This window comes from Cupressus sempervirens, chromosome 10, assembly GCF_028749045.1.
Source record: "Cupressus sempervirens isolate cs-2001-9-10 chromosome 10, ASM2874904v1, whole genome shotgun sequence".
NCBI classification, from domain to species: Eukaryota; Viridiplantae; Streptophyta; class Pinopsida; order Cupressales; family Cupressaceae; genus Cupressus; species Cupressus sempervirens.
This window is the reverse complement of record NC_143127.1, coordinates 853,921,127-853,993,215: the sequence shown is the minus strand read 5'-3', so window position 1 is coordinate 853,993,215 and position 72,089 is coordinate 853,921,127.

Genomic DNA, 72,089 nt, shown 5'->3' with positions numbered 1-72,089 from the left:
GGTAAAATTTTGAGATTTTGACCCTGTCAAGGTTCATAGCTCCACAGGTGCATAGGTTTGTTGGTACACAAGTTCGTAGCTTCACAACTCAAAGGTGCACTGATAGTTAAATGCTTGTTCCAAAAATAGAGCTTTCCATGCATCGAAAACGCATTATGACAATAGTTTAACTCCCACAAATGCCCTGTGAAGGATCAACTTCTATTTTTGGCACTTCCTGACACTTCCACTTTGACTCAGAGCTTTCTCTCTCATAATTTATTTGTTATTGACATGTAAAGGCTCATGCATCTAATCAATGAATAAGATATGGATGTAGTCTTGTCTAAGCACCAGTTTAATTGTTAGTTCGTATATATTTAGTTTGTTTTATTATTTAAAATCATTTTATTGCATGAAGAATATCTCTCACTCTCAAAACCAATTGAGGAGATGATTTCTTATAAATATCCCATTGTAATATGTAACAAGGGCCACCATTATTATGCAATAAAAATTATACTTTTGGTGCTCGTATTTGGAATGTAGTGATTCTTGTCTGAACCTGTCATTGTTTTATGAATTTTGTTCATGGATTTTTTATTGAGCCAAAGGTTTATTGCATTGTTTCTAGTTGTGTGATCTTTTAGTTTCAGTGTTTGCTATAGATTTATGAATTCTGCTAACATATCTAGCTCAAGAAGAAATCACCAAATTGTGCCTGCATAATTCTTTATCTCGCATGAGCGCACTTTTTGTGGCCTTGCAATTTGATGAAGAGTGAAACATCATTTGGTTACTAAAATTTTCCATCGATGATTGTATTAGTGGAGTCTAGGAAGTGTTGCTCCTATTTTCATTGGTTACCTACCGATCTCTTCGAAAGTTTAACTCACAATGTGTTTTTTTCTATAGCTTATGTCCATTAGGATTTCAATTTCACATTATTTGCTTTGAATTTCATGCTATTTGCTTTCAAGTTCTATTATTTTATTTGCTAACCCCTTGTTAGAATAGGAACTCATATTAGTTGCATTGTTAGATTGCATTCATAAAAAACATAAAATACAAAAATATAGTTTTCTTTTAGTGTTATTTTTGAAATAGTGTGCAGATTCTGCATTCCATCCGAAATCAAAATGAACCAGCAAAGTCCTCCTCATGAAAACTCACATTTATCTTCAACTAGGTGGGTTATAGTAGTTCACAAGATCACCTGGAACCTTGGAGTCAATTTACAAAATCAGCTTTTCAAGAGAGGAGTTCACAAGAATTTCTACCGATTAGCATCATGTAAAATGACAGCTCAACACCTTCACAATGTTATCAAATTTTATATAATAGAACATTCTATTTCATAACCAATTGTTATCCACTTGTGCAACCAAACAAGTCATCTCAATAGGATTTAATTGAAATACATTGCCTCTAGACTTTGTACATGTTCCTATCATCTTACCATCCTTATCTTTGATAATACAATTCTTCTCTATAAACTACAATTAGTAACCTTTATTCACCAGTTGTTTAACACTCAAAAAATTATTATGTAAACCATCAACAAAGTAAAAATTATCAATGTTATTATTTCTATCAAGAGTAATAGATCCTATCCTTCTGATGTGACAAACCATATTATTTCAAACTCTAACAATACCTCCATCATGATTTCTAAATTTAACAAACCTGTTCATATTGCTACTCATATGATGTGAACAACCACTATCTATGATCCAATTAGATTTCTTTTCAACATAAGAAACTAGAGCTTTTTCTTCTCTAACTTCAATTTCATAACTTTCTTCTTTTATAGCCACAAATCCTAATTCATCATCACTTTCACTCTTAACTCTTTCCTTGGATTAAAAATCCTCATTTTCATATAAATAATCTCTAGGTTTTCTAGGCTTGAAATTATTCTTATATTTTTTCTCTCTTTTAGGAAACTTAGAAGCATAATGACCAAATTCATTATAAGTCCAACATTTAAAGATTTTCTTATCGTCTAGTTCTCTTCTCATGAGCAAGGCTATAACTTCTTCAATCTTTTTGTTCTCTTCTGTGTTGGAAATATTTATAATAATTAGAGGTGGTGAATCAATTATTCAAGGTCCAGATGTACAAATTAAACTTTTCACAACTTATTAGACCCATATCCATAAAACCTTATTATGCATGCATCAATTAGATCATTCAATGCTTAGACTTTGTAGGTAACTGTCCTATATCAAAAAAACTTTGCAAAAATGTAAACATGAAACATAACATATTCAATAGCACCTTTAACACAAGGATTTTATGTGGAAACCATTTGGGAAAACCCACCAGTAACATGCTACTAATTCTCACTCATCTGAAGTGATGCCCTATGAAAGGCCAACCTTGTTAAAGGTTATAATACACACTATTAAATGTGACCTGGTTAGAGGATTTCAATCACCCTGTTAGGAGTGAACCTTGTTAGAGGACTTTATATAATTCACTTCGAACATCACCTGGTTAAAGGATTTACAAATGACTATTAGGTCAACCTTAATCCAAAGGATTTACCCTAGACTAAAATAATGATTAGAAAGTAACAATAATGCTTGATGTGATAAAAAATTACAAATCAGTTGTAGATTACAGATCTTTGTTTTAGTTCTCCATTCTATTTGACATTTGTTGGAAATATTCAAGATATGACAAGTTACTGAGAGGGGAGGGGTGAATCAATAACTTCTAAAATTTCAAACAATAAAACTGTATACTGATATATTCATCATTCATCCAAGTAACCTATTGTAAGCATGAAACAAAATCATTTGCAACACTTGAACACACAGATTTGGTGACCCAGAAACTTTCCAAATAGAAAGTAAAACTGGGGTGGGGATGAAACCCACAAGCTTCGTTACTGCAGTATGAAGTTGGCCGGTTAAGGCTTACAATGACCACTTCTGGTGATCTGCCCTATTAGGAGCACAAAGGATTGCTAGATCCACCTTGTTAGAGGATTTCCAAACATACAATAAAGTATGCACTCTGTTAGGATATTTACAAAAGACTGTTAAGTCTACCTTGTTAAAGGATTTGCAAAAACTGATTCACCTGTTAGAATGAAACAGTGGATCTAATTACAACTGATTGCTGATAAGATCCGCTATGCTCTGATTCACCTTGATGTGATAGATAAAACTTTTTTGCTTCAAAACTAGACCTGCTGAATATCTTCACAATTCAGCCCACATACTTTCGCACGCATGTATTTCTTTCGCACTTTCACACTTTCACACTTTCATATTTCCACTCATTACCATTGCCATAACTATTGTTTGAATGGTACAATACATTGCATATATATACCATCCATATAAACAATACATGCAAGGTCGGCTAAAACAACAAGTGCAAATCTCTATACAAAGTCGGCCCAAGGTAAAAACTCGGGTTCACTGAACTGACTCGGTGTCCTTCTGATACTCGGCGTCCACTGCGTTACTTGGCATCGTCATGCACTCGGTAGAAGTGAAGGCACGGTTCATACTAAACACTTCGAATAGTTCTGAACTCGGTAACCACTGGAGACTCGGTAGAAGAGATGTCACTCGGTGAATACTTCTATCTGAACTGTTGCTCGGTGATCAAAGGAAATACTTGATAGAACCTTGTGACTCAGTGATAGTTAGTTTCCTTGATATCCATCTGAGCTTGGTAAAAATTAATTTCCTTGATAACCTCAGGAGCTCAGTTATCATGAAGTTCTCGATTACATCTTAGTACATCTTTACTCAGTCAAAACTGATTCCTTTCTTTACCTTGAACACTCGGTAAACACTGATTGCTTTGTTCACCTTGATCACTCAGTAAACACTGACTTCTTTGTTCACCTTGATTACTTGGTAAACACTGACTTCTTTGTTCTCCTTGATTACTCGGTAAACACTGAGAACTAGGTAAAGCTTGGCTTCCGGTGAGAGCTCGATAAGCATTCAGAATCCAATAAGTGTTGTAACTAATGACAAAAATGTATCATAATGCCAACAATCTCCCCCTTTGGCATTAGTGACAAAAAACACTTATGAGACAAAATTTATCTAACATGTTGATGACTGATTCTGAATATACATAGCTTCATTATATACGACTCCCCCATAGAATAGCTTTGTTATATACAACTCCCCCATAGAATGTACATACATTATTTACATGAGCTGTATATCTCTTCCTTTGTAAAAAATTTTTTTTTTTTTTTGAAAACACTTATTCACCCATAGTATACATATCCAAAAATAATCTCCCCCTTTTTGACAATAATGCCAAAGAATAATGAATATATATACTTATATAGAAACACCAAAATGAGAGATGAACTCTGAATGTACCTGGAGAATAAGCTGGAGAGTCTTATCCCAATTCTCTTGCAAAATTTTGCAGGTAGAAAGAGCTATTTGAACTTCAGCCGAAAGTTCAATCACATGATCTGCAATGGAGAAGTTATTATCATGGATTAATGTCTTTGAATGTGCAATATGCTTCTGCATTGAATCCATGATGGGAAGGATCATGTTTTGGATATCTATCAATGTAGATCGGATCCTTGCCTCTTCCCTCAACAGCTCTACCTGCTTCTCTGACAAAAATTTGATTCTGAGGTGATGAGATGAGCTTGAACTGGGGTCAAGCTTCAAGTTCTGTGCACTTACCTTTAGATCTTCATCAATTTTATTTAGTTTTTCTCTTATTCCTTTAGTGTATTCGATAACATCACAAAGTTTAGCAAAAAGAGATGTTACATTATTAAAAGAATTTTCTATATTTGCCAAAACTGAGGTTAATGCAACCTGATTTATTGCAATGTTCTGGGCAATGTGCCCTAATACCTTATTATCAAATTTCTTTTCTGCACGCTCAATTAGCTTCTCTTGTCTGGAGGCATCTTCATTGAATTTATTAACTGCCTCTTCAAGTTGAATCAAAATGTGTTGAGAAGTATCAACATCAACACCTATAGCCTCAGTAATTATGTTCCGGGCTTCCTCAATTATCCTATATTCCTTATCCCTTTCTGATCTTAACTGCATCTGAGTAGCCTTTTTCTCAATAAGTTGACTAGCATACCTCATTTCTTCAATGGTAGCATTATCAAAGTCAATCTTTGGAATTACTATCTCTGTGTCCAAGTCAATGTCTTCAGGAATTTCCTTTCCAGTGATCATAAGTCTTAATGGTTTCTTTTGTTTGACTTCTGGGATGATTGGTTTGACCTTTGGAATAGACACAACAGTAGAGATAGAAGGACTAGCAGTAAAAACTGGGATGTTTGAGGTTTGAGTGCCAATAAAAGTATGTACAGGGTCAAAAATTTGAGTGCTGGCCAAAAATGGTGATACACTTGGTAATATAGTATCTGAGCTCACTGTGCCTGAAGTAGATGGCGAAAAAATTGTAGAACACATTTGATTTGTCAAAATTTGAGAACTTACAGCAATACCAACTAAAGATGATGGAGTCAAGGAGGCTAACTCGGTAGATGAAAAGGGGTGCAGCTCGATAGTCGAAGAGGGATGCAGCTCGGTAGATGAAGTGGTAGTCACTTCTACTGATGATACCTGGAGCTGAGATATGGCAGGTGTAGATGGTAAAACTGGTGTAGATGAACCTGCTGAAGCTGACTCCAACCTTGATGATGTCACAGGTTTGTCTGGGGAGTGAGGAATGGATGCAATAACTGCTGCTGCAATTTTTACCGTATCATCCTCCTTATCTTCCTCTTCAGCTTCTTCCTCTTTGTCTTCTTCCTCCTTTTCTTCCATCATTGCATGCAACTCTCCTGGTGTAACTGTGATGGATGGAGTGCTATCTAATTCATCACTGCTGCTGCTGCTGTCATCATCCTTTATTTCTACTGGGTCTACACTGGGCTTATGTAGATGATAGATGTTTTTCCACATGTTTGTAGCATCATTTACAACATGCTCTATATCTTTGATCAAAACCAAACAAGTGTGGAATCTGATCATCATCTTACCTTCATAGGTTTTCAATTTAGATTTTACCTCTGCTCCAGTGAGACTAGGCCGAAGATTCTTCAGGGATTGCTCATATATATCTTTTACCGTCTTGGTAGCTAACTCCCATCTTGGCTGTACTCTCTCCAGTAGTTCTTTAGAGATATGAGGAGCAATCTGGTTTGGGGAGTATTTCCATTTTCCCATTTTGTTAAGTACCAGTTCCTCAATTTGCATTTTCTCTACATCAGTCCTTGTCTCAAATCTCAATGCCTTGAAATTTGCAATGCCAGCTCCTTCTTCCAATGTTTTGAGCCTTTGCTCGAATGTAGGTGCAGGTTTGACCAATACAGGTTCCTGAATACCTTTTCTCGTTCTTCGAGTGAATACTGCAGTAGGCTGCTTCTTGGGCTTGGTAATGATTACCTTGCCTTTCTTCTTTGTCGGTTGCTCTTTTTCTGATTCTTTTCCTCCTTCTTTTTCTTCTTCACTTTCTTTATCTTCACCTTTTCCCTCGATGACCATAAGAGAACTCATTTCAGTTTTTAGTTTGGCCATTTTCCTTTTACCTTTGCTGATGGCCTGTGGAATTTTGATTTCTAGTTCAATTCTGGCCTTTGCTTCATCATAAGTACCAAAAATTCGTTGCCTTGGGTCTACTGGCTCATTTACCAGTGCTTCAATGATATCCCTGGTCTCATCAATATTTACCTCATATGGAAGAGGTTTCACCCATGCAACTCGGGGTCTAACTACCTGTATGTATACCTTGTCACAGTCAACCATGAAACAGACATCATCCTTATACTCTTCAACAAGTTTTGGAGGTATTCTGAATCTGTTGTTCATCCTTTCCTTGAAATCTTCAAAATAATTGTCCATTACTTTGTCAAAATTCATACCCATATCTACTATGAATTCATTTATTTGATACAAAATTGGAGTATCTTTCCTCCATACAACTGTACCTTTGGATGGAAAGAATTTCTGTACATAGAAAAATAAACAGACTAGCAAAGAACCAAATTTACAAGGGTTTGTCTTTGCAATCCTTATGCTTTCCATGTTTTTATTGAATTGTTTTAATAGTACATCAGCTAGGTCAAACTCCATATTTTTCTTTACAATTTTATATGCCAAATCTACAGCTTCGCAAGGTACACTATTCAGCCTGCTGGAACTATACAGTTTGTATGCAATAACATAAATACCAAATTTCAGTTCTATATCTGAAACATTGTTGAGTTTTAAACCTCTGCCATCCCATTTGGCTTGGGTTTTCTTCTGTAACTCATCCCGTCCTAGGGTTTTGGTGGTTTTGGCTTTGCTGAGCATTGGGAGACCCGTGATTTTGTGAATCATCTTCTTGGTTATCAAAACTGGTTGTTCCAACCACAACTGACCATTATGTACTTGGCTAAAGATATACCTCACCCATTTCACTTGGAAACTTCTTGGCAGATGCGGGATATGGGTTAAGCATTTGGTTTCCAAATGTTTGAACTCAGGTTTTAGGGTTCCATCCACGCATAACTCGGCTAGGGTGCTATCCATATCTAGCATCCCTATTTCTTGCACAGTACACTTGAAATGAGTATGAATATCATTGATTAGAAGTACCTTTGGAGGAATCTGTGATTGAGCTCCATGCAGGTCGAGTGATTCAGCGATGGTAGGAACAAGCTTGAACGTCGATGCCTTCCATTCCGTTCCCTTCACAAGCATTTTGGATCCTTTCTTCGCCTTGCTGCTGCTGGTGCTTGCGGAAGCCATTGCTGCTCGATGAGTAAGAAGATTTCGTAAGAATACTTAGCTGGAAAATTTCTTCAACTCACTTGAATTCGCTTGAAAGCCCTCCTTTTGTAAATCTCAAATTTGTGGTGAAAAAATGAGGTTGAAATCTTCCTTTTTGATGAAAAATTTGTCATTAATGTTCAGCACGGAGGTAGCTGCGATCGACAGGCTGTCATCCACTAGTTCGGCTTAGACTTCGCAACTCGATGACCAAAAGAAAATAGGTTAATCCGCCCTTAACTCGGTAAGAGAAGAACCAACCATGCTCGGTAAGTGCAACTTGGTGAAAGAAGCTTTATTGCACCCGACTGAGCTCGGTAAGGTCATGTACCGACCATGATCCTTATGTATCTGAAATACTGATTTGATCATATTTTCATTCTAGGACTGCTTAGGATATTGCTTGTAGATACAGTCCTGGTCTTATCCTAATGAGTCTTAATTGGAAATGGGAGAGTCACTCACTTCTTGAGTGACCATTCCATTACTTGAATTATCTGGCTCGGTAGACTTTGGAATCCATTGCTGCTTCATTTGTTTTCGAATATTATCTACTTTAATTTTCTTCTCATCCTCGACTTTCTTTATGTTCATGCAGTTTTTAGATATATGACCAAGTTCTGTACATGTATAACATCTTACAGTGGTATCCCTTTTTCTTAGGTGATGCCTTGCACAGTTTATGCCAGTATGACCATATTCTCCACAATAATGACATCTGCACCAAGTGTTGTAGTCCCAACCAAATATTGCTTTGACAAGTTGTTCAGCTAGATTAAAAGATTTGAATTTGCATTGTGATGCCTTATGACCTTGCTTTTGGCATTTGTGACATTTACCTTCAAATTTCGGTTTCCTTTTGCATTCATTGGCTTTGTGTCCATGTTGATTGCAATTGTAGCACTTTCCATTAAATTTGCCTTTTCCATTGCTCCAACATCTGTTAGATGTATGACCTAACTTACCACAGTGGCTGCAAGTAGGTTTTTGATTCTTTTGAGTACCCTGTTTGGAGGATTCACCTTCTTCCTTGTATCCAAGGCCTGCTTTACCATTTTGTTTATGAAAGTTTTCTTCATTTTGCAGATTCAATTGATCCATGTCTTTTTGAGATTTTACCATTCTCTCATTGACTTGTTTTTCAGAGATTAGATCACTTTGTAAGCTTGCATTGATTTGTCTTTCAGTAATTAAGTCATTTCTCAAAATCTCATTCTCAGATCTTAGATTCATAATTTCTTCATTTGCATTAGATAACTGTGTTACAAGATTTTCAAGCTGAGAGGATTGATTATTCCTTACCTCTAAGTCTTCAGCTGCCTTGTTCCTTTGCTCCAAGATTTCGCATAGCCTGATGGACTAGATTCCTTGTTCCCTTTTGAGCTTTCTTACTTCTTCCTGCAGAGATCCATTCTTTTCTAAGAGTTCTTTGATTGCTTTGTCAGCTTCATCTGAACTATTTGATGGTGAGAGATCTTCAATCTTTTCTTCAACATACTGATGGTCATTCATTTTCTTTGCAAGTTCTTTTCTTCTTTTCAAGGATTGTAAAAGATGCTCTTTTGCTTCATTGAGTTGAGCCATGGCCATTTTTAGATCTAGCTTTTCATTCTCAATAGTTTTGTCAAGTCTGAATATCTCCATTGTCCTTGATCTTTGCTCAAGCTGTGAAGCTTTTATCTTGAGAACCTTATAGCTCTGATACCAATTGTTGGAAATATTCAAGATATGACAAGTTACTGAGAGGGGAGGGGTGAATCAGTAACTTCTAAAATTTCAAACAATAAAACTGTATACTGATATATTCATCATTCATCCAAGTCACCTATTGTAAGCATGAAACAAAATCATTTGCAACACTTGAACACACAGATTTGGTGACCCAGAAACCTTCCAAATAGAAAGTAAAACTGGGGTGGGGATGAAACCCACAAGCTTCGTTACTGCAGTATGAAGTTGGCCGGTTAAGGCTTACAATGACCACTTCTGGTGATCTGCCCTGTTAGGAGCACAAAGGATTGCTAGATCCACCTTGTTAGAGGATTTCCAAACATACAATAAAGTATGCACTCTATTAGGAGATTTACAAAAGACTGTTAAGTCTACCTTGTTAAAGGATTTGCAAAAATTGATTCACCTGTTAGAATGAAACAGTGGATCTGATTACAACTAATTTCTGATAAGATCCGCTATGCTCTGATTCACCTTGATGTGATAGATAAAACTTTTTTGCTTCAAAACTAGACCTGTTGAATATCTTCACAATTCAGCCCACATACTTTCGCATGCATGTATTTCTTTCGCACTTTCACACTTTCATATTTCCACTCATTACCATTGCCATAACTATTGTTTGAATGGTACAATACATTGCATATATATACCATCCATATAAACAATACATGCAAGGTCGGCTAAAACAACAAGTGAAAATCTCTATACAAAGTCGGCTCAAGGTAAAAACTCGGGTTCACTGAACTGACTCGGTGTCCTTCTGATACTCGGCATCCACTACGTTACTCGGCATCGTCATGCACTCAGTAGAAGTGAAGGCACGGTTCATACTAAACACTTCGAATAGTTTTGAACTCGGTAACCACTGGAGACTCGGTAGAAGAGATGTCACTCGGTGAATACTTCTATCTGAACTGTTGCTCGGTGATCAAAGGAAATACTTGATAGAACCTTGTGACTCGGTGATAGTTAGTTTCCTTGATATCCGTCTGAGCTCAGTAAAAATTAATTTCCTTGATAACCTCAGGAGCTCGGTTATCATGAAGTTCTCGATTACATCTTAGTACATCTTTACTCGGTCAAAACTGATTCCTTTCTTTACCTTGAACACTCGGTAAACACTGATTGCTTTGTTCACCTTGATCACTCGGTAAACACTGACTTCTTTGTTCACCTTGATTACTCGGTAAACACTGACTTCTTTGTTCTCCTTGATTACTCGGTAAACACTGAGAACTAGGTAAAGCTTGGCTTCCGGTGAGAGCTCGGTAAGCATTCAGAATCCAATAAGTGTTGTAACTAATGACAAAAATGTATCATAATGCCAACATACATTCACATACTTCAGCTCTGATAGCTTGTTCACCCTTAAGGCATTCATACTCTTAAGCCTTCATGTTCTGCTTGCCAATAGCAGTCTCTTATGTTTGGCCACTAAATGAAAAAATACCCTCGACTCCTTGTCTTCATTAGGTTCTCACACATCACAACCTTTGCTTTTGAATAGCTCTCATTTTAGGGTTAGGTAGGATACAATAAATCTAACCACTTTTCCATTTGGTTCCTCTAGAAACTTATACCTTCAATTCTCTTTGAATTTGCCACAAAATGGTTTACCCTTAATTCTATTCCACTAGCTCATCATAGTTATCTTCCACATGCTTCACACAATTTAAGAAAACAAAATAATGGGATCAGATTCATCAAATCTAAGATTTAACATGAATACTAGCACTCAGCATCAATATGTTGTTACTCAACTTCCATACTATTCTTCCACTCAGCTTCCTCTAGTTTACTCGGTGAACACTAAAGTTTATTGATGCTAAGCATCAACTAAACTTTGCTCAACTTATACTTGATTCTATTGTTTCCAATCTTCCAAGAAAAATCTACCTGCAAAACTTCTCAGTACAGGGTATCAAAATCTCAATCATCTATGCTACTTGCTTGAATGATGGTGTGAAGGTTTTCAAAATTTTCCACACAATCTCATCCTCCTCTTTGGATCTACTATAGGATTTGATTCTTGCAATAATCTTGAATATCCTACCAATATAACTTCTCACATATTCATCTTCTAACATTTTAGCATATTGTATCAAACATATCTAATTTCGTAATCTTATACTATTTGCATGTTTGTCTCCTTTTAAAGTAGACTATAAAGATTTCCAAATTTTATGAGATGCTTCTAGTGATTTTAACTGACTGTATTCACTTTTAGGAAGAATTTTTAGTAAGGCTTCTCTGGCTCTCATATTGCAAACAAATAGATCTCTTTATCCTTTGCAGCATTCCTCAAACTTCCATTCTTCCACAATCTTTTTGTTATCCTTTGTCAAAATCCAATATCCTAGACCCATACATAGTAGTGTTGGAAATATAACAGGAGTAACTAAGAGGGGAAGGTTGAATCAATTACTACAAAAATAAATCACAGATCCCTTACATGTCAGCAAAATAATTATGTGGATGCCTAGAAAACAAAGAGATGTTGTAACTCGAGAAACATGTAGAATGCTCAATAAATACTTAAGATATCATCTATGATTATCATTACTTTAATTTAGTTTGAGACATAGAAAAGAAATAGCATGAACACATTTGACACCAAGATTTAATGTGAAAACCCAATTGCAACTAGTTATTACTTTCACTCTTCTGAAGTGAGCCCTATTAGGAGCCAACCCTATTTAAGGTTACAAAACACATTGTTAGGTGTGACCCTATTAGAGCATTTAACCACCCTGTTAGGAGTGGCCTTGTTAGAGTTCTATAGACAATTAAATAGAACTACTACCTTGTTAGAGGATTTATAAATAGTTGCTAAGCCAACTCTATTAAGAGATTTAGATCACTACTACAATGGTTAGAGAGAAACAATGAGATGACCTAATTTTGATGTAACTAAATTGCTGATTATAGATCTCTATTATGGCTTGTACTTGATCCTTCTTGATCAATTGTATCTTTCCTACTCCACAAGGATATTCTACTTATCCTTTTGATTCACTTCCTCTTACCATCATCAAATCTTCAATGTATTCACACACCACTTCATACATTCTAACCCACAACTTGACTTTATACTTATATCTTTCATATTGTTTAGTCAGCTAGAATACAACTTACAATAACTAATATTCATCTTTTCAGTCGGCTAGAACCAATAGATAAATCAATTAAACTTAAAATGCCAGAACACGAAAATCATTTGATAGTGGACCCTGCTTGATAGACACTAACTCAAAAATTATTTTCATGTGTTAACCAAGTGAAGCTTGGTCAACACTACATAGAAGAAAAATTCCTTTGGTAACTGAGTCAGCTCAATTAGCACTAGTTCCATCCAACATTTCTTTCAATTAACTAAGTGAGCTCAGTTAACACTCATTATCCATAGACTTTCCTTTGGTACCCAAGTGAACTTGCTAGACACTACCTTCTAAACTAGGCAAACTCTAGATTGCTTGGTAGCCACAAAAAACTATCTTCAATACTCGAGTGAGCTTGGCATACACTGATTGATAATGATATGGAATTTTTGTAACATCAAAGACAATACACAATTAATAAATTGTATCCAACAATCTCCCTCTTTAGCATTAATGGCAACACAACATGTCATAACACAATGAAATTTTTGGAACAAGAATAAATTAGGGAACATATCCTTAGTTTCATTCTAATTCATATCCATGAGAACTCTCTTTGTTGATGTGAAGTCTTTTTTTCTTCAATTTCTCCCTCTGTCAAAAAACTTATGTCTATAGCAACTTTTTCTAATAGTAAACTTTTCCTTTAATATCAAACCAAGTTCAATCTTCTTCTTTGACATCCCTTTATAAAATTTCTATGATAGCAAACTTATCCCTCTTATAGAAAAATTTTCCTATTTTCAAAAAAAATCTATGAGATATGACAGCAAACTTCTCCCTCTTTGACAACACATGCCAAAGACAATGTTTAGTGAATGTCAATGTACCTTAAGTGCTAATTCATTTGCAATATGCTCTTGTCAATACTACACCAACTGATTGATCTTTAACATGCTCTAGTTGATGCATCGCTAATCTTCATTTAGTGAGCTTTAGATAGGGGAATGACCCTTAGCTTACCTCTTAGATATAGAAATGTATCTTTAGGTAATGGCTTGATGAATATGTCTGTAATTTGTTCTTTTGTATTTACATATTCTAATCTAACTTCTTTACCTTGCACCAATTCTCCTAAGAAGTAATATCTTATAGCAATGTACTTTCTTTTGGTATGCATCACTAGGTTCTTTAATATATTGATTACATTGGTGTAATCATAGTATATGACTATTGGATCCTTGATCTCTATTTTCATTCCTAACATCAATTGTTTGAACCAAACAATATTTGAACAATTGACTGATGCTACCACATATTCTACCTCTACTGTGGATTGAGAGATGCAATTTTGTTTCTTTCTTGTCCAAGACACTAGTCTTTTACGAAGGAAGAATGCTCCACCACTAGTGCTCTTCCTATCATCAATACTTCATGCCTAATCAACATCTGTAAGTAATTTTAAGTCCAAATTCCATCCTATTTTGTACCATAAGTTATATTCTTCAATACATTTCAAATATCTCATGATTCTTTTGATTGCAATCAAATTATTTTCTTTTTGATTTGCTAAAAATATTACCACCATACAAACTGCTAATGCAATATCAAGCCTTGTATGCACTACATATTGCACTTTTCCAATCATTGATCTATATGTGGTCTGATCTACTACTTTAGAATCATCATTCTTAGAAAGCTTATGTCCAGTAGACATAGGGGTTCCAATTGGTCTTGATTCTTTCATTCCAAATTTCTTTAGTATCTCCTTGATATATTTATATTGAGTAACGTAGATACCATCTTTCTTCTGCTAAATCTATAATCCAACAAAGAATTTTATCTCTCCAAACATAGACATCTGAAATTCCTTACTCATTTATTATGAAAATGTCTTACACAATTCATCATTTTTTGTGAATAATGTGTCATCAACAAATATTTCTACCAACATAATCTTCTTGTTTAGTCCTTCTTTGATATAAAGATTATTGTTATCATTTGTTCTTTAAAATCCAATATGTACCAAGTAATTATGAAGTTTTTCATATGAAGCTCTAGGAACTTTCTTGAAACCATATAATACCTTGTGTAATTTATAGACCATGTCTCATTTGGTACAATCTACAAAACCTTCTAGCTATTTGATGTAGACTTTCTCATCAAGAATTTCATTTAAGAATGTGGATTTCACATCCATTTGATAAACTTTAAATCCTTTGAGATGGATATGCAAGTAAAGTTCTAACACCTTCTAATCTTGCAACAAGAGCAAAAGTTTCACCATAATCAATACCTTCTTCTTGAGAATAGCCTTTACACACCAATCTTGCTTTGTTTTCAGAAACTTTTCTGTCTTCATTTAGTTCGTTTCTAAACACCAATTTTGTGCCAATTATATTTTTATTCTTGGGTCTAAGAACAAAAGTCCAGGTTTTGTTCTTCTCTATTTGTTCTATTTATTTATTCATTGCTTCAACCCAATTTTCATTATCCAATGCATCTTTTATATTTCTAGGTTCAAATTCAGCAAGTAAACATGTACCTTTTAATTTGCTTCTTTTCATTGTTCCATCATATTTCTCTCCAATGATCAAATTAGGTGCATGATTCCTTCTGACGTATCTTGCTAACACAAGTTCTTTGGATTTGTAATGAGTTTCACTAATTTCATTATGAACATTAGTATCAAGAATGGGTCCCATTGTATGTGACTCATGTCCTTCAGACTCGGTTTCCTCTTGAAGTATCTTCATAGCCTTTGACTACAACTCAGGTCCTTAAGATTGTAACTTGGGTTGCACTATCTACAATTCGATAATTGTTGGAGATTTTGGAGACTCAGGAGGTGAAGTCTCCTTTCTTTTAGATAGATTTGGCAAGGTATCAAGTTCATTGTAAAAAAATCTTCTGTAAACCTATGGCTCTTTCTTGTTTTCTTCTTCACTCTTTCATGCAAACTCCTCTATTCTCACATGTGCACTTTCTATGATTTTATGAGTAGAAAAATTCAAAAAAAATTATGCTTTACTTCTATAGGAGCATCTTATAAATATTCCTTCATCGCCTTTGACATCAAATTTTCCTTTTCTAGATTCTTTCAAGATATAACATTTTCTACCAAATACTTTCAAGTAACTTACATTAGGTTTGTAGCCCTACCATAGTTCATAAGGAGTTTGATTTGAGTCTTTCTTTAGTTGTACTTTGTTCAAGGTATGAACTATAGTACTGATAGCTTCCTTCCAGTATTTGATTACAACATTATTTTCTATCATCAATATTCTTGCACAATCCATGATGGATCTATTTCTTCTTTCAGCTATAACATTTTGCTCTAATGTACCAAGGGTTGATACTTGTCTTTTGATTCCTTTTTCAATTTAGAATTCATTGAATTCATTTGAGATGAATTCACTACCTCTATATGATCTTAAGCATTTTAACTTCTTTCTTGTTTCTTTCTCTACTCTTGCCAAGTACCACTTGAATTTTTGAAAAACTTCAAATTTTTCTTTTAGATACATTATAGTCATCATTCTAGAATAATCATCAACAAAAAGAATGAAAAAAATTTCTCCACTATAACTCTGTATTCCAATAGGTCCACATAAGTCTATATGCACAAGCTCTAAGACTTCTTCAAAATGATAGATTTTTCCCTTGAAACTTGTCTTTCGCATCTTACCAATTTGGCAATTTTTGCATGGACCCGTATCAGCTTTCTTCAAACTAGGAATACCTCTTACTCTTTTGTGTTTGCTTATCTTAACCAAATTATCAAAGCTTACATGACATAACCTTTTGTGCCATAGCCATCTTTCTTCTATATGAGCAATAAAACATGAACTTTCACTAAGATCAAGATAAAATAGGTTACCTTTTATTTGCTTTCTAGATCCAACCAAATTTCCTTTTCCATTCAATAGTTTGGATTTTCCATCCATGAATTCTACCTTGAATCCAATGTTATTCAACTATACCATACTCGGTAGATTATTCTTTAGTCCTTTAACCCAATAAGCATTATCACATATAATTTCAATTGTTAATGAAATATGACCTTTTCCTTTTATGCAACAAGGTTCATTATTTCCAAATCTTACACTACCTCCATCATAATGTTCCGTGTATTCAAATTTTGTTTTATCTCCATTCATATGATATGAATAGCCACTATCAATAATTCATGTATCATTTTTGTTAATATGAGAGATAAGTGTCATCTTATCTCGTTCATCATCAGATTCATCTTTTACAGCGATATACACCATCTCATCTTCATTGTTATCAGAATCTTTAGCCATAAAACAATATTTCTTACCTTTGTCCTTGTAGTTTTTTTAATTTTTGAATTCCTTATAGCCTTTGTACTTATTACTTTCCTTCTCATCCTTGTTTTCTCTATTTGGATACCTAGTAGTAAAATGACCAACTTCTTCATAAGAAAAGTAGATTAGAAGAATTTTTCCTTTGTACTTTCCTCTACCTTTGGAGTATTTCTTTGAAAGTAGGGCTTCAACAATTTCAAGATCACTATCAGAACTTTCTTTTGTTTCTTCTTCACTTCTTGATTGATTGGCCTTTAATTTCTTGCTCTTTTCCTTGAGTGAGAGTTTGGCTTCAAATGCAAACTCAATACCTTTGGAACTAGGAACATAGTTATCATAGCTATCCAACTCAAAAGCTGTCAATATTCCAACTAGAGAATCTAAGGTTATTTTATTATTTGGAACACATCTCATCTCTTGAATAATAGACACTCTAATTGCATAAATAGGAAGAAGAGTTCTAAGTACCTTGCTTACAATAGTTTTGTCATCATTGTCTTCTTCCGATGCTTTGATTACACTTACACTTGTTTTGATTTTTTCCACATATTTTGCAATGTTTTCATCTTCTCTCAGTTTCATCTCATCAAAATGACCTCTAGGACTTTCTACTTTGGCTCTTCTTACATTATCATCTCCTCCATAAATTTCTCTCAATTTGGTCCACATTTCATGAGCAATTTTATAATCCTTTATCTCATCAAATTTAGCATAACTGAGAGCAGATGCAATATCAATCATCATGATGTTATGATTCTTCTTTTCAGCAATATCTTCAACTGATAATGTTCTAGTGGGAGTCTTGTATTTAGTATCAAGATATTTACAACCTGACTCAATGATAGTAGCTAAATGTAACCTCATAAGTCTTTTCCATGCTGCAAAATTATCTCTATTCAACTTGGGAATCTCTCTTCTTTAAGACATCCTAATCTTTAGCTTAGGTCCTTGAAACCTTCTCTATAAGCACCAAAACCTCTAATACCAATTATTGGAAATATAAGAGTAACTAAGAGGGGAGGGGTGAATCAACTACTACAAAAATAAATCTCAAATCTCTTAGATGTCAGTAAAATAATTCTATCAAAACTTAATGTTGTTGATGCCTGGCAAAAAAAGAGATGTTGTAACTTAGTAAACATAGAGAATTCTCAGTAATTCCTTAAGATGTTATATGTGATTATCATTACTTTAACTTAGTTTGAGACATAGAAAATAAATAGCATGAACACATTTGACACCAAGATTTAACATAGAAACCCAATTTGGGAAAAACCACCAATTGCAACTAGTTATTGTTTTCACTCTACTGAAGTGAGCCCTATTAGGAGCCAACCTTTTTAAAGATTGCAAAACACATTGTTAGGTGTGACCCTATTAGAGGATTTAATCACCCTATTAGGAGTGGCCTTGTTAGAGGTCTTTAGACAATTCAATAGAATTTCCATCTTTTTAGAGGATTTATAAATAGTTGCTAAGCCAAATTTGTTAAGAGATTTAGATCAATGCTATAATGGTTAGAGAGTAACAATGAAATGACATGATTTTTGATGCAACTAAATTGCTAATTACATATCTTTATTCTATCTTGTACTTGATCATTCCTAATCAATTATATCTTTCCTTCTCCATAAGGATATTTTTCTTATCCTTCTGATTTGCTTCGTCTTACCATCATCAAATCTTCAATGTATTCACACACCACTTTACACATTCTAACCCACGGCTTGACTTTATACTTATATCTTTCATATTGTTCACTCAAATAGAATACAAATTAGAATAACTAATATTCATCTTCTTAGTCAGCTAGAACCAATAGATAAATCAATTAAACTTAATATGCCAAAACAAGAAAATCCTTCGATAGCCAACCCTGCTTGGTAGACACTAACTCAAAAATGATTTTTTTATGTTAACCAAGTGAAGCTCAATCAACACTGCTTACTAGAAAAGTTCCTTTGGTAATTGAGTGAGCTCGATTAACACTCATCATCTGCAAACTTTCCTTTGGTGCTCGAGTGAACTCGGTAGACACTACCCTCTAAACTAGAAAAATTTTGGATTGCTCAATAGCCATAGAAAACTATCTTCAATGCTTGAGTGAGCTCAGCATACACTAGCTGATAATGATATGACATTTGTGTAACATCAAAGACAATATACAATTAATTAAGTGTATCCAACAAGAAAATGAGTCTTCATCTTTTCTTTCCAACTTTCATAGTTAACTCCATCAAACTTAGGACTTTATTTTCTAAAGCGACTCGCTATTGATCTTCAAAAGATGTTAAGCTTTCTCTTCAAGGATATGATGCTCTAATACAATTTCTTAGAATGTAAAGTCCACCAACATAGCTAAGAGAAGGGGGTAAATTAGTTATGAAAATATTATAACAATTAACAACCTTATTAATCCTTAACCATATGTTTAATATAATTAGTAACCATAACAAGATACTATTAAAAATAGATTGATACAAGTGTAATAATGTGTTTCAATCATTGTTTTGTCACTGATGCCAAACTTGCCACTTGTTGGTAAGAAAATTTTAGATGATTTGAGTACTATCATTTGTTTGATTGATGAAAAGGATTTAATCAAATAAGATAACAAAAGCACCTAGAGGAAAGGTTGAGTTCGGATATGGAAAAGGTGTACAAGGATCAATTAAGATAGTGATATTATAGTGCATTGATAGTGTACTTAAGATTACAGAGGATGGATATACTGATTAAGTTTAAAAGAACAATTTAAATGAATTATTTCTACTAAGCTTAACAATCTATATTGTAGATACTAAGAAAAGTTAGTATAAGCCGAGCAAAAAATTAGTTGGAGCTGAGAAAAGTCAATTTTTAGTGTATGTTGAGTGATATAGTGTAAGATGAGTAAATTTTAGTTGATTTTGAACACCAATAAACTTTAGTTCATGTCGAGTGTTTTGATAGTGGATGTCAAGCAATGCAATATGTGTCAAACATCAGAATCAAACTGATGTCAAGTGTCACCATTCTGAGAAAGATTGTGAATTTGATCAATCTAAGCCAATAAGTTTTATTTTTTGGATTATGTGAACCATATGGAAAATAAGCTTGATGAGCTAATGGCACAGAATTCAAGATGAACCATTTTGATATGAATTCAAAGAGGATTGAAGGAGAAGTTTCTAGAAGGGAATAAAATGAAATGATGGGTATATTAACTGAATCCTACCTAATCCAACCTAACCCTAAAATGGATGATGGAAGTTGAACAAAAAAAAAAATCTTAATTTTCTATTTATAAAGATGGCTGGTCAAAAGAAAAGGTTGTCATGTGTGAGAACCTAAGGAAGATAAGGAGTCTAGGGTATTGCTTCATTCATTGACCTAACAAAAGAGATTGTTATTGGAAGGCAAAGAAAGAAGGCTTAACAGTACGGATGTTTGAAGGGTGAACAAGCTATCAGAGATGAAGTGTGTGAAAGCCAAGTAGAATGGAGGACTAAAAATAGAGATATGTAATTTATAAAGTATGTTGTAAGTTGTTGTCAAATCAAGCCTTATTGTTACTTTCTAATCATTATACCAGTATAGGATAAATACTTTGGATTAAAATTGACCTAATAGTTATCTATAAATCCTTTAATTAGGTGACATTCCAAGTGAATGATCTAAAGTCCTCTAACAAGGCTCACTCCTAACAGAGTGATTAAAATCCTTTAACCAAGTCACATTTAATAGTGTGCATTATAACTTTTAACAAGGTTGGCCTTTCATAAGACATCACTTCAGAAGAGTGAGAATGACTAGCATGTTACTGGTGGTTTTTACCAAATTGGATTTTTATGTTAAATGATTGTGTCAAATGTGTTATTAAATTTTTTATGTTTCATACTTACATTTCTAAAAAGTTGATTTGATAGTAACCTACAAGTTTAAGTGATTGAATGATCTAGTGGATACATGCATGATGAAAATGTTTTATGGATATGGGTTCACTAAGTTGTGAAAAGTTTTATTGTACATAGGGAGCTTGGATAACTAATTCATCCTCACCTCTCAGTTATTCTAGATAATTCCAATAATTGGTATTAGAGTCATCTACTTAAGAGGACTAGTTTGAAGGTACTAGAAGCAAAAAGATCAAGATGTCAAAAAGAGAGGTACCCAAGCTTAATAGAGATAACTTTCCTGCATGGAAAATTTTGATGAAGCTACATTAGGAGATCTTGGAGATCATGCATAATATACCATTTCTAATGAGCATGTTGATCTTGTTGGAGCCCTAATTGTTGAAGATATGAAAAAGAAGAAAGAACACAACCAGGCAATGTCAGAGATTATCTCTATTCTAATTTATGTTGATTTTGATGATATCAAGGGCTATAATAGTGCAAAGAAAATATGAGATGTTCTACACACCATCTATGGAGGTGATGCAAATGTTCTAACAGGCAAATATGAAAGTCTTAGAGGTAACTTTGATGATATGAGAATGCAAGAAGGTGATAATATTGCTTTAGGATAAAGGATGTTATTAATGTAATAAAGGGATCTACTAGTACGATAGATGTTGGGACTATACTAAGCAAGGTTTTAATAAAATTGCTGCCCATTTATGCTATTAGAGTTTCTTCAATACAAGAACTGAGATGTGTACCAGGTTCTAATCTGACTCTTGAATTTCTAGTAGGTAGACTTGCTTCTTTTGAGCTATCTAATTTTGATAATTTCAAACCTAAAAATGTCAAATTTTATTTCAAAGCCAAGCTGTCATTGAAGGAACCTAATGAGAAGAAGAAGAAAAACATGTGTCCAGTGATAGTGATATAGATGAGGAGGATGTAGAACAACTTGAAGCACTACTAGCAAGGAGATTTCATAGAGGTAAAGGAAAATTCAAAGGTGAATTACCTATAATGTGTTTCAATTGCAATGAGGTTGATCATATTGCTGCTAGATGTCTAGAGAAGAAGAATTACAAAGGTGGAGATAGGTACAAAAGTAGAAGAGATGAAGACAATAGAGATTACAAAGATAAATGAAAAAAAATTTGCTACATTTCTGAAGAGGAAACAAAAGATAGATCTGACAATCATGATGATGAAGTGGTGTATGTTGCAATGAAGGATAAATCTAATGAGGATGAGGCAACTACATTGGTGTCTTACGTGAACAAAAATGATAGATGGATCATTGATAATGGGTGTTCACATCACATGACTAGAGATAAAATTAATTTTATCACCTTGAATTATTATGATGGAAATAGTGTAAGGTTTGATAATGATGCACTCTGTCTGATAAAAGGAAAAGGTTCTATCAAATTCGTAGAAAAGATTTTATCTAGCAATGCTTATTTTGTTGACAAACTTAACTATAATTTGTTGAGTTTGTCACAATCAAATAATTCAATTTTGAAGGTTGAGTTTGAGAACAAGATTGCTAAGAAATATGATACTAATGAAAAACTAATTGGAAAAGGTGATCAAACTAGAGGTAATCTATTCTACCTTGATATAGAGGATGCTACTTGTTTAGTTGTAGAATTTAATGATGTGTGGCTATGATACAAGAGGTTATGTCATGTTAATTTTGATATCTTGGTTAGTATCAATAACATCAAAAGAGTCATAGGTTTTCCTAAATTGAAGAAACCTAACAATATAATTTGCAAACAATGTAAGTTAGGCAAAATGACAAAGTCAAGTTTTAAGAAGACTCATACCTCTAAAGGAATATTAGAGATTGTTTATACTAACTTGTGTGTGTTAGAGTAAATAATTAATTATTTATTATTTATTCTATTACTTAAGCTTACTTAGGTAAATGCATTTATTTAATACTTAGTATTTAATGCATGTAGTGGTTAGTTGATGACAACACGGGAGTTTGTTCCCTTCTAGCATGTTCCACCTTTTGTGGATATGTGTTGAATTGTCATCCTTATCTTCTACCACCTTCCAGCTTGTTCTACAAGCTTCCATGAGCTCTTTATAAGTGGGCTCTCTCATTGTATTTTTATAACATCACATCACATCACTTTTCATTGTAAATACATATTCTTCTTGTGTTTGCATATGTGGTCTCTCATGTCTGTTTAGAGTTTTTTCCTTGCTCCATGCTCTTCCTCTTCTTGGCTTCTCTTTGACAGGTTCTCACATGCAAGTGATCTTGGGTGTCTTTGGAGTTGACTTTTCTCAACTCCAACATGGTATCAAAGCCTTCCTGCTACTGCTTCGTTGAAGAATTTTGAAGTCGTGATTTGGAGTCAAAAACCCTAGTTTGTTTGTGCATTTTTTCTTCAAATCAAGGGATCAGCAATTTTTTGGAGCACTTTGGGCCCAAACGAACATCACCATTGGATCTGAAAGGCTGTTTGCAGTTAGGATTCATATAAAATTTGTTGATTTTGGATACAAGGCATTTTTGAAGATTTTTTGAAGCCTCCAGGTCGCTGTCGTATAGACTGTACGGACGCAGGGTCAAAAAATTCAAAAAAATTTATTAAATCGGGCCACCGCTAGTGCGCCACCGGGTGGCCACCCGCGCACCACTCACCGACCACCGCAACCGGCTGAGCCGCTGCTGGGCAGCCCCAGCCCAGTCGCCACCGACCGGCCACCCCCGCTCCACCCACCGCAACGGTGTTGCTTCAATTTTGCCACCACCGCCGAAAGTTGCCGCATGTCACCTCTATGCTGCCTAGTCAACATCTGCAGTCTGCATCAGCGACAGTTCAGCCCACCTAGTCGACAGGTGTCCGCCCCGTCAGCAGCCTGCATTAGCTTTGGAGTACAGTCAGCTGTCGTCTGCGTGAGACACGTGGCAGAGGTGCCACATGGCACATTGCCACGTCTACCCTGCCACGTCATCATCTGTACATGCCATGTGGAGATGCCACATGGCACCCTTTTTTTCCTGCGACGATGGTTTGGTCGTCAATTTTAAACCAGCAGTTTGCTGATGTCAGCATGACATCATCGGCATCCTAGACCTTGCATGCACCTCTCCTAATTTGCTTTTGGACCTACTTGTGGTTTTTTGGCCATAACTTTTGCATACAGAGGTATTTTTCCGATCCGAAAGAAGCACCAAAAAGCTAGTTCCGAGATGGAGACATTGGTGCAGATATTTTTAGGTTTTGATGCATTTTTATTGCCTTTTTTTTTAGTTGAAGTCTGAAGTCCTATTTTTGACTCCGGCAAGCATATCTTTTGCGTCCCATGCCCATTTTTTGAAAACTTTATATTTCTGGAAAGCTGGTTCTGTGTACTTTTCAGAAATGTAGTCCTTTTTCTTAGTTTTTGGCCTCTGCTCTTTTTATCATAGTTTTGACATTTTTTCTATATGGTAGATATTTTGACTGTTTTAGGCCCGAGGATCGTTTTCCTGGCATGGATTCTCTTGTTTTTTACTGTACTTTCTTTTGTATTAGCTTGTTTTTAGTTTTGATCATTGTAGCTATCATTTTGAAGCACTTTTTTGTATCGCACTGAGATAAAGTTCCACTTTTGCATTCTAGGGATCATCAACGTTGTTTTGAGTCAGTTGTACATGCACTATTTTCATAAAGCACCATGGGGGGGATTATTGTTTGTTGTTTTAGGCATTCTCCCTTTGTCAAGTGAGTGTCCCTTCCACGATATTAGCCCCATGCAGAGTTAGTTTGACCATGTCTTTATAGGTGTTTGTACCTCTTTTTTTCTCTCCTCGTTCTTGGTTCATTTGCAGGAGATTTTGGCCCACCTTCTCAGTTGCCTGTCATCACACCTCGTCTGCATTAAGGGGGGGTTATGCTATTGTTCTAATGCATATGTGGTTCGATGGTTCGATAGTGTGAACTATGTATTTAGTGGTTGATCCTATATACAAGGTGATTGCAGTGGCTGGCTACCTATGCATTTCAGTGAGATGGATCATCTACCATATAGACATGCTCAATTCGTGCCTTCTTCTTCCATAGAGGTTCTTCAGATCAGCAGTTTGGTAGATTTGTGGCTTCTTCATGCTTCAGTGATGCTGCTTTACATGATCACTCCTTGTTCCTATTTTAGGGGACAATTTCCCTAGTTGGAGACTTCTTCAGTTCTTCACTAGGTTCTTACCTCTTTTTGGGGGAGGGTTTTTCCCATGTGGTTTTCTCTCTTCCCCCATTTTCAGAGGTTGCATCTCTTATTACATTGTACTTGGGTACCTAACATGGCCTCATTGCCAGGACCCATTTTGCATTCATCTTAGTTTCGTGAGCTTAAAGCATTTCCCTAAGTTGTTTACAGTAAATAATTAATTATTAATTATTTATTCTATTACTTAAGCTTACTTTGGTAAATGCATTTATTTAAAACTTAGTATTTAATGCATGTAGTGGTTAGTTGATGACAACACGGGAGTTTTTTCCATTCTAGCATGTTCCACCTTTTGTGGATATGTGTTGAATTGTCATCCTTATCTTCTACCACCTTCCAGCTTGTTCTACAAGCTTCCATGAGCTCTTTATAAGCGGGCTCTCTCATTGTATTTTTATAACATCACTTCTCATTGTAAATACATATTCTTCTTGTGTTTTCATATGTGGTCTCTCATGTCCATTTAGGGTTTTTCCCTTGCTCCATGCTCTTCCTCTTCTTGGCTTCTCTTTGATAGGTTCTCGCATGCAGGTGATCTTGGGCGTCTTCAGAGTTGGATTTTCTCAACTCCAACAGTGTGGACCAATTGATGTACAAATCTACAAAGGAGATAAGCACATTATGCTATTTGTTGATGATTATTCTAGAATGATGATAGTTATGTTTATGCAACAGAAATCTAATTTTTTCCAAATTTTTAAGTGGTACTTAGCAAGATTTGAGAAGGAAACAAGTAAAAGTTTGCAATGTTTGAGATCTAGAGGAGGAGAATTTACATCAAATGAGTTTGAGATGTTTTGTAATGACAAAGGAATCAAAAGACAGACATCTACTCCTAAGATCCCTCCAAAAAATGAAATTTTTGAAAGGAAGAACAGATCTATAATAGACTATGCTAGGACACTCATGATGGAGAAAAAATTTTCTTTAAAATACTAGAGAGAGGGTGTAAGTATAGCTATATATACCTTGAACTGTATGCAAATCAAGGAAGGAACTCATTCAACACATTTTGAACCATGGTATGGATACTTACCCAATGTAAAATATTTTAAGGTATTTGGAAGTAAGTGTTATACTCTCAAGGATTTTAAGAATGGTAAATTAGATGCAAAAAGTGAAGAAGGTATATTCCTTGGTTATTCCACAAGGAGTAAATTTAATAAGTGTTTAAATACTAACATTAACAAAGTTTTGGCAAGTGCAAATGTAAAATTTGATGAATATACAAAAGTACATGAGGTTGACCCTATGAAGGAACCAAAAGAATACAAATCATTTGTATACTTTTATGAAGGTATGCCTACTGATGAAGATGTTGTAAAACAAGTTGTAACTGAAACTTGCTATTGATTTACAAGTTTCAAGTTTCAGAATGAAGTTGAGACACATTCTTATTCTGAAACTAGTGAACATGAAAGAGATGTTGAACTACCTGATAGAGATGTACATAGTGATTTAGAAGTTGAGAGATCAAATGAGGAAAACAAAGTAGAACCAAGATTGTCAAAGTATGTCAAGGGACATTACCATGTTGCACAAGTTATTGGAGACAAAGATGCAAGACCAATTACAAGGAACAAGACGAGAAATGATACATGTTTTCTAAGCATGCATGAACCTAAAATAGTAAAAGATGCCTTAGAAGAATTGGACTGGAGTAAAGCCATGAAAGAAGAGATTGAACAAATTGAGAAAAATAAGAGATGGACTCTAGTTCCTAGACTAGAAGATAGAAATGTGATTGGAACCAAGTGGGTGTATAGAGAAAAAAAAATTAGATGAAAATGGTGGTCACAAGGAACAAGGTAAGCTTAGTTTGTAAAGAATGTGCACAAGAAGAAGGTATAGACTATGGAGAAACATTCACTCCTATTGCAAGATTGGAAGGAGTGAGAACTTGTTTGCTTACTTTGCATGCAAAGGTTTCAAAGTTTATCAAATGGATGTTAAGTCTACATTTCTGAATGGTATATTAGAGGAAGAGGTTTATATAGAACAGCTAGAAGGATTATTTGATGCTAACAACAAAAACATGGTATGTACACTACACAAAGCTTTATATGGTTTGAAGCAAGCAACAAGAGCATGGTATGAAAGGCTTCATAATAATCTTGTGAAGATTGGATTTGAGAGGACTAATGATAATAGCAATCTATACTTAAAGGCAGAGAAAGGGAAAGGTATTTTACTATCTAAATTTTTTATTGATCATAGCATATTTGTAGGTCAAAATACTTTATGTAAATCTTTTGAAAATGCAATGAAGAAAGAATTTGAAATGTCTGTGTTTGGAGAGATCAAGTTCTTTGTGGATTTGCAAGTACACCAGATGAAACATGGTATATACATCACTCAGTCAAAATATGTAAAGGAGATACTCAAAACTTTTGGATTGGAAGATTCCAAGCTAGTAAGCACACCTATGGTGACAAGACATAAATTTTCAAAGAACGATGATTCAGCTAAGGTGAATCAAACATTGTACAAGTCTATGTTTGCAAATTACAATATGTAGTACACAACAGACCTCATATCATATTATTTATTGGGATAATTGCAAGATTCTCTACTAATCCTAGGGAGAATAATTTGATGTCTATTAAGAGAATAATGAGCTATCTGAAAGGAATAGAAGACTATGGTCTATATTATAATAAAAATAAGAAAATTTAATTGAGAGCCTACATTGATGTTGATTGGGCTAGTAATATTGATGATAGAAAAAGTAGTAGTGGAGGAGAATTTTTCTTAGGAAAAAGGCTAGTTACATGGACTAGCAAGAAAAAAAATTGCATCTCTCAATCTAGTATTGAAGCTAAATATATTGTTGCTACAGTAAATTGTACAAACATTGTATGGATCAAACAACTACTCAAAGGTATAAAGGAGAAAATCACTAAACCTATGATACTTTATTGTGATAATACAAGTGTTATAAATATATCGAAGTATCATGTGATACATACAATTACTAAGCACATTGCAATCAAGAATCATTATTTGAGATAGTCAGTTCAAGATAAAGAGGTGAAGATGCAATATATTAATATAAAAGAGAAAATAATTGATATCTCCACAAAAGATTGACCTAAGGATGCTCATGAGTATCTAATAGGTAAACTAGGGGTGATACCCCTATCAAAGGATATTTAAGAATCATGAGAAGTGTCCTTCATCAAACAAGATGATTGACATATGTTACACATTGATCTAGTGGATCTTACTTTAGGAGCTGCCTAAAGTAATCAAAGAGCTAAAGCTACAAATAAGTCACAAGCTAGGTGACTGAGGGAGAAACTAGAAAATTTCATATATGCATATTAAGATGAAATTTTTTTGGAATTTTTTCAAAGAGGGATAAATCCTACTGAGGGGGAAACTGAGGGAGAAATCCTCACTTCTGAGGGAGAAATCTGGAGGAAGAAAAGTAGAAATAAAGGGAGAAAGAAGATACAAAATGATGCAAAGAGATCATGCAAAGAAATCATTAAATGAGATAAATTTTGATCCCATCAAAATACACAAAATAAGTTTCATTCTTAGAGACATCTAATGAGGCAAAACATAACACTTTCCAATAAAAGTTTACCAATACTTCACCATTCACATTGTTTGATTTCTATTCAAGAATATATTATTCATAACTTTTGTTTCCAAACATTTATTTCAAAAAAATTTTAATTAATTTGACAAAACTAAGCATGTTAAAACATATCAAAATCTCATTCAAATCCAAAATATATGTTATAAGTTATGGTCTTTGTACCGAGACCTATTTTTACTGTCATAAACCAGTAGCAAAACTTGTAACCTTGCATAGGGAATCCAATATCTTTCACAATACAAAACCAATTGATCCCAAACCAATTTCATAATAAGTAATGTTGAGCGTAGTTTCCAAATATATAATACATTGAATCTTCAAACCCATAAATCATTACATAAATGCAAATCTATGCTTACAACTTGATTGAAGATTTTAGAAAACTAGTTTTCACTGCGAAATATATAACTTACACAAATCTCAATCAAAATGACTCAAACAAAAAGGAAATAAAACTAAATTCACATATCTTTCAAATAATTCTATTTATATTTAGTAAACCTTTCATATATTTCTACCAAGTTTTGCAACATGACTCTTGTCAAGGAATCTGAAATCTGCAAACAACCACTTTTATGGAAATGCTCATAACTTATTCATTTCTCCATATAATTATTCCAAACCAAAACCAAAAGGAAGTTTATTCATCCTACTATCTTAATATACATATTTTACATGGTTTTCAAGCCGTAAATTTCTGTACAATACCTAGAGACAACACAAAAATTGAAAAACAATCAAAACAACAACTTAGAATCACTCCAAATTTGTTTCAAATGTGAATGGTTTCTTGCATTCTAATTTGGTTCAACCATACATAAGGTTTTATAGGCACATTTTTGGTTTAAAAATTCCCAACCAACTTTTAAACCAACCCATTACATTCTTTTAACTCTTTTGCATTTTTTGCAGTAGTTTTGCACTTTCTTAACAACTATACATGTATTGCCTTTAGGCATTACAATTGATTCCATTACATGGAATATCACATAAAAACATATGGAATTACATTAAATTATTAAAATATTTATTGAGATCATCTCCAATATCTTTATGACTAGGTGCTCTTGCACCACAAAAGAAACATGGAATACCTAATCAGAGCTAGATAATCTCAAGGGAGATATAAGAAGTGATCTAGAGGGAATCATAAGGATGAATTGATTGATCGTCTGTTGATCATAAAAGAATTTTGTAATCTATTCAGAAGATGAAAGTTTTTGATAGAGGGAGAGATTTACATAGAATTATTTTCTTTTTGGTATTTTGTTGGTTGTACTGATTAAGTTTGGTTTGTCATCAATGCCAAAGAGGGAGATTGTTGAAAATAGATTGATATAAGTATGATAATGTGTTACAATCATTCTTTTGTCACTAATGTCAAACCTACCACTTTTTGGTAAGATAATTGCTTTGATGATTTGAGTACTACTATTTATTTGAATGATGAAGAGGATTTGATCAAATGAGGTAACAATAGCACCTAGAGGAAAGGTTGAGTTAAGATATAGAAAAGGAGTACAAGGATCAGTTAAGACAGTGATATTATAGTGCATAAATATACTTAAGGTTACAAAGGATGGATACACTAATCAAGTTCAGAAGAACAAGTTAAACAAATTATGTCTACCAAGCTTAAAAATTTGCACAGTAGGTGCAAAGAAAATTTAGTATAAGTCGAGCAAAAAATTAGTCAAAGTCGAGAAAAGTAAAATTTTAATGTATGTCAAGTGATACGATGTAAGCCAAGTAAATTTTTTAGGTGATGTTGAGCACTAGTAAACTTTAGTTCATACTGAGTGTTTTGATAGTGGATGTCAAGCAACGTAGTATGTGTTAAGCATCAGAAGCAAGTCAATGTCAGGTGTCAGTATTATGAGAAAGATCATGAACTTGATCAATATGAGATGACAAGTTTGATTTCTTGGATTGTGTGAACTATGTAGAAGATAAGCTTGATGAGCTAGTGGCACAAAATTTAAGATGAACTATTTTTAGGTGAATTCAAAGAGGATTAAAGGAGAAGTTTCTAAAAGGGAATAAAATAAAATGATGGGTAGATTCATTGAATCTTACCTAATCCAACCTAACCCTAAAATGGATGATGGAAGTTGAACAACGAAAGATCTTAATTTTCTATTTATAGATATGGTTGATTAGAAGCAAAAAATTTCATGTGCAAGAAACTAAGGAAGACAATGAGTCTAGGGTATTGCTTCATTTAGTGACCTAAGAGAAGAGACTATTATTGGCAAGAAAAGAAAGAAGGCTTGAGGGTATGGATGCTTGAAAGGTGAATAAGCTATCAAAGCTGAAGTTTGTGAAAGCCAAGTAGAATGGAGGAATAAAAATAGAGATCTGTACTCTACAAATTATGTTGTAAGTTGTTATCAAATCAAGCCTTACTATTATTTTCTAATTATTATACTAGTCTAGGGTAAATAATTTGGATTAAGGTTGGCATAATAGTCATTTGTAAATCCTTTAACTAGATGACATTCCAACTGAATGATCTAAAGTCCTCTAACAAGGCTCACTCCTAATAGAGTGATTGAAATCCTTTAACCAGGTCACATTTAGTAGTGTGCATTGTAACCTTTAATAGGGTTTTCTTTTTACAAGGAATCACTTTAGAAGACTAAAAATGAGTAGCATGTTACTAGTGGTTTTTCACAAATTGGGTTTCCACCTTAAATCATTGTGTCAAATTTGTTATTGAATCTGTTAGGTTTCATGATTACATTTCTACAAAGTTGATTTGATAGAAGTTTAAGTGATTATATGATCTAATGGATGCATGCGTGATGATAATGTTTTATGGATGTGGGTTCACTAAGTTGTGAAAGGTTTTATTTGTACATCTGGACCTTGGATGAATAATTCACCACCCCCCTAGTTATCCTAAAGAATTCCAACAAATACTCATGCACAATAACACCATATATGTTAACTAGGGAAACCCATGATCAAAAGGAAAACCCAAGTGCGGATGGTACCCACAAAATGTTGCACTAATATAATATTCTTTGTTAGAGGATGGACCCTCTTAGGAGTCTAAGAAATACATTCAGTACATATCAATCCTTGTTAGGAGACTTTAAATCCCTGTTAAGAGATTCTAACCCTATTAGGAGTTGCAGAAGATAGATGGACCCACTATCCAAACATCTTTAGGTGAAAGACCAATGAACCCACTTTCTAAATGATCTTTGTATTATTCCTTGTAGAATAATAGAAATAAACCATACTCGTACTTTCTCTTCCTCTATCTTGTCAACCAAACTGCTCTTCTTCTTCTAATGTCAATACTAGATCACTAACTTCACATCCAATAATCCCTTGGATCACCTACACACATTTACCAAATAATCTTCTCTTATTTTCAAACAAGAGAAGATTCCTTGATTCATCATAGTGCTTTTCACACACACTTCTCAAACAAGAAAAACATCTATCCTTTATACCATTTCCTCAAAAAAATTCCTTGATTCATCCTTGAGGTTTTCACAATTAATTATTAATAGGACCACATTAATATAATTAATTATTTTGCAACTACACAATAATGTCAACTCATAGTCTTCAAAAATTCTCACACGTTCGACTCCAAACTTTGTACACTTTTTGATGTCATCAATAGACTATCCTCTATCATTTTGTAACTTTGCATATCATGATTTTGTCTCCATTAGGAGATACAATCTAATCATCAATGACTACTTCTTAGATACTATTTTTGTATACGGTTCTTTATAAATTATACATATCTTCTACATATCTTTGACTTACTTGACATGTACTTAACCTCACCATGAGGACACAATGTAGAACTCATCCTTAACCATGCTTGACTTGATCATCAAACCTATGTCTGTACGACCACGATCTCTAGCTGCTACTCTGCCAATTTTCATAGAAACCACACAATGTTGTCATCAATGACAAACATAGTCATGAATGCAACATATCAATCATGCTACCAATCTACACATGCTCTGGCAATGCTTAGGATACTTCTCCAAAGGAATATCAGCATCATTCATGCTAACAATATTATATTTTGATTTCATTGCTCGATCATATTTCCTTTGATTCATTTCTTCAAGTATCTTAAAAGGTATCTTCATTTAATTTATGATTCTAATAATTGTTTTTTCTTAAAAGGTGGAAATTACAAGATAAAGAGTTAATGACTCATTGATTCTATGAGAAAACTTTTTGGACCCAACATCTTTCAAAGACCTGGGCTCCTTGAGAAAGTGGGCCCAACTTTGAAATATATTAGGGACAACTACATATCCCAAATACAATGCAACCCTTATTATGAGTGGCCCCCTATGTTCTATTAATGAGTGGGAAAATCTTAAAAGGGATTTCATTGAGAGAAGCACAAGAGATATGTGGTAATCTTAAGAATAAAATTATGTACTAATTACTCTTTGTACTTATGTGATCTATCATATTTCAAACTTCATATAGGTTTTTAAGACACATCAAAGGCAACATAATAAAGAAGAAGGAAAAAAAAAAGTACATGCAACACAAGCTCGGCTTGAGCGGATATTCAAAACTTTCTACACAAATTGTAAGTATTAGTAAATGAAAAATTTTATGTGGATATTTATAAATTGTAATCAATTTCATTTTGATGAAATTCACTACAATAAAAATTCATAGTACCAAGAAAAATAGTAGGGATTAGAGTATTAAGAAAAAATCTAAAGAGGACAAGAAAATAGCCTATAAACAAGGTTATACAGTCATGGTTGGATGATTCTAAGCAATGAGTCTGCATGGTTCTTCTGTTGGACATGTAGATCGGATAAATAAACCAATTAATTTTTATTTCAAATTGAATACTTTTCCAATTATTGTATTTGATGTTAAGTTCTCACATAAAGTGAATATATTTGTTTTAAGTAAGGAAACAATGATAATTAAAAATTAATAAACTATCTATTCTTTTAATTGAAGAATTCTTATAATTGTCTATTATTCAACGTGACTTAGATTAAGAACATGTTTGTTTAAACATGTCTCAACAACAAAAATGAAATAGAGGGTTGTAATATGGATCAACAACCACACGATACACATGACGATGATGGTCCTCATGGGACTTCTGCTTCTTGATAGGTAAAACTCATTGGTATTGTACAAATTAGATACAAGAAAAATGTTAATGCATTTTTTTTATTATGTTTTATTCTTCACTACTATTTTTTATTGATTTTAAATATAGTGCTAATAATAGTGTTCTCACAAATGAGTGTTGATCAAAAAAGGATAAAGGAACAAGTATTCCATGATGAGCTGCAACATGAGAAGGATCCATTCATTGTTGATTTTGCATTAGTCATTGATCATGTGGTTGTACTGCAAAAGTTCCTTCATTTACTATCAAGAGAGTTAACTTGATTAGCATCAATTCAACCTCAGACTCCTCAAATATAGATGAGAGAGGATGAGTTGATGCATCTAGTTCAGGCTTATACAATAATTTTTAATGTAATTTTTAATTATAATAAAATTTTAATAATGGTTTTTATAGTATTCTATTTTATTTATGTCATTAACTAAAATACATAGGTGTTATTTTTATAGAGGATGCCGAATACTTGAAAGAGACATGCCCTGGATGCAAATACTTCAAGTGGTTCAAGTACATTGCATGTTCTTTCCTCCACTTGTGTTTTTCTCAAACTATAGTTTTTTGAATACCTCTAACAATCTTGTCCATGGTTTTATTTTTCTTTTTTTTATGCTCTAACAATATTATTTTTCAGCACCTAGCATTGATCCATTGTTGAGTATGCCACCTACTATGAGGAACAAAATTGTAGAGGTAATATCAACTGCAATTTCAACAACACGTAGCATGGTCATAGATGTGATGGCAATTCCTATTGGTCAATAGATTCCTCTTTTTCTCTCTAATCTTTCATGAATTTATTTCACTTAAACTATTCTTTCATAGGGGGCATTTTGTAATAGTGGATTCATTTTATGCAGGAGGCAATGTGGAAATTCCTAGATGTACCCATGTTAGGTGTATGGGAACAATAAAGAGTTGTGAGCAATGAAGAGACTTCCTCTGAGAGTAGCCTGCCTTCTAGGTACTTTAAAGATTGATCCTTTCTTTTAATAGAAAATCTTGTACTCATAATAAAATGCACTAACCCCTCCTGTAGTCCCTTGCAATAACTAATAATCTCATTATTACTTTGTGGTGATTAATCTATTTAATGAAAAACTTAATGATGAATGTTTGCACATATTTGAGCCGACCATACATATAGGGTATCATATTTTGATTTCAATGTTGGATCATATTTCCTTTGATCCATTTTTTCAAATATATTAAAAGTTAGCTTCAATTCATTTATGAATCTAAAAAAAAATTTCCTTAAAAGGTGGAATGTACAAGATAAAGAGTTAAAGGATAAGCTCATTGAGGCTATGACAACACTTTCAAAAACTTGGGCTCCTTGAGAAAGCGAGCCAAGCTTTGAAGTATATTAGGGCCAACTACAAGTCCCAAATAGAATGCAACCCTTATTATGAGTGTTCCCCCTATGTTCCTATTAATGAGTGGGAGAATATTAAAAGGGATGTCATTGAGAGAAGTGCAAGACATGGTGGAGAAATATGACCACCAGAGGAAAAAAGGTATGTGATAATCCTAAGAATGACATTATGTAATATTTCCTCTTTTAACTATGTGATCTAACATATTTCAAACATCACATAGGTTTTGTAACACATCAAAGGCAACATAAGCAAGAAAACAAAAGCAAGACAAGCATAAGCTTGGCTCAAGTTGATATTCATATCTTGTAGCAGAAATTGTAAGTATTAGTAAATGAAAAATCATATGCAAATATTTATAAATTTCAATCAATTTGGTTTTGATGAAATTCACAGTATATGTAGGAGAAAAAATGTAGCAAAAATGTAGGCCTTAGAGTTCAAAAAAACATATTTCAGAAGAGGACAAGAAAATAGCCTACAAACAAATCTATACAGTTGTGGCCGAGCAACTCTAAGCAATGATGTGCAAGGTTCTTTTGGTGGATATGTTAGTCAAGTAAATAAGACAATTAACATATATTTTAAATTAAATACTTTACTAATTATTGTATTTGATGTTAAGTTCCAACATAAAGTGAATATAATTTTTTTAAGGAAACAATGATTATATATATTTTTTAAATTTTAATGTGAATATATTTATATGTATTAAATTGAATGCTTAACATTTCTTAATAGTTGTCTTGTATTTATTTGTATATATTGTCAATAAATGCACTAGTTATTTACATTGGAATGTAGTCTACCAATCCTGATACACCATCTGAGCATGATGGAGGGATCGATTTGAATGTGCATTGTAGTACTCAATGTATACATTTTCTATTCAAATATTGATTGCTCAATTATTAATACAAGTAAAAAAAATTAATTGAATTTGGTGTAGAAATACAAATTTAATTATAATGTGTTGGGATTAATAAAACATATTGTATTGCAATTGCAAGGGATGTAGAGGTAGTTCCTGATGAGCATGTTGGGGTTCACGTCATTGGGCAAGATGATGTGATTGGACAAGGTAAAGAGCACCACATTTATGTTCTTTAAAGTACTAAAATACTTATAACAATCATGATAATATGTTTTTAATTTAACTCTAATTATGATAATATATTTTTAATTTGATCATTTCATTTGTTATTGTAAAGGAATCACATTTGCAAAGGACAATGAGATCACGTGCATAGGTGAGAAGAAATGACGATGACAACATGGATATGCCTTTGCAATAATTTAGGGAAGTAGAAAAAAAGCCAAAAAAGCCAAAAATGAAATGATTCTCATTTATGCAACTTGTTTGATAATGACTAATGTTTATGTCAGGATGTTTTAGTTGTGTGCTATTGATTGTTCGTGAAATATATAATTTGTTAATAGATATTAATGAATGCTAAGTGCTAATGAATGCTAATGAATCTTATGTGTTAATGAATGTTATCATGTGTTAGTGAATGCTATTGAATCTTATGTGTTAATGAATGCCATGATAATTCATGAATGTTACATTTTATTAACATATGAATGAATGAATGAATTATATATGTTAAAAAGGAATTTAAAGTGATGTTAGGGGTGTTGAAATCTGATTGAAAATGAATACTATCAAAGAGGGAGATTGTTGCAAAGAAGGAAGATGGTTGATAAAGAATGTTTTCAATCATTGTTTTGTCATTGATGTCAAACCTATTGGAATGACAATTGCTTATAATATCTGAGTACTATCACTTTGTTGATTGATGAAGAGAATTTAATCAACAAGATGTAACAAGAGTACCTAAGGGAAAGGTTAAGTTATGGTTTTATAATGAAGTGCAAGGATTAGTTAAGACAATGGAAAAATGATGTATTGATAACATACTTGAAGATACAGAGGCTAGCCACACTTAGAAACACTTAAAGAATAGTTGCAACAAGGTTGTATGCAAAGCTTAACTAAGTTCATTAGTAGGTGTCAAGCAAGCTAGTATGAGCCGAGTAGATTTTCAATTAGTGCTGAGTAAAAGAAAAATCTAGTGTGTGCCAAGTGATACAGAAGGAGTCAAGTGTGTTCAAGTGCTGAGAAAAGTAAAAAGTGTCGACCAGTAGTAAAACTTAGTGGATGCCGAGTGAATCCATAGTAGGTTTCAAGCATTAGTAAAACATAGTTGATTTTGAGTAACACAATATGTGTCAAGCACCAAAATTTCAATAGTGTCGAGCTACTACATTATTGGAAAAGTCAAAGATTCACTAGATCTGAGCCGACAAGTTTGTTACCTTGAATTTTGTGAACTTGTTGGAGGATAAGGATGATGAGCTAGAGACATAGAATTTTAGATAAACTATTCTTGAGTGAAATCAAGAGGACTCTTCATGATGTTTCTAGAAGGAAAAAGATATGGGTTAGATTCAATGAATCCTACCTAATCCATTTGAATTGGAATTAAAGGAGGGAAGAATCGAGTAGGAAAAGCAATTCTAGACTTTTATTTAAGGAGTCACAGGCCAAGAAGAAAGAATGGTTGGGGTGCCAAATTGCAAAGTGGTTGAAAGGTGTCGAGGAGAAGACATCAAGAGAAGAAGAAAGAATAGAGCACAGAGAATCTACTTTAATAAGTGGTCAAAAAGAAGATTGCACTGGTACATCGAGCATGAAGACTCAAGGATAGACAAAGCTTGAATGGAGGACAAGCTGTCAGAGCTACAGAGACTGAAAGCCAGCCAAATTGTGAAGAGTTGAACTGTGATCTAAAATCTACAAGTTAAGTTGTGAGTTGTATTAGGTCAAAAGATCTTGTTGTTACTCTCTAAAAATTGTGCAAGCTAGGATAAAATCCTATAGACTTAGGTTGGTTTAATAGTCATTTGTAAATCCTTAAATAGGGTGGCATTCCAAGTAAATGTTCTAAAGTCCTCTAACCAGGCTCATTTCTAACAGGGTGGATAAATCCTTTAACCAGGTCACATTAACAATGTGTTGTAGCCTTTAACAGAGCAGGCTTTTCACAGGGCATCACTTCATAAGAGTAAAAATTGAGTAGCATGTTACTGGTGCTTTTTCCCAAATTGGGTTTCCATGTAAATCACTGTGTTATGTGTTAATCTTTCATGTGTTATGATTGCATGTTGATTTACAATAACTTGCTAAGTAGGAAAGTTTAAACTTGGATGCATGAATAGTTTTATAGGCTCACTTTACTTGATGAAAAAAAATTAATTGGACATTTGGACCTTGAATAATTGATTCACCACCCCACCCCCCCCCCCCCCCCCCCCCCCCCCCCCCCCTCTCATTTATTCTAAAGCATTTCTAACAAGGGGTGGGGGGTAAATGAGCTTCCACCTTCACGTGGTTGGCCCTGATTAGTAGAGAATATTAAACTATTCTCAAACCCAAGTGAACCTCAATATTAACCTATGATTGCATGACAGCTTTATAACTCCACCTAGGAATCTTACTATTTTAGGTTATACATCTAGGAGACTCTTCTTGCTAAAACACCTAACCCTACAACCAAATACTTGTTTGTTCACACCCTGTGCCTTTCCAATGTATATATAATTACAAGTATGTGCATATAATTGTCTATGTGTTGACAAAAATTCAATTTTGTGCATATCCCACACTCATGGCTTGCCACAAGACCATATTTCTTTGAAGCATTCTATAAAAGGGTTCACATGTCTTGCCTTTGTGATTTCAATAGGAATGTAGTAGTAAATAAATTGACAACATTACATTTTTCATGGTAAATATTTGGAGTAGGGTAAATTGAAGGGTTTTTTTTACTTGTATTTCAATAGGAATGTAGTAGTAAATATGGTGCTAATTATAGATGTTAACTATGAAAATCTCTCAGTTTCAAGCAATGTAGAAGGAAACACCTCATTCAATATGAAATCTCAATTCATATGCATAGGGCATTAGGTGGAGCTGAAAAATGTAACATCTTTTTATTTTTGATAGAGGTCTTTAATTAGGTATTTTAAGTTATAGACCATTACAAACATTGTAATTTTGACTCTTATAGGTGAGGGTAATTTCCTCAACATGCAAGCAAATTAAGACTTTTTATTTGCTGGCTTGCTGAGGATATTGTCTCATCCATAGTTGTCAATGTTCTAATGTTCATGATGATCTATAAATTAGAAAAACTTATAGATCTATTAAAAAAATGTAAATGTGGTGAATTTTTTTTAGCTCCACCTATTGTCCATGCATATGAAACTCAGTTGCATGTGCATTCTCAATTTTGAGTGGCAAAATCTTATTTTGGATGGGAGGGGGAGAAGCCAAAAACATAAAGCACATGCACTAGAAGAGGGGGAAATAATGTCATTTTGCAATTCTAAAACCTTTTTTAATAAGAAGAGTTTTTCCTTTTATTAATTTTAGAATAATTAATTTTATATGGATCTCCTCTAATAGTTTACTGTGCTTCTTGATTATTGATATTTAAAACCCTAGATGTCAATATTTCTATTATGGTTTCTTCATGTCTAATTAAATCTTACAAAAAAATCTATTTTATCCTGAACATTAGGTTATGTGTAGCATCATTTTCCACCATACACAACTTCTTGTTCTTTGACAATCTGTTTACGTATTGAAATACATCTTTGTAACAGTTAAAATTTTAATGAGCTTGGATTGGCATAGAGAGGTAATTGAGATTGGGAATTGTTACATTTGTTCATAACAGTTCAAATTTTAATGAATAGAAAAAGAGAGGTTTGTTTGTTGGAAGAAGTTTTAACATAATGCAATTTCTTTGTCATATAGTTTGATTAGCTAAACAATATTGGTTTTAAACTTTCTCCCATTCTGGTTAGAGGGAGTGTAAGTAGAACAATAATAGTTTTAGGCTCTCTCATAGCCATTTTGATAGATATTTGAAATCCAAATATAAATTGTTGACACCTAGATTAATTTACATAATCGCTCCTCCTTAATAAATACAAGATGGATCGTATTGTGTTATGATAAAAGATGACCATTTCCTTTATGTTTGTATTTAGCAAACTATCTAATAGATTCTTGCATTTAGGGTTTACTATATATACTCCTACTCTTAAATCATGACTATGACATTTGTTTAAATTCTATCATTGTATTTTCTACTTTCAATTAATGGTTATCGGATAGTCTATCTTTTGTAATTAATTTATCATTGTCAATCAGTGAAGCCATATGTGATTTGTATATTCTTTTAATAGATATTTCCTTTCTTTAATTGAAATTGAAACTACTAAGTTATATTATAATTCTTTAAGTTATTTTTGTCAATATCTTTGGGTGTCAAAATGGCTAAATCTGAGGATCTCTTAAAATGGGAGAGAAGTAAAAAAATAAGATATGTTCTACCCTTACCAAGACACTTATGCCCTAGCTCCCAAGGTTCTTTGCAATGAAATTAAGATTCCTTCTTCTTAACTCATTTCTTGACTTCAATTGATTAGGTATCTTCACATATGATACATCATCTAATTTCTAATTCTTGGAGTTCTTGTATGGCTGAGAAGAAAGTGTGACTTTAGGATCAATGCATGTGACTACTAGACCCTAAAAATTCTAAGTGCATTAAGAAGTTGTGACTACATAAACATTTGTTCCATTTATTTTTTTCATGTTTTATTCCATTATTACTTGAAGACTCAATTTTCCATTACCCCCATCATTTCTCTATTTTTTCATATGGCCTTTGATCATATCAAGGATCCTCCTCTTATTACTGTTGTTCAATTGTAATCTTAGTGAAATATCAATGTGATAAAATTAGAGGATTCAACTCACTTCTGATCTTTGATGATGAAAAAGTTAACGAACTAAGTATATGATTTTTGCATATTAATCACATTATCACGAGAATAGGTATAATTAGCCTTTGCGTCTTTGGAGTCTGAAGATGTTAGGAATCTACAAATCTAGAACAATATACGAATAAATAGTTAAATGCAAAAATAAAAGAAGAAAACCATAAGAACATTGATAACACACAAATTTAATGTGGTTCACCCAAAACCTAGGCTATGTCCACCTACATAGTCATCCAACCTTTCTTATTATCCAATGATTATAGTACAAACCCTTAGAACTCAATATTTCCACAAGAACAACCAATCTCATTATACATCATATTACAACAATCCCTATCCCTAAGCTATCTTATATAATATATTTTTGCTTTAAGGTTAAAATATGCCTAGCTAAATAAGATGTGATAAAATAACCCCAAATAATTATGAAGTATGTACAATACTTCTCTAATATGTCACCACAAACTAATAATCTCCCATGGGGACTGGTTAGACTCCACCTAGACAACAATATCCCATTGGAGACTAATCCTATAGCAATACTACTACCACATGGGTCTCCCACTAGATAAAATATTTTTTTGTGTATTAACTCCATGATCATCAGTCAAGAAGCCCAATAGAAGCTAAGCAAGAAACTAGCTTCTCCTTGGGGACTGTCTTCATGAACATATCTACAAGATTATCACTTGTGTGAATCTTTTAGAGCCATAATTGGCCATCCTCCAAAATAGACCATATAAAATGGTACCTGAGTTGTATGTGCTTTGTCCTTAAATGAAAAGAAAATTTCTTTGCAAGATGAATGGCACTTTGGCTATCACTGTACAATGGGAAATCCTCCTAGTTCTAAACCAATTCCTCTAGAAAATGTTGTAACCAAATCATCTCCTTGCTAGCTTATGTAGTAGCTACATACTTAGTTTCGATGGTTGAAAGTGCATTAACCTTTTGCAATCTAGAAATCCAACTAACTGTAGTACCCCCACAGTAAAAACATACCCTATAGTACTCCTCCTTGTATCAACATCTCCTACCAAATCAGAATTAACATATCCACTCCGAGTAGAATTGGATCCTATGAAACATAATGCCTTTGTAATAGTACCTCTCAAATATCAAAGTATCCATTTGACAACACTCTAATGTTCCATACCTAGATTACTCATATACCTGGTAACAACTCCCACTACATGAGAAATACTGGTCATGAGCATACCATTTCATACATTAGACTACCAACTACTGATGAATACGAGATGTTAGAAATTTTATATATCTCTTCCTATACCTTTGGGCATATTTTCTTAGTCAATCTGAAATGACTAGCCAAAGGTGTGCTGATTGCTTTTGCATCCTACATATTAAATATTTTCAACATCACCTTTATATACTCACTTTGGGACAAATTCAAGGTTCTATTTTTCTTGTCCACGTGATCCTCATACCAAGGATTTTCTTAGTAGCACCCAAATCCTTCACAACAAATGACTTTGCTAATTTCTATTTAAGTTCATTTATCTGTTACATATCAAACCCAGCAACAAGCATGTCATCAACATAGAGTAACAAAATAATGTAACTCTCATTATCCAATCTCTTAAAATATACATAGTGATTAGAATGACATCTATGGTAACCTTGTTCAGCCATGAAACTATCAAATTTTAAATACCATTGTCGAGGTACCTACTTTAGGCCATACAAACTCTTTCTTAACCTGCACACCAAATTCTCCTTACTCTTGACTTCATATCCCTCTGGTTGTTGCATGTAAATTTCCTCCTCCAAATCTCCATGGAGAAAGGTTGTTTTCACATCTAGCTATTCAAGATGCAAGTCATCTGTAGCAACAAAACTTAGTACATTTCTAATTGAATTCATTTTTACAATAGGGGAGAATATTTAATCAAAATCTATACCCTTTTTCTATGCAAAACCTTTTACCACAAGTCTGGCCTTATACCTTTTCTTTCCTCCATCTTCCTCCTTTAGCCCATAAACCCATTTGTTAGGCAAGGAACTTTTTCCTTCAAGTAAAGGGACTAAGTCCCAAATCTTATTTTTTAACAAGGAGTCCATCTCCTCTTTCATGCCCAGTTTCCACTATTGTCTGGTATCTACCTATATTACCTCTATATACTCCTCTGGTTCCCCAGAATCAGTTAATAAAATAGAGTGTAAAGAAGGAGAAAACCTTTTAGGAGGTCTACTCAGCTGATTAGAATGTCTAATGCCTATAGGAGTTTGTGGGATAACCTATTGTTGCTAAGCATCAGATACCAATGGCATTTCTTTTTCAGAAGTTTCATCCAAAACCACATAGTCTGCTTTGACCTATTCATTCTTCTTTTCCTATAATTGTTCTTTGTGCATGACCTTCTCATTGAATATAACATCTCTATTTCTAATTATTTTCAAATTTTCAAAATTCCATAACTGATAACCATAGTCATCTATTCCATATCCAATGAAGCTACATTTTTTAGATTTAGCATTAAGCTTGGTTCTATTTTCTTTATCAACATGGACAAAAGCTTCCACACCAAAAGTTTTTAGAAATAAATAATTTACCTTTTTACTAGTTCATGCTTCCTCTAGAATACCACCATCCAAAGGAGTTGAAGGTCCTATGTTTATCAAATAGAAAGTAGTGTTTACAGTATCTACCCAGAAATGAAGTGGCAGCCCAACATGAAATCTCATGCTCCTTGTACATTCCATGATTGTCCTATTCATCCTATCAGACACACCACTTTTTTGTGGAGTTCCTAGAATAGTCTTTTGCCTCTTGATTCCACTAAAAAAGCAGTAATCTTCAAAGAACTTTTTGCAATACTCACCTCCATTATCCGATCTGAGATAGTTTAGCTTCTTTCTTGTGTCATTTTCAAACAAATCTTTTCATTTCTTGAAAGTTTTAAAGACATCATATTTTTGCTTCAGAAAATACGCCCATGTCTTCCAAGTTGAGTCATCAATGAAAATAACATAGTGATGAGAGCCACCAAGAGATGATCCTTGAGCCAATCCCTACACATCTGAGTGTACTAGCTCCAACTTCTCACTCTTATTCTCTTTTCCAAATTTGAGTAATTTAACTCTTCTCTGTTTACCATAAACACAATTTTCACATAACTCTACATCAATAGTTTTCATCCCTAGCAATAGATATTTAAAATGAAGGATTTTCATCCCTTTCTCACTCATGTGCCCAAGCCTATGGTGTCAAACAACTAAATATATTCTTGCAAAATTTACAATATCTTTCCCTGCATTATCAATATCAGTAGCAACTAAAGTGGAATAATTTTTCCCAGCACACAAGTATAATGTGTCAACCTTTGCACCTTTAGCTACTACTAATGAACCCTTAGTTACCTTCTAGACATTATCCGTAAACATGACTACACAACCTTCACTACCCAGTTGTCCTACAGAAATTAAATTTCTTCTTAACTTAGGGACATGACTTACCTCCTACAACATCCAGTCATTTCCATTTGGCAACTTGATCTATATTTTTCCTTTTCCAACAATAGGACAAGGCTCATTATCACCCAAATATACCTATCCAAAATCACCTTGAACATAATCTTGAAAATATTTCCTATGGGGTGAAGCATGGAATGAGGCCCCAGAATCTATTGCTGAGGAATCATTAGCATTATCTAAACATAAGATTAAAGCATCTTGTAAATCATTACTTCCAACATTAGCTTCCTTACTGTCATCTTCATTTCTATCTCCTTGTTTATTTTTTGAGACCAACAATATTTATTCAAGTGACCAAGTTTTCCACAGTACCAACAATATTTCTTTTTTTTAGACTAAGAACATATTTTCTTTGACTTCCCTCATGACTTGTCATGCGAAGGGAATTTTCCTCTTTGACTTATTCTTCCTCTATTTTCCACATTCAATGCAAAACCTAATGAGGTTGAAGTTTCACCTATGCTTTTTCATCGCATTTCATCACTTAGGATAACACCAACAACTTCATCAAATTTCAAAGTATTTAAACCAAAGATAGAGTTACTTATAGCCATAACCAAGCTATTCTAGCTTTCTAGCAAAGAACATAAAATTAAGAGAGCCCTAACCTCTTCATCGAATAAAATTTGTACGAATGACAATTGACCGGTGACTATGTTAAACTCATTTAAATGATTTGTTATAGATCCTCCCTCACCCATTTTTATATTAAATAAATGATTCATAAGAAATGCCTTATTTGAAGTTAAGGGTTTCTCATATAACTTAACCAGTGTCTCCATCAACTCTACAGTCATTTTTGCCTTTGATATATTGAATGTTATAGATTGCGCAAGGCACAATCGAATAGATCCCAATGCCTTCCTATCCAATATCTCCCAATCTTCATCTATGATCATTCCTTGTTTCTTAGCTTTCCCTTCTAATGGCTTCCAAAAATCCTTCTGATACAGATAATCTTCCATCTACATTTTCCATAACTAAAAATTTTAGCCATTGAATTATTCAATCTTGAATTTGGAATCCTCCATTGCTCCCACTCAAATCTAAAAGTCTTGTCAATCTACAATAACAATGCTCGCTCTAATACCAATTGTTAGGATTTGAAAAATCCAAAACAATATACAACTAAACAATTAAATGCAACAACAAAAGAATAAAACCATAAGAACATAGATAACACACAAATTTAATTTGGTTCACCTAAAACTTGGGCTACGTCCACCTACATAGTCATCCAACCTTTCACATTATCCACTGATTATACTACCACAAGAACAACTTATCTTATTATACACACATTAAAACAATCCCTAACCCTAAGCTATCTTATATAATATATTCCCACTTTAGGGTTATAATATGCCTATCTAAATAAGGCATGATAAAAGAACCCCAAAGAATTATGAAGTATGTATAGTACTTCTCTAATTAGTCACCACAAATTAATAATTTCCCACTTGGAGACTGATCAGACTCCACCCTAGACAATAGAAGATTAATAGTTGTCATAGTTAGGTAATGATTATCTAAATGTTGTATTATCATTATTTTTCTAATGTCCATTAAATTAAATTGTTTCATCATCTATCAAGTCTTGTACAACATGTTTAAGGTTCATATAATCATTAGTTTTCTAACCCCTATTACGATGGTATTCACAATAGTGAGCATCATTCCACCATTTTGGCTTTATTGGAGGTTCAAGAAGTTTAGCCTCACATAGTGCAGTAATATTATTAGTAAGAAGCATTTGTAGTACTATCTCAAGTGGTTCCACTAAAGGAGTGAACTTTCTCTTTGGTCCAAATATAAAAGGAGGTTTTGATTTATTTGTTTTTTAATTTGTTTTGGGTTCCAAACTTAAATTAGGAGTACTAATTACTACATGATTGGATATATTAAAAACAAGTTTCTTTGATTTGATTTTGTGAGTATCTATTGTGCCATCATTTACTACATTCTTGTTTTTGTTCCAATAGTTTGATTTATAATTGTTTTTATTGAAATTGTTGGAAGACACTTTAGTATCTTTATATAGCTTGATTTCTCCCTTTTTAATTAAATCATACTCAGTCTTAATAGTGCTTTTAATTATTCTATCAAATGTAGAAGGATGAAATTAAAAATGAAAGTTTATTTTAAACACAAGATTGTTGATGAAAATGTGCCACATAGTGCAAAGAACCAATTTAAACTAACATGCAATTAATTAGAAGAAACATTTTTGTCTCACTCCATGCATGATAATATTTTTCTTTTTAAATACATCATTTTATCACAATTTTGACAACCTAAGAATGACTAATGGCAAAGTAGTGGGTACTGTAGACACCTAAATTTTATTACACCGCTTTGGTAATCCCATTTAGTTATCTCTAAAGGCATCATTAATTAAATTCTTATTTAATTAATCCTCTGCCATCCCCTAGCTGATTAATTTAATTAATTATCTATAGTCCTAATTGATAAATCAAATAACCTATTATTTATCAATTAAATTCTATTCTTCTATCTAATTCCAAAATTGCCATTTATTAAATAAATCTATTTGATAAATAAAACCCTCAAATCTAATAAGCCCCTAACTTATCCCTAAACCCTCTTTTCTAGCCTAATCCACCCCATCAACCCATACTAACCAAGCTTAGTCACTAACTCACCCACCCTCATGAATGCCATCCACTTGCAAATCTCTAACATCCCTAATCTAATCCTAAACCCAAGCCTAATCCACCTCCTAATGTTGTCACATTCCCTAAGCAAGCTTAAGACTTTCCTAAGCCAAGGAAAGTCAACAATCTCAACTCCCTCCAAAATATCCCAACCACCCAACAATGAATGCTCTTACAAAAGCCATAAAGACTCTTACAAGCTCTTACAAGCCATAATGAAGGGTCTTTATGAAGATATTATCCCTTGAGCCTCCTTTGTTGACTCATCCTTCCCTTTTCCTCCATCCACTCACCTTGTGACATGTGTCACTCCTTGATTGGTGCTAAACAAGCACAATCCATGTGCTCCCCTTTGAGTGCATCCTAGCCCTCCTTAAGCTTTCATCTCTCCCTCCACCTTAGCCCTCCATCCCTCAAGCCCTTAGCCTATAAATTGAATCCCCTCCCAAGCCATTTCATCACAATCCATCAAGTAAAGTTATAATGCCATTTTGACACCAAATCCATACTTTTGCATGCATCCACACCAAAAATCCCAAAAATCTCCATTGAAGCTAGTTTGAAGCTTGAGCATACATCCCAAATCCTATCAAATAGACTCATCCCTAAATCAAGTGACCATCCTCATTGGGAGAGCCATTCCATGGCTCATATTCTCATTTGAGGGTTTCACTTTGTTTTTCATATATGTTATGGTTTTTATGCTAGTTAATGCTTTTGTTTTTTAATAGATTAGTATTTCTTGCTAACATATTTCTCATATACATTTTGGCACGCCCGGTGGGACCCCACTATGGGTCATTTAATCATCAATTTCTATCTATATGTTGTTTTTTCTAACACTCTAATGTTTTTTTTTGTTTGAGTGAGTTGTAGGGTGTTTCACTTATTTTTGCAGGTTGAAGGACGCACTTGGGAAGAAGACATACCTTCAAAAATCTGAAAAAACCAAAAAATGAAAAAAAATTTGAAAAAAATATGCATTTTTCAGCTTTTTTCGTGCAGCGTCGTCTCCGCAGTTTGGCATCTGCACCTACAAACTGTCGTCTCTACAAGCTACTTTGTCATCTTCAAAACCAAACTGACATCTCCGCAGTTTGGCATCTTTGCCTGGTTTTCTGCTGTTAGCACTGCCACTAGACTGTTGTCTGCATTTTCTCAACTGTCATCTGCGCAAATCAGCATCTCCGCCAGACACTTTGTCATCTCTGGTTGCCGCCATCAATCAAACTGTCATCTCTGCTGTCGCCAGCAATCAGACTGTCATCTCTGCAACCTAAACTGTCATCTCCGTCGCCGCCAACTTAATCTGTCATCTCTGCCTCTTCCTCTGTCGTCTTCACAGATTAGCATCTCCGTAGATCAGCGTCCCCACAGTTTGGCGTCTGCGCCTGATGAACTGCCATCTTCGCCTGTCTCTGTTGCACTTCTGTTAAAAGTTTTAAAAAAAATTCCCATATTTAAGCTTTCATTTTGGAAGATTTTGGGTAACTAATCAATTTTCTTTTTTTTGTGTCTTATTGCAGATTGGAGCACATATGAAACCACTAACCATGTTTTTTGCAGGCTCTCATATTGCTAAAATGAACTTGAATGTTTAAAATTTTCTTTGAATGAATGTTTCTCAAAACACAATCTTGAATGCAATGGATTAAAATCAATTTTCCTTGGAATGCATGCTTAAAACAAATAACTCAATCTTGAATGCAAAAGATCAATTAACCATTGCAATATCAAACACTTCATTTGGGCACTAAAATTGAACAACTATTGATGTGGAGGGCCTCCGGGCGGTTGACAAATTGAGTTTCACATATCTTTGTTTTGGGCTTAAAACAAACTCACACTCAATCTCGAATGCCTAACAATCAATGAACATCGCATGGTTTTGATGCATTTTCAATGACGCTCGCATTTCTTACGCTGACGAATTCTCAATTTCCATTATGTTGACGACATTGTCAAGCTGGAATGAACATTGTATTCCATAATCATGAGTGTCTTCAATCATAGCTTACAAAATTTAAATCATCAATTGGAAAAGAACTCTGCTTTTTAGCCCAAGGTCATCTGAATCTTCTCTCCCCTTGTCGCCTTTGCAGGCCATCTTGGGTGCATAAGACTAGGATCCAAAACCTTGTTTTTAGTTTTAGGAAGCCTGCTTGGGGATTTCATCACCCCTTGGGATGACCTCAACTCCAGCATTCCAGTGGAGTATAAAGATCGGGAGGTGAATCCAAAGACACCTCTCTTGGAATTAAAATTCTGTCACTCGGGCTAAGCCTCAAGGAATTTTATACCCTTGAGAAGTGAAAGAGGAGAAGTGGGTTACCACTCCTCTCGATTGTGTGACATATTTTTGGTTTCATCTATGAATTTGGGCCTCACATACCTTACGTATATTGAGGACTCCCTAGCTATAACAAATTTCATCCTTGTAGAAAGCTTCCTAGGATGTTGGTGTGTTTGACGTGCTTGCTCCAAAATTTTGTCTGCTTGTTTGTTCATAGCTTTTGAATGAATGTTTTCCAACTTTGGTAAAAATCCCAAAAAAGAAAAAATCTCCCAGCTCAAGGCATACTTAGTGTAGTCACTGCCTCATCAAAAAATCATCCAAGCTCCCCCGCTGCAACCGAATCTATCTAGTTCCTTGCTTTAGAAAAATCCCAAATCCAAAGTCTCTCCAAATCATCCCCCCCAGCCAGCTAGCAACCTAATCCAAAATCACACCCAAGCCTTTAGAGAGTTGTCATTCTACTAGAATTTGTTATCCAATCAATCCGACCAATCCACTAGCCTCACCAAGGTTATCCCTTTGACAGAGCTTTGTCTAGGGTAATCTAGCCTTGTCACTTGTTAACCCTCATCACCTTGAGCTAAAGGTTGGGATCCACAAGTGGTCAATCTCGTGTCATGCCCATAGGATCATTAGTCTATCCTTAAGTCGATACAATCTCCACCAATCCAGCGCATAGGAAAGCAAAACTCTCACTTTTTGACAGCATGCCCTTGAAGTCTTCCATCCATAGGAAAGCCAAAAATCTCCAGCTAATCCTCCTTAGGTCTATCATACAGCTGTGACTCTCCCTAGAAAATCCTTCATCAGCCAATCCAAAATCTGAGCTTAATCCAAATCTGACCATGAGCTTCCGTGTTCATCCATATGCAAGACCCCATCCCCATCAAAATCATCGTCAAAGCATGAAGTACCAATCCTATCATGATGTGTTTGGTCATATTGTCCTTGATCTTGCCACCTCCTATTCCAATGATGATGAAAATCTTGTTGACTATGAAGGGTATCTTGAGAGCCTTATGTCCCCAAGCATCCCCCAAAATCCACATATTCTTCCAAACTATCTAGTCATGCCATCTGATATCCCAGCTTCTCCTCCATCACCCAATCAACCAAGCTTCCAATCTTCCACCCCCATCACACTAGCTATTCCTGTCAATCCACCTCCACCTCTGACACATGAGTCTCCAAGGAATCTCCTAGAGGAAATACAAGAAAAGTCACCTCTAGCAGTCAATAAGCCATGTCATCTAATCCAACCATGTGAAGTAGTCAGTAATGAAGCTTCCCCATCTATAATATCACCTCCATCTCCCATAGCTATCATCCCCATACCATCCATTAAATTGCTTAAAATCCTTCCACTTTCTGCAAGCATCAAAATCCCACCACCTATCAAATCCCTCCAAATCCTATCCACATCCCCTCCAAGCATTTCCCAAATCTCCCGTAATGACCCTTATGCATCCATCTTCTACTCACCCATCTCCACTACTGAATCTCCCATCTATCCATCTGCTACCTTTGAAGAGTCCATCCCTTCACCTCCTATCGCACCATCCACTCCAAACCAATCCTATCAAGATCCTACCCAAAAGCATGTTGACATCCCCCAAAACATAAATGAAGATATCATCGTACCATGTCTTCCATCCATAGTGCAGTCACTATCCCCTCCATCTCCAAAACCTCAAGCCATACCTCCTCTACTGTAGAATATCTTTTCACCCCATCAGCTAAATCAAGATCCTATCCTACCATCTCCTCCACTCCATGCTTCCATCTTACCACCTATCCAAGCTATTTCACCATCTATAATATACCCTCTTGGTTCACTTACATTCATCCATAGTGGCCTCCTCTCAGCAAAAGAATTAAGAATAGTATCTCCCTATTGCAGTACATCTGATAAAGCACTTCCACCATTTTCTGCAAGCAAAAAGTATCCTCATCTAGTTCAAATGCTCAATCGATGGCATTATCAAGGTCAAGGTTTAGGACCACAAGAGCAAGGAATCATAAAGCCTATTATTGCACAAAAGAATCCAAGATTTCATGGTCTTGGATATGTATCCAAAGGCTCACCATCTAAAGGTGTTGGTACACCACACCCCCAAACCAAACCTATCTCCAAACCCACCATGCCAGCCTCCCATCACTCCTTCAAGAAATCTTATATCATCCCCCCTCCGCCATCTTTGCAACCCAAAACAACCTACCATATCCCCCCTTCATCCGCTAAATCCATTTTGGGTCCCTATGTCCCAAAATCTACCATCCTCCATCCTCCTATCAGCCATCATAAAAATCCTATTCCCTCCATTCCTACGCAAGATCAAAAAAGGCACATATTAGGGCACATCATCCATCATGATCCCCCTACACGCTCTTCCATATCATTTCCATCTCACAAAACTTCTCCTAACCATCTTCCCAAAGCTTACCATAGCAATGTGAATGCCAACTTCAAAATGCATAAAGCTGAAAATACACATCCTAGGCAATCATATGTCTATTCTAAAAGACATACTCCAAAAAGGAAAAATCCAATCAAAGAATGCAAAATAATGCAAATTCCTATGAAAAGAAAAACCAAAACCATGTGGATCCCAAAGAAAAAAGTTGAAACCCAATGCATAATGGCATCCACCATTGCTAATCCCCCATCTAGTGACTTATGTCCCCCATCTCCTAACTCCATCTTGGGTGCCTATATCCCCAAGCACGCTTCCACAAATGCTCCATCAAGCCTGCATCTACCATCTATCCCCCATATGCTCTTTTCACACCTGTCCCAACATGTGCCAATGTTGCTCTTGCAAGCATCCCCATCTCACTCTCCTTTCCAGCCTTTTCATCCTTCATCTCCTACCATCAATCCCATCTAATCCAATCTATTGTATAAATCACATTCGGTGTACCAACAGCTAGCAACAAAATTGAACATTCCAACAACTAGTGAAAAATTCCAAAAAAGCCAAAATAGCTGAAGAAAGCCAAAATCATTCTAGCTAATTCCAAAGTCAAAAAGTCAAAAAAAATAATAATAAAGAAAAATAAAGTGTCCACTAATGAAAACTTTGCAATTCAAGCACCTTGGACAAGTACCATGATGAAAACTTGGCAAACAAGCGTCATGCATAATCCAGCCATCTCCAGCTTAGCCTATCATCCTCATGCTTTTGGTCACATCTTGACATCCAACTCCATCTTCCAATCTATCCACCTATCCTCCATCCTCCAGCTTCCATCTCACACCATCCACTTATCTCCTGCAGCTTTAGCCAACCATCCCAGCTATCATCCATCTCCCTATCCCCTTCATCTTTTTCTTCCTAGCTTCAATCCTATCACATCCATTGTAAGACCTCCTTCCACATGTCATTTTCTAACTTGGGGCACTGTATTCCTTGGAGATCTTGTCTTGTCCATCCTCCCTTGTCATTGGTATCTAGCTCTAGGCTATCCTCATGCAAACTCAATGTCATCTCTTTATATCCATCATAATCATAGCTATCTACCATCCTATCCAACCATCTCATCCTGATCCTCTAGCTATCCTTGGTCACAAAATCTCTCATCATCATTGGATGAATCCTGCCAAATCCATATCTTTCACTATCACCCCATCCTTAGCTTTTGCATCTTGCACACAATCGAACCATCCCGCTATCCTATCATCCTGAGCTTTTGCCTACTTGTAACTATCTTGGTCAACTTCAATTTGTAACATATCTTGGCCTGTTAGCTTGTACATCCTCTTTAGCTTAGTACCATTGTATCTATCCAGCTTTTGTGTTAGTTCCTCCTTGATTAGCATCTTGCACACATCGCACATCTTGGTTAGCTATTCCAATGCATCCTTTAGCTAGATCTCCTATCACCAAAGTGTTATCCTTCTTAGTTCAACTTGCCAGACACATCACTCATCCAGATCCACTAGCTTAGGTGTTCTCCAATAGATCCTTGTAGGATATCGCTTTCCTCATGTCTGATCTTAGTCCATTAGTACCTCGTCCTACCCATCTTGTTGGCAAACGGTTCTCTTTTGGATTTTCATTTTCTTTTGATTTGGAATCTTCTCTTTTGGGTCTTGAAGTATCATTTCCAAGCAATCCTTTTGTTCCCTCCTCAAGGTTGCCATGATCTTCCATATCATGGTATGCTGCGAATGCGGCAATCAGAGCATAAGGTCTTGATCATGTCTTTTTCTTGTTTTCTTTTTTGCTTGTGGGTTACCCAGTGTCATTTCCACGCTGCTTCCTCTAGGATTCATGTGTGATATTGGGGCAATCCTTGCGTGTTTGCTTTGAGTCAATTTGTCAGTCCTCTGGACAGTTGGTGAAAAGGCCTTGATGTTCTTGGTAACCTTGGCAATTAACCAACAGTCCTATAGAAAATCTAGTGCTCAACTACATGATGGTACTTCTCTTTGAAGTATCCCCCCGCTCAAAAAGCTTTAATGGAATCCCTTCATCTCCATTATTCCCCATCCATCTCTAGCATCTGTCACTCCTACCCCAGCTTGTGCAACTGTATCTCTTTGAATCAATCATCACTCTTAGCTTTAAGGATCCACAATCCTAGTCTTAGGGATCCACCAATCCAATCAATCCACCAAGCCTCATCTTTCGAGATCCACAATCCTAGTCCTAGGGATCTTTAAAACCCATCTTCCACCAATCTGACTCTTTGAAATCCTATTGCATCAGCTTTTACCATCCCCTCATCCATCTCCCTATCCTAGATTCCTTTTTATAGCACTCTGCTCCTTCATCCTCCCCCCAATCTCGAAAGTCTTAAGCTTGCTTCCTCTTGTGCATCTGATAGCCCTTTATCATTCTCCCGTAGTGAGAGTTTGAGCTAATTCAGCCCCTTTCTTAAGCCAATCTGAGTCTCCTTGCTCATCTCAGATTCTTCTACTTTTCAAGAAGTCGTTGAGCCTCATTTCTCTCTTCACCACCTTCTTGAGGGGGCATCATCTAAGTCTAGTCTCTCCTCTTCTTATCCGAGACTGGGGCAACCTTGTTGCTAAAAACATCTTCCTTGTGTCGTCTTCATTCGAACTTCTTTGAAATAGTGTTGTCTCAACACTATGTCAAAGAGGGGGAAAATGTAGACACCTAAATTTGATTACACCGCTTTGGTAATCCCATTTAGTTATCTCTAAAGGCATCATTAATTAAATTCTTATTTAATTAATCCTTTGCCATCCCCTAGCTGATTAATTTAATTAATCATCTATAGTCCTAATTGATAAATCAAATAACCTATTATTTATCAATTAAATCCTATTCTTCTATCTAATTCCAAAATCCCCATTTATTAAATAAATATATTTGATAAAAAAAACCCTCAAATCTAATAAGCCCCTAACTTATCCCTAAACCGTCTTTTTTAGCCTAATCCACCCCATCCACCCATACTAACCAAGCTTAGTCACTAACTCAACCGCCCTCATGAATGCCATCCACTTGCAAATCTCTAACATCCCTAATCTAATCCTAAACCCAAGCCTAATCCACCTCCTAATGTTGTCACATTCCCTAAGCGAGCTTAAGACTTTCCTAAGCCAAGGAAAGTCAACAATCTCAACTCCCTCCAAAATATCCCAACCACCCAACAATGAATGCTCTTACAAAAGCCATAAAGACTTTTACAAGCTCTTACAAGCCATAATGAAGGGTCTTAATGAAGATAGTATCCCTTGAGCCTCCTTTGTTGACTCATCCTTCCCCTTTCCTCCATCCACTCACCCTGTGACATGTGTCACTCCCTGATTGGTGCTAAACAAGCACAATCCATGTGCTCCCCTTTGAGTGCATCCTAGCCCTCCTTAAGCTTTCATCTCTCCCTCCATCTTAGCCCTCCATCCCTCAAGCCCTTAGCCTATAAATTGAATCCCCTCCCAAGCCATTTCATCACAATCTATCAAGTAAAGTTATAATGCCATTTTGAAGCCAAATCCATACTTTTGCATGCATCCACACCAAAAATTCCAAAATCTCCATTGAAGCTAGTTTGAAGCTTGAGCATACATCCCAAATCCTATCAAATAGACTCATCCCTAAATCAAGTGACCATCCTCATTGGGAGAGCCATTCGATGGCTCATATTCTCATTTGAGGGTTTCACTTTCTCTCTCATATATGTTATGGTTTTTATGCTAGTTAATGCTTTTATTTTTGAATAGATTAGTATTTATTGCTAACATATTTCTCATATACAGGTACAACGAACCTTTCCAATGGCAACTAGCGATTATCTGTCAAAAATCTTTGATAGATAATTGTTGGTTATATAGCAATACCATCGCATGGGTGTCGCAAACAAAAATTAGTTACGATGGCATCTTGGTCACCTCTCCAACCATCTTGTAGGTCCTTTTTGTAATACCCCAAAATTGGCACATTTCCATGATCACCAATTCCAATCTATTTTGATCAATCCTAAGACCTATTCTAATAGGCAATTCTCATTCTGATTGTCGCTACTTGACTTAATTGTCAGATGCAAAAAACCCTAATCTGCATTCATCATATTTCCTATATAATCCCTATAGTACTCACTCATATTAGCTATATTAAACCTATTTGATTTAAATTTAATTTAATCTAAAGTATTCATACTTTATTAAATTAAATTATCTCCTAAGGCTATTGTACTATGGGGTTAAATTTATTTAATTTAATAAATATGCTTATTTTATTTTATTAAACAAAATTATTTAATTATATAGGAAGTCATTCCTAATTAATTAAATGAAATTATGTAATTAAATAGAAAAGGTATTTATGAGAGCATATCTCATTTTATTAAATTAAATATTCTTCCTAAATCTCCTCTTCAGTTCTAAAAGGAAACTTTGAGTGAACTACTTCTCAAAATTAGAATCAATCCAGTTAACTTATTCTCTCACTCATGGAAAGTTCAGTTGACTACTCATCACACTTAGATCAGAAATAGTTCACTTCACCTGCACAAGGAAGTTTCCATCTTAACTAAATCTTTGCTTTAATCCTGACCATCGATCTGAGTTGATCTCACCTATTGATTCACTCCTAGATTCTATTTAAGGAACTCATAATTCCTCATTACAGAGGTGGAATTGAATTGATATTGAAGTGTCGTTGCATTCTACACTCATATAAGCTTATTGTTATTCTCATACACGTTCACTTTTCTTAGCTTAATTTCATTTAGCTCTTAATATGCATACATTTAATATAGTTTCTTTTACAAGTGCTTAAATTAGTTGCATAATCATTCTAGATTACTTTGGATTAGTTTTCTTTAAATTCTTCATTCTTAGAGGGTCTGGTTACCTACACCTCAAATCTGAGGAAATTAAATAAGTAAAATCTCTCTAGATATAAGGCAACAAGTTGCCTTGCCAGACTATTCTTGGGTGAACAATCTCATGTTCATTCCAGGATGAATCTGCATATAAGGATTGTGTTGAAGTGTGTGTTAATAGAGGCCACATTTCATGCATACACTTTTCCCTTGAGATTCCAATGGTATTTTATGTCTCAATTAAGATGAATATCCTCGTCATCAAAATTTTTGATCCCAAAAGTGCGACAGTAGGTGGTGTTGCTGGTCTGACAATTTTTCATCAAAATTGTGATGGCTAGTCATCAAAAAAAGGTTTCAAATGTACTAGTTTGTGGATCTCACTATTTTGTGGTAAATTATTATTATATTTTTCAAGTGATGTGGTTCTTTGGATAATGTTATTACATATAAGAGATGGCTATGAAAGTTGCTCTAGTAAGTGTAAATCTTGCATTGAGATATTTGTTATGCATTCATGATCCCTCTCCCTCCTGTACTGGATTATGTTTTATGTTTTTGGTTCAAGTGTTCCATTGGATGTCTATCTCTTATCCAAATGATTTTGTAAGATGTGTAACCTGTGTATTTAATGTTTATCTCTTGTCTTGTTGAGTCCATTCTATGTTTCGGTTCATATGTCTTTAGCATGGGACCTTATTGCAATTTGATGCTGTCATGGCTAACTTGTAACTTAATCATATTTTTTTTCATGGATGACTTATAACTTAATTCTATTATTATTTTCTCATAGGAAACCTTGTTGTAATCTCTAATTATCTATCTTGAATATAAGTATAGTTTGTGTTTTTGAAAAGTTTAAGATTTTGAGCAAGAGTGTTGTGGGAAAACCAATGGAGATCTATATGTTGAGTTTTAGAAGAACAAATATTGGTTTATGAAGTTTTTATTTTTGATTCTGGTAGAAAAGAAAAGGTGTTAACAATGTGTGTTAAGGTTGGTGGTATTTTGTAGATCAGTTGCATTGTCAGAAGAGTTTCTTTTTTTTAGTTGTGAAGAGTATGTACCTTGTCCCTAGGATAGTAAATCTTATGCACACAATTTATTTTCAATATCTTGATACTTTGGTAATGATCTTCTCTTTGTATTCATTTTTGTATTGGCAATGAACCTCTAGTTGTAGGTTTGACACAGTGAGCTCTAACTATCTTTGCATTAGACTGTATGATGTAGAGATACTTTGGAAGGTAATGGACCCACTCTTGAGATTCATATTATCATCACTCATTCCTCACAATGAGGAAAATTTCATGAATAATTCTAGTTACCAAGGTTTCACCCTCTATGAATAACCCAATTTTGCACAAAGTAGAACAAGGAAAGCCCTAGTTGACAATCAAGCTCCTAAATTGTTTTTCAGAGAATAACTTTTAGAAATCTCAAATTACCCAAACAACTACATATAGATTCAAATACCCTTTTTGGATAATAAAAAAAAATTGGAATTTTACGACCCAACTTCCACATTTGACTAGTAAGCTACTTATTAGAATAATGGGCCTAATAAACTATATGATGCATTGAAACAATTAGCTCTTACTATATTTACATTAGACTATATGATGCAGAGCTTCTTTAGAAGGTAATGGATTCACTCTTGAGATTCATATTATCATCACTCATTCCTCATAGTGAGGAAAATTTCATGAATAATTTCTAGTTACCAATGTTTCACCCTCTGTGACATAACCCAATTTTTCCCAAAGTAGAATAGGGAAAGCCGTAGTTGACAATCAAGCTCCAAAACTGGTTTTTTAGGGATGAACTTTTAGAAATATCAAATGACCCCAACCACTACACACAAATTCAAATACCCTTTTTGGATGATAAAAAAATTCTTGAGATTCAAAGCTACTTTGGAAGGTAATGGAGCCACTCTTGAGATTCATATTATCATCACTCATTCCTCATAGTGAGGAAAATTTCATGAATAATTTCTAGTTACCAAGGTTTCACCCTCTATGACATAACCCAGTTTTGCACAAATTAGAACAAGGAAAGCCCTAGTTGAAAATCAAGCTCCTAAAATAGTTTTTCAAGGATGAACTTTTAGAAATCTCAAATGACCCCAACAACTACACATAGATTCAAATACTCTTTTTTGATGATAAACAAATTCTAGAATTTCGCGACCCAACTTCCACATTTGACTAGTAAACTGCTTATTAGGATAATGGGCCTAATAATGACTACTAATAGTTGAGCTCGAGCCTTTAAGTCCAATTTTAACATATGTTTATCCTACTAAAACAATACAATTTTACCAAACTTCAACCACCCTACCACCTGTTTACATCTACTATAACACTAACCCAATAATTTCACATAGTCTGCCACATAGAGATGTCTAGCTAGGGCTTCAAACTTCTTCCAACTTGTATATTTGAACACAAAAATGTCAGAGTAATAAAGTTTTGTCTTATTAATTAAATTATTTTGTTTTAATTATTAAGTCACCTATTATCTCTAGTTTATTTAAGCTAAACTCTAGGCATGTAATAATTAATTATTTTATTAATTCTTAAAATGCGGCCTAGGTTAGTTACATTTTAGGGTTTTGATCTCATTTTATAACAATTGATCTCTCTTTATAATCTAAGTCAATTCAATATACTTTTAACTCAATTACAATGTTTCCTCTTTCATAGATTTGTGAATTCAAGCCTAGTTTTGCTTCTCTCTTTCTATGATAAGTGTTTGCATGCAAGGATTCTTGGGAGTTATGGGTTGAACTTTCCTCAACATCAACATGGTATGAGAGTTCCAAGTTTTTATGCTTATATTCTCTTCATGAGGGGTTTGGCCTTGGTTTTTCATATTTGATTTTTCAAATGATTTTTGTAATGGATCTGGGGGACATTCATTTTGAGTCACTTTGAGCCCCAATGGACATCACTGTTGAGTTTTGAGCGCCCAAATACTCCTATTTCCATAATAAAATACATCCAATTTGGATGACATTGCAATTTGTAGTAAAAACAAATTGGCCTAGGTTGTACGGCCTAGACATGAATATCAAAGCAACAGTATTTATTTTTCAAAAAAAAAGGGACATTTTTTGTTAAAATAATTTTTTTATTTGAAGCATTTGTTTTAAGAAATAGTAAGTAATTTTTTATTTGACAATATGCATGTCATAATTTAACAAAATTATTACGTAAAAGAGCTTAAAGTGTTGATTTTTGGTGAAGGGCTCTGAGCCTCTAACGTGACTACCTATACTGTGAGCACCTTGGATAGCGCATGTTAGCATTGTTACAAGTTTTTGGGATGCGAATAGAGTGTCATGCATGATTTTTTTGGGCCCCACAAATATAGAATGGAAAGCAAGTACCTACACGCATTTTCAACCATGTGGGCCCCAACTAAGTATGTAGCCCTTACTCAAGTTTTTTGGGGATGTTTATTGTGCCTCAAGTTCTGTAAGAATTTTTTGTAAGGAAAAATTCACCCAAGATCAAGGAACTCAAGCACAAGCACAAAATAGACTGGAGTGTGATCAAAATAATAATATAGTATTCAATTCAATGTACAAGTACACTAGGAGTGTCTATACATAAAGGCCTCTAAGATGCATATAGAATGCCTAGGATTTAGCAACATGATAAGTCTTACAACCAATCACATGTCCACCAGGTGTTTGTTATCCTCCATTAAGCACAGAAGTAAGTGCAATGATGTTTAGAGATCTCAATAGCACTTTGATTGTCACAATGTATGACTATAGGTTTAGGTAGATCAAATCCAAACTCCTCTAGGATGTGTTGTAACCAAAAGCCTTTGTAGCTGCATTGAAAACTCCTCAATACTTAGCCTAAGTTTAAGAAAGAGTAACATTATTTTGCTTCTTACTCTGCCAACAAATAGGGTCGGAACCAAGGTGAAACATGTAACCTGAAGCAGACTTGCAAGAATCAAGGTCCCCTGCATAGTTTGAGTCTGTATATAAACTAGCTGAAGTCCTATACCTATTTCATAATGTATCCCATATGTATGTGTACCTTGTATGTAGTTCAAGATGTGCTCAGCAGCCTTCCAATGAAGCTCATTTGGCTCTTGCATGAAGCAAGAAACCATGCCAACTGCAAAAGCTATATCAAGGTGTGTATGTGTCAAGTAGGTTAGACTCCCAACCAACTATCTGTACAATGTAGCATCAAAAAGTGGAATGATAAACTTGACCTCTAACTTGACACCTGAAAGAAAGGGAGTAGGAGTAGGCTTGCAGTCACTCATGTGAAATTGAGAAAGCAAATCAAGAGCATACTTAAGTTGAGAAAGTGTGATCCCTATTGAAGATTGTGTGATCTCAATACCCAGGAAATAATGTAGTAAACCCAAGTCTATCATAGCAAATCTATCTTGCAAAGAGGTCTTGACACTGGCAATGACGGATTAAGTATTTCCTATAATGATCAAGTCATCTACATGAAGCATGAGTATCAAACGTGAGTCATCCTTCTAAAGAATGTAGACATTTGAATTAGAATGACACCTGGTGAATCCTATCAAGAGTAAGAAGGAATCCATCTTGGCATACCAAGCCTAAGGAGCCTACTTAATACCATAGATGGACTTCTTCAATCTGGAAACCATAGTAGAATCCTATATGAACCCCTATGGTTGCTCCATATAAATTTCCTTGTGAAGATCACCATTCAAAAACGCACTCTTTACATCCATTTGATGTACAACCCAACCATGAGTTGTGGCAATACCTAATGTCAAGCGAATGGAGTTCATCTTGGCAACTAGTGCAAAAGTCTTTGTATAGTCAATACCTCGAACCTATGACAAACCTTTGGCAACTAGTCTGGCCTTATGCTTATCCACACTTCCATTCACTGCAGATTTTTTTCGATAGATCCACTTAAAACTGAATCAACTTTCTACCCTTAGGAAGGGAAACTAAGTCCCAAGTGTTTTTTTTCATCAAAGAGTTATATTATTCCTCAATAGCCTTGTCCCATTTTGGAATCCTTGATGGTTCCTTAAATGACTGTGGATCTAAACCAATGGCAATATAAGCATGTGGAAATAATTTGTGTTGTGACATTGTCCTTTGAGGATCAATGGAACAAGAAGGAATGTCCTCAACTATTTGTGGACCCTGTGAGATGGTGTCCTATGAGTCAAAGTTGAAGGATTTTCATCTTTTAAGTCACTATCATCAGTATTATTACTTTCCATGAAGAAGGAAGGAGGAGTTGAAGATGCCAAACTTGGACAAGTTTCTTCAAAGTGAAAACTCCTCTCAAAAAAGATTGCATGTCTTTGGATCCATGAGTTTGTATGCCTTCAGATGGTTAGGATATCCAATAAATATACATGGTTTGTTTTGAGGTTCTAATGCCTTTCACTTTTGTGGAGGTATCCTTGCCCATGTTGGACAACCAAAAATTTTAAAGTGCTTTGCACTTGGTTTTCTACCACACCAAGCCTCAAAAGGTGTAATTCCATCTAAGGCCTTATGGGCACTTTTATTTTTTATGTAATTAGCACAACACATGGCTTCTACCCAAAACACTTGATCTAGAGACTTGTGTTGAAGCATACAAATGGTCATCTCCTTAAGGGTTCTATTCTTCCTTTCAGCAACATCATTTTTTTGTGGTGTGTATGCAACTAAATGTTGAAGACCAATACCCTCATGAGTGTAAAAGTCTATAAGCCTGGAGTTGACATATTCCCTACCATTATTTGTTTGTAGAATCTTGATGGTTTTCCCTGATTGCTTCTCAACTTTAGCTTTGAAGGTGATGAACTTATCAAATACTTCACTCTTATGAGTAAGAAAAAATACCCAAGTGTAGCGTGAAAAGTCATCAATAAAGGTTAGAACATAGCAAGCCTTTTTGAAAGATGGTACTAGAAATGGGCCAACTACATCACTATGAACCAATTCAAGAATAGTAGTAGCCTTCCAATACTTCCCCTTGTTATATTTATCTTCAAGATGCTTGACTGCTTCACAACCTAGACATACACCCTTTGAATACTTGACTTGACGTAGACCAATGACCATATCCTTGTCATTGAGTTGTTGAAGGTAGCAATAATTGAGATGTCCAAATCTCTCATGCCATAATTTACTTTTTGAATTTCAATGATTCAACAAGGAAAGGGAAGTTAACTTAGGCACAAAATGAGAAAAAGAGTAAAATCTTGTCTCATGATTAGCCTCTCCAACCACCACCATAGAATCATCTTTGAGATTTTTCACCATAACTGTATCTAGAAGGAACTCCACTTTGTTGCCACATCCATAGTGAGTTATTTGGTAGATGGAAAGAAGGTTGGTGCTAAGGTTAGGAACATGTAGAACATCCTTGAAGATGTCATTTTCCAACTCAAAATTCCCTTTCCCTTCAACTTCCACTTGAGCATCATTGTCCACATAGATGTATGGTACATTTGATGGTTTCAAAGATGAAAAATGCTCCCTTGAAGCACCCATATGATGTGTAGCTCCTGAATCAAGAACCCATTCCTCTGCATTGTTTGTACTAGCTACCAAAGCTTTTCCCTTACCCTTTGAAGTATACACCAAAAAGAGTGCACTTCCCTAAACCCTTCTATCCAAGGTTTTCCATGGATTGGAAAGCTTGAATGCCAACTTAGAGCTCCCTAATAATGGAGTGCAAAAGCATACAATAAGCATAAAATGTCTCTCAGTTGAACCTTAGAGATGCAACCCTTGCTAGTAAACCATGAAATGGGAGATTCTTTGAGCAAGAGCTAAAATGAAAATGTCAAAGAACTCTTGATGCATGCAATGCAAGAATGCAACTATGCTAAAATGAAATGCACAATGCAACTAAGCTAAACACATGAAAGGATTACAGCCATCCTAATTAAACTATGTCTTCTAAGCTACTTGCAAAAAAGGAACTAAATTATGTGAAAACTAAGCTAAGATGCCATGCAAATAAAATGCCATGAATGCAAAGGATGAAGACAAGAAGATGATGCTCTCCACAAGAAACTCTCAAGCACTCCAATGAAAATCCTCCAGCATAACAATACTCAAGAGTGTCGATCCTTTGAGGGGAGAAACCCTCTTCCTTATAAGGTCGTATGGATGGTAGAGATCAAGGTTAAGGGGGTGGATGATCAATGGTTGAAATTAGAAAGGGAATGGATCTGTGTGCACACACAAGTGAGCCAATAGAAAATGAGTTGACTTGTCATATAAGATAAAAGTCTCATAAGCTTTTCTTTTAATTTTAGAAATAGAAAAGAACTTTATGTGTGCGCTTTAAGTGGGTTAGGAGAATGGGGTCTTTTTATTTAATTAAAAGGGGACATGTTCTTTTAACCAAAAAATGAACTTAGGATAGCATAGTCAAACTATACGTTATAATCAAATTAATTGATTATTAGCAATTTGGTCTAAGTAAATGATTAATTAAATTAGCCAAAATGTTGAGAAGGGGGCTAATAGTCTAGATGACCATTTTTGGATGATTACATTTTCCCTTCTTTGACTAATGTGTGATCAATCTGAGAACACATTATGTCAAAGAAAATAGAAGCCAAGTAGGCAGCAATAGACATAGATGTCTAATTCTGAAGAATGAAATGCCAAAAGAGATAGAAAATCTTGAATGTTCAGTCTGATAGTGGTAGTACTGAACATTAGGAAAAGAAAGACGATGTTAGAATCCAAGAACAATGCTAACACCTAGCAAATTAGATAGATCAGGAGCAAGTGAAAAGATCAATCAGATGCTCCTAAAAAATAGACAACTGTAGCAAGTGATGATAGAGTATTTCTGCCCCCTCGAGATCGAAATCAAAATGAGGTAAGGGGAATGTAAAAATGATCTAGATATGCATAAATTGAGATATAGCAATGTCCAAGATGATAGATGAATGATTAGAACTAAACAGTGACTATTAAGAAGTGATAGACTGCCCCAATTTGACTAGAATTGACCATGAAGGATAAAGCATAAAAATTAGGTCAAATCAAGTGGAAAAATGATTTTAGATATGAAAAGACAAATAGAAGGAGATATGAAGTGTAGAAATGGTGAAGACATGAAGAAATGAAGATGCCCTAGCAATGATTTAGAGATTAGGCCTCAGAAGGTTAGTTAACTACTCAGAAGAAGGTAGAATTTTAAAATGCAATTTTGACCATTGAGCTCAATTCAAATTTTGATTTCGATCCCAAAAATGGATCTAGGATGTTGAAATTAGCGAGGGGCGCAATTTTTGCTCAATTTGAGAGGTTTAAAAATTAGGTCAAAATGGGGTCAGGAGCTATAAAAGGAGCCCAAGTGTCATTTTCAAATTGATTTTGTCTTTTGTGATTTGTTGAGAGCTTGTGACTGGTTGAGAGGTGATGATGGCTTTCGAAAACATTCCACTTCACCGACACCATTTTGAGTATAGCTAGTTGCACCATCAACCCAAGCAGTATGGGGTGTCTGCAAGTAACGACTTTTTATCACTTTTTTGAGCTTTTGTGGTATCTTTTCACACATTTGTAGGGTTTGTTGTAGAATATCGTGCGATACTTTAAAATTATCACATAGGTACTTTGATAAATATCGTGCAATAGATTTTTACATAAAATGTATCGCACTCGTGCTTTCTACTCTATCATATGGGACATACCCATATGTCCCATGGAGCGGTGCAAAATGTCGCACGATAGAGTTATGTTGCACAGCTTTAGGAAAAGTATTGCATGATAATTTTTCAGCAAATTATGTTGCCTACAATAGGAAAAAAGTATCACACAACATGTTTTTGTTGTTTTTGGCATTATAAGCACATTGTTGATGCATTATTGATGTGTATATATTGTGTGCTAATAGGAGGTATTCTTAGCACTACTGATCAAGGCCCCCAAAGTGGTGGGGTTGTGTGTTGTGGAGTATCTGAGTGATGATGAGCATGCGGCTATATCTATGATGGGTTTGTGATGGGTTACGGATGCCCCATATATGGGCAAACCATGGATTGCTGACTGTACTAGCTAAGCAGTGGCATAGCAAGCATAACACCTTTCATTTTCCAACTAGTGAGGCCTCTATTACATTGGAGAACGTTTATCACATCCTTCGACTTCCATGCCATGGCAAGCCGATAAGTTGTTGAGTGATTGCTGCTGTCATATTTTACAAATTTTGATGCAAGAGAGATTGATGTCAATCTTGGTTATGTCATAGGTGTATTATGATCAGACCCTGACAGAGGGGCAGGCCATGATGTAGTAGTTATTCCATGATGTCACTATCTTAGATCGACATCTAGGTTGGGATTAGTTGATTGCAGAGTATGGAGTAGATTTCCCTCTTCCCATCTTGCTATGTTCATTGGTGGTGCAAGCTTTAGTGATAGATAAGGGCTAGAAGGACTTCCCACTGGGATGGGGTTGACTGGTATTTGATCTAATCGCATGACCGCGGAGGATGGCATGGGGCCTGGCAATACTAGTAGAGATGTATCATGAGTTACACAAGATAGTCTATCACGAGGGCCACTCATGGGCATGTGATGTAGTAGTGGCACAGATATGTGCTTGGGAACACATTATGGTGATCCGACCATAAGTGCAGCCACAAGAGTGGAGCTAGCCATACATCTTTGGCTATAGAGGATTTATCCCCAACACACATAGTAGGGATGTGACCTATTATCAGTCGATGTTTGATGAGCTAATGATGTTCACATGGCAACCCTACCAAGAGTGCCATAGATGGTTGGATGCATGGGAGCTGGACTGCATGAGATATAACAAGCCACTAGTGGGGAGGATGGTAAATGTGGTAGAGTGATTCATGATCAGTTGGGTATGGAGGGAGTTTATAGAACACCAAATGATATCAGTGGAGACTACCACCTATGCTCGGATGTGGTTAGATGAGGCATGCGGATGGTTGTTGATGTTAGATTACCACACAGCAGTATAAGAAATAGTGGCTCTAGTATCGACTCATGATCAATCAGGTATGGCAAGAGTTTGCAGAACACCAAGTGATATCAGTGGAGACTACCACCTATGCTTGGATGTGGTCAAATGAGGCATGGGGATGGTTGTCAATGTTAGATTACCACACAACATTATAGGATACAATGCTCTAGTACTGATTCATCGGCACTATTGCCCAGATGTGGCAGATGCAGGAGAAAATTTGACATATTTATATGAGAGGTAGAGGCACCCATTCTCGTGATTCATAGAGCCTAATGTGCTACCTGGAGGATGGGGACATGAAGATGGTGGAGGTGGAGGTAGAGGCAGAGGTAGGGGTGTGAAACAGATGGAGATTGGAGAGGGATCCCAATCAGGGAGGAGGAGGACATGGGCACAGGCTGCAAGGGAGATGGAGGAGGAGGAAGAGGAGGAGGAGGTGCCACTGAGGTGAGAGCAAGCTAGGAGAGTAAAGACAGAACCAAAGCAGCCGACTAGGGGAGGGTGATGACGAGTGAGATGCTAGGATCCGCACATTGGAGGCAAAGTTACAGGCAGTGGGTTACCATTGTAGTACATGATCAGTAGCTCATGGATGAGTGAGCATGAGGAGATGAGCTCCGTAGGGAGAGGAATGCTACACAGCATGAGGTAGCTCATCATGGTGCCCAGGCCACATACTACTATGCCACGTATAGAGGTGTGGTGCCACCAGGGCAGGAATTACCTAATTACTCAAAGCAGGTGGGTAGATCAGAGGGTGAAGTATAGCGACCAAATAGGAGACAAACTTCACCACCAAGGCCACCACCTCCACCTATTGCAAAAGGTGGGAGTAAGTCATAGGCTGAGGCCAATGTTTTGATTGTACATCATGTATTATTGATATGGATATCCATATTTTGGATCTCATTTTTTGTATATGTAATGTGACATATTGAGATATATATGAGATACTGGATTCGATTGGCAATCTTGTGTACTTGTCTCAAATAGATGTTTTAGTGTTTTAGTTTCCATGTGATGTTTCAGTTTCTATTTTGTTGCTCATGTATGTGTCTAGTTGGATACTTATGCTCATGTGTCTCTCTTGTGTATGGTGTTTTTAGCTCTCATGTGTATGATATAGACTTTTATGTTTCTAAAAATATATGACACTTGGATACATTGAATGTGATGTTTAGATTAACCCCTTCTGATGAGAAGATAGCAAGATAGATATGAAATGAAAGATCAAAAAAGTGAAAGAGATGATAAAGAAAGAAAAGAAGAGTGTGGAAGCAGTTAGCTGGCAGGTCTGCAAAAAGGATAAAGAGAGAGTTCTCCCCATATGCAGGAATGCAAAACTAGACTAGAAAAATGAACCTAAAAATGCAAAGCTAATATGCAAAGTGATTTACCGGCAAGGGACACATAACATTTAGGCTCTTATTTCATCATTGAGCTTTTATTAGGGACATCGTGAGATCATATAACCATCACCAATATAGCTATGAGGATATGAATATGATTGATATTATATAGGTATGTGAGAATCTAATCTAAGCATCAAAGACATAGAAGTCAAGATGACTGCACAATTAGATTCCCTAAGTTTGATATGGCAAGATTACACCTATATTAAGGCATAAATGCCAGGATAGCCCTTGAGTATGGTCTTGCAAAAATAGTCAAGGATGATATGTTTATAAGTCCAAGTGTCAAATAGGGTTAGCATGAAAAGTTTGAAAACAATATAGACAAATAAAGTATACCCACAAGCAAAAATCAAGAAAACATGCCCCATGCCCCCAGTCTTCTAGTCAATAACATCCTTGAGAGACTATTAGGGAGGGAACACATAGTAAAGAAAGCATCATAGATAGCACACAAAGTAAATGAAGATCAGCATAGCTCAATCATTTAAGTGTTTCAGTGTGTGTGTGTGTGTGTGTGTGTGTGTGTGTGTGTGTGTGTGTGTGTGTGTGTGTGTGAAGTCACTTGGCTATTTCTTCAAAGCTTGATCCTAATAGTGAGAAATATCATGACATCAGAGACTGTAGGTAAACAATTTGAAAAGTGTTGAGAAACACTTGATGTCAAGTTGAGGGGTAGTGTTGACAAACACTATTTTGCGAGTTGCTAAAGAAACCCTAGTGCACAAGGAGACCTCAAGTAAGCTAAATAGCGATACCCTCGAGATGAAAACAAGAAACAATTTCAAGCTAGGAAATGTGTAGCAAGATGGGTGATTGAGACTGATAGACATAGGTGTAAGGGTCTCAAGCAGCGCCTGTTTCCAAGTTTTCACCACTTGGCCTTCTTCTTTTTTTCAGGACTTTTTATAGATTTTTTTTGTATTTTTTATTTTTTTGATTTTTTTGGTGATACATGATCATTTTTTAAGGATATTTTCTGATTTTTAGGATTTTTTCAGGATCATAAATATGTACAAGATAGTTGACCAATAGGCCTTTAAGCATAGAACTTCTTTAAGTGTAGGACATTGATAGTCTATGCAAGCTCTTCCCCTTCAGGAGTAGACAACTGATAAGCACCAAACCCAAATGTTGTTGTGATAATGTATGGGTCTGGCCAATTAGGTTCAAAATTTCCCTTCTGCTCTTTATGTTGTTGATTCTTTGGATTTTCTCTAAGCACAAGGTCACCAACTTGAAACTCACATGGATGAACCTTTTTATTATACTGAGTGGACATACACTTCTGATAAGCCCTTGTATGATCAAAAGTTTCTTTATGACACTCATCAAGGGTCTCTAATTCCTATATTCGCATAGCTCTATGATCTTCATCAGTTATCAACCTATGCAAAAAGACTCGCAAGGAAGGGATCTCTACTTCTAATGGGAGGATAGCTTCAGAACCATAGACTAAAGAAAAGGGTGTGAACCCTGTAGGAGTATGAATAGTAGTTTTGTAGGCCTAAAGTGCTAGATTTATCTATAGGTTCCAATCTCTCCTACACTTATGAACTATGCGATGCAAGATTTTCGGAAATGTTTTGTTGGAGGCCTCCACTTGACCATTCCCTTGAGGGTAATAAATAGAAGACCAATTTTGTTTGATCTTAAACTTCTTGCAACTATCTTAAGTCCTTATTTTTTAACTATCCTCCATTATCAGTGACAATGGAAGAAGGGGTACCATATCAACAAGTGATGTGGTTTAGTAAGAACAAGGCAACATGTTTTCCTATAGTAGTAGATAATGGCACAGCTTCGACCCATTTAGTGAAATACTTAGTTGTAGCAATGATGAACTTGTGGCCACTAGAGGAACTTGGGTGAATTTCACCCACCAAGTCATTGGCCCATTGTTGAAATGGCCAATATGTCATAGAAGGGATCAACTCACATCCAAGAGCATGGATTAAGTTACCATGGAGTTGACATTTTTGACAACACTTGGCATAACAAACAACATTAGCTTGCATAGTTGGCCAGTAATATCCTTCTCTAAGTAGCTTCCAAGCAAGTGCAAGGCCATTAGAATGTGCCCCACAAATGTTGTCATGGACTTTGAAAAGTTCCTTTTTGGACTCTTCTAGTTCTAAACACCTAAGCAAAGTTTCGTCCAAACCCCTTCTATACAAGTCACCAGAAACCAAAATGTAATGTGAGGCATTACGAAGGAATTGGCATTTTTGGTTGCACGTGAGGTTTTCAGGAACAATTTGATCACGTAGGTAAGAGAAGATTCAACATAGCAAGAAGAAACATGAACTACAACAGTGCAGATCACTTGGTTATTAGGGGAATCATAGGCAGGATGACGCAGTTCTTCCACCAAGAACTCAAATCGAGATTCATGTTCTTGTAGTGGGAGAATAGATGCTAGAGTAGCCATAGCATCAGTAGCTTTATTTTATGCCCTAGGAATTTGATGGAATGTCACAAAAGTGAAGTAGTTCCTTAAAGCATCCTTCAACCTTTTATAAGGTATCAACTTGTCATCCTTCATTTGATAGTCATTATTCACCTAGTTAATAACAAGTTGGGAATCCCTATAAATATGCAATTCAGATATTCTCCATTCAAGAGCCATCTTGATCCTATTTGTCAAAGTCTCATATTCAGCCATGTTGTTTGTACAAGGGAAGAAGAGTTTGTAAGATTTGGGAATTGTATACCCATGAGGAGAAACAAACAATATACCAACTCTAGCTCCATTTTGTGTGTGAGAACCATTGAAGAACAATTTCCAAGTTCTCTCAATGATATACATAATTGAGGCATATGGGAATTCAACTTGTATGGGTGTTGTATCCTCTAAAGGAAAATCAACTAGTTGATCAGCTATAGCTTGTCCTTTGATGGCTTTACGCTCGACATACTGAATGTCAAATTCTAAAAGAATCATCATCCATTTAGCTAAATGACCAATAAGCACAGCTTTTCTCAACAGATATTTCTAAGGATCAATTTTAGCAACTAGGTGGACTGTATGTGCCAACATGTAATGTTGAAGCTTTTGAGAAGCAAAAACCATCATAAGACAAGCTTTCTCAATGCTGGTATAATTCATCTCATAGGAAACCAAAGTTTGACAAATATAATATATGGCACATTATGTACCAGTCTCATCACTTTGGGCTAATAACGCTCTTAAAGAAGAAGTTGTAGCTGAGATATACAAGATCAAAGGTTTTCCTAGAATAGGTGGCATCAAGACTAGAGGTTTTGCCAAGTATCCTTCTATTTGATCTAGACTTTGTTGACATTCATCATTCCAGATATGAGTAGAACCTTTGTGCAATTTTTCAATGAAAGGTTGAGCTTTATCAGCCAATTGAGAAATAAACCTTCTTATGGATTGTAGACATCCTTGTAGACTTCTAAGTTGACTGATATTTTTTGGAGGAGGCATATCCATGATAGCTTGGATTTTTTCAGGATCAACCTCAATACCTTTCGCTAAGATAATGTAGCCTAGCAACTTTCTCGAAGTGACACCAAAGGCACACTTTTTTCGATTTAACCTAAGTTGGAATTGTTCCATACGGTCCAATATCAAACTAAGGTCTTGAAGGTGTTTGTCTCTTGTTCTAGATTTTGCCAATGTTCCATCAACATAATCTTCCATATTTTTATGCATCATGTCATGGAAGATGGTGCTCATTGCTCTATGGTAGGCAGCACCCGCATTCTTGAGCCCAAAAGGCATAACATCCCAACAAAAATTACCCCATGCACATGTGAAGGTTGTCTTCTCTTGATCAGCTGGAGCTATCTTAATTTGGTTATACCCAGAAAACCCATCCATAAGGGAGTACATTTCATATCCCACAGTCATGTCTACAATCATA